At 45.2% G+C, this 72089-nt stretch overlaps 1 pseudogene; it reads left to right on the top strand.

Moving 5' to 3' along the window:
- Positions 1-64107: 64107 nt before the first annotated feature.
- Positions 64108-71677, top strand: LOC149874897 (uncharacterized; annotated as a pseudogene).
- Positions 71678-72089: the final 412 nt, after the last annotated feature.

The raw sequence follows: 72089 nt of genomic DNA, 5'->3' as shown, positions 1-72089 counted from the left end.
CCCAGGAAGGCAGGCTCCACCTAAGACAAGCAGCAAGCCTGATCTCCCCCCACCCCCCTGGATCCTGCCTGCCTACCAGAGCTGCATGGGGATCCAGTGCTTCCCACACGCAGCTGCAGTGCCCCCCAGTACCACCTGAGCCGAGTGCCTGCAGGCAGGTGCTGCTTGGGTGGGGGGACACAGCTGCTGCGGAGGGAAGCACCAGCTCCCCCACCACCACCCCCGCAACCCAGGGACCGCTCCACCCACCAGCAGCTTGCCCTCCCCTCCCCACTGGAGATGCAGGTAAGTCAGCAGGGTGTGTGTACACCACAAGGGTTTAATCAGCCCTAAATTGAAGCAGTGTTTATAAAACCCATTGCTTTAATTTCAGGTCCCTGTTTCGTCTACACATGCCCAAAGAGATTAGTCAAATTTTATCATGGCACCATTTACTTAAATTATTTGTCTGTGGCTAAAATTAAGTAACAACCTATAATGCCAGGTTTCTCTGAAGAATCATAGAAAATTAGGGTTGGAAGGCACCTCAGGAGGCCATCTAGTCCAACCCCTTGCTCAAAGCAGGCCCATAACCAAGTGGATCATTCCATCCAGGGCTTTGTTGAACTGGATCTTAAAAACCTCCCAGGATAGAGATTCCACCATCTCTCTAGGTAATCTGTTCCAGTGCTTTACCACACTGCTAGTGAGAACATTTTTCCTAATATCCAACTTAAGCCTCCCTTGTTGCAACTTAAAGCCATTGTTCCTTGTTCTGTCATCTATCACCACTGAGAACAGTCTAGCACCATCCTCTTTGGAACCACCCTTCATGCAGTTAAAGGCTGCTGTCAAATCCCGCCATAGTCGTCTCTTCTGCAGACTAAATAAACCCAGTACTCTCAGTCTCTCCTCGTAGGTCATGTGCCCCAGATCCTGAACCATTTTTGTTGCTCTCTGCTGGACTGTCTCCAACTTGCACACATCCTTTCTATAGTGGGGGGTAGGGAGGTAGGCGCAAAACTGGACACAGTACTCCAGATGTGGTGGCCTCACCAGTGCTGAATAGAGGGGGGAAATTACTTCTACTAGAGGGGGGCAATGCTTCTACTAATGTAGCCTACTATGCTGTTAGCCTTCCTGGCAACAGGCGTACACTGCTGACTCATATCCATCTTCTGGTCCACTGTAACCCCAAGGTCCTTTTCTGAAGAGCTCCTGCTTAGCCAGTAAGACCACAGGCTGTAGTAGTGCATGGGATTGTTCTGTCCTAAGTGCAGTACTTTGTCCTTGTCCTTGTTGAACCTCATGAGATTTCTTTTGGCCCAATCCTCCAATTTATCTAGGTCACTCTGAATCCTAGCCCTACTCTTCAGTGAATCTAATAGACACCCCTAGCTTGGTGTCAACCACAAACTTGCTGAGGGTGCAATCCATCCCATGTTCCAGATAGTTAATGAAGATATTGAACAAAACTAGCCACAGGACTGACCCCTGGGACACTCCACTTGATATCGGCTGCCAGCTAGACACTGAGCCATTGATTACTACCCATTGAGCCTGACAATTCAGCCAGCTTTCTATCCACCTTACAGTCCATTCATCCAACCTATACTTCCTCAGCTTGCTTGCAAGAATGCTGTGGGAAACAGTATCAAAAGCCTTGCTAAAGTCAAGGCATATTACATCCACTGCTTTCTCTGCATTCACAGAGCCAGTTATCTCAACATAGAAGTCAATTAGGTTGGTCAGGCATGACTTGCCCTTGCTGAATTCATGCTGACTGTTCCTAATCACCTTCTTCTCCTTCAAATACTTACAAATAGATTTCTTGAGAACTTGCTCCATGCTTTTTTCAGGGACTAAGGTGAGGCTAACAGGTCTGTAGCTCCTTGGATCCTCCTTCTTCCCTTTATTAAAGATGGGTACTATATTTGCCCTTCAATCATCTGGGACCTTTCCTGATCACCACAAGTTTTCAAAAATAATGGGCGGTGGCTCTGCACTCACATCAGCCAACTCCTTCAGCACCCTTTGATGCATTGCATCCAGCCACATGGACTTGTACATGTCCAACTTTTCTAATTAGTCCCTAACCTGTTCTTTCACCATTGTTGGCTGCTCACCTTCTCCCCAAACTGTGCTGCCCAGTGCAGTAGTCTGGGAGCTGACCTTGCCTGTGTAGACTGAAGCAAAGAAGGCATTGAGCACTTCAGCCTTTTCTGCATCCTCTGTCACAATGTTGCCTCCCACATTCAGTAAGAGGCCCACATTTTCCCTGATCCTCCTCTTGCTATCAACATCCTTGTAGAAATCCTTATTGTTGCTTTTCCCATCCTTGCTAGCTGCAACTCCAATTGCGCTTTGGCCTTCCTAACTTCATCCCTGCAGGTCTACGTACTCAGGTTGTTAGAGCTTGTCTGAAAATGCCAGAGGCCTGGTTTTTGTTTTGACCATGATTTCAAAAAGTAATGAACTATTTGAGTATGTTGATGCAGAATCAAACTCACAGGTGTGTGTGTGAGCCCTGGCGACCATTGAGGCTATGATCTGAATATTTAAATCCATGTCTATGAAATGGACTGGAAATGGACCAGAAGCCAAACTACCTCAGTATTCTTTCCAGTCCTCAAATATTCAAGAACTTATACTCACAACAACCCTGTGAGATAGAGAAGTATTATGCACATTTTACAAATTGGGGGCTGAGGCAAAGAGAGAAAGTGACAGATCAAGATTCAATGTGCAGAATGAATTTAGGCAGCAAATTAGTTTTGTGGCTGCTGGAGTGGGGTCAATCAGAGTTGCCTTTTGTGACTAAAGGTCTAAATTAAACCTAAATCCATGTTATGTGCCAAGATGGTGATTCAGATCTGGGTGTCAGTGACTTGCCCCAAGATCATACCAGAAAGTCTCTCTCCAAAACAGGGACTGAGTACTGATCTCCTAAATTGCAGTGTCATAGTTTGACTACAAAACCTGTTCTCTTCCTTCTCTCCTGTATAACACCCTGCAGCTGGTTTCTTTTGGCACCATATGTTATGTCAGGCCTTAGTAGTCACTGCTTTTCTAGATGGTTTGACTTGACATCAAGGGCACATGCTCACAAAGGGAGATCAATGCTAAGAAAACTTGAAGAGGAATTCAAAGTCTTCTAAGTTACTGAAATATAATTACCCCAACACCAAAGAGAGATGAAAAGAAATGCAATATGTCTGGTCTCTTTATTATTCTGTAAGTGCCCCCTTCTCTAATGAATGTAGGAAAAATTATTCCTGAAAAAATAAGAAGGCAAATTAATAACATATCAAAAAGAAGGAAGTGACAAAAGTCATTTCAAAATCTCTACTTGATTTATCTACAACATTCATGAAGATCTATATATCCAGAAGCTTTGTCTTGAATTAGGCAATTAATAATTAAACTATAGAGGAGATCTCAAGCAGGGAAACTTATTAATAGTGAAAGCTTAATAATCAAATTTCACTCTGCTACTCTTCTTCAGACATATCCAATCTTAAATGCTGTTATCATCCCTCAGGCAAAGAAGAGGTATAGGATCTATAGCAAATTAATTTCTGAAAGCAGTACAATGGGAAATAAGGTATAAATAGGTCCAGCACATGAGTACCAAATTCTAGGTGGGGTACAGTATGCCTACACTGTGGCAACTGCATTTCACTGCCAGGACAAACATGCCCTACCTGCACAATCTTAACGTGAACTTTTTCAACAAGCCCTCACATGCCATATCAGGAGGGATCCTCTGATTTTAAAAAAATTGTTTATTTTGGGTTAAGAAAGGTAACCCAAAATCCACGTTTCCATGATTAAATGAAATACCACTATATATCTATATCTATAGATAGATATAAATATAGATATAATCTGAAAATTGGGGAGTTTTTAATTTATATATAGTGGTGTTTCATTTTAATCACAGAAAAATGTGGATTTTTATGTTGGTTTTTTAATCTGAAAATTGGGTGTTTTTTTATCGGAGATAACCAGGATCCTTGTTGATGTTGTTCTGTCAAGCACAAAAGGCCCTGCACTTGCAGTTGATCAACTCTTGGATCTCCTGGTCATTCTTATCAAAGCAGTTTTGATCTGTCCTGGTAGAGAATCTAACTGTCTCTTTACAGGTGCTGATGATGGTGAACTTGAAGGTACCCCACATGCTGCTGACATTCTCTTGTCGTTGATTAGAATTCACCATTTTTTGTTGAGGCACTGGTGAAAGAGGTCTGGCTTGATTGGGTCCTTGAGTCCTTCAGTGCTGATCTTGCATCAGCATTGCTTTTGCTGCAGCCATCATTTGGGAGCCAGTTTGACTGACCTAACCAAGCAAATGAGTTGCTGATCAGTCCAGTGATCATCAGCTCCTAGCATAGTTCAGGTGATGCAGAATCTTTGCGATTTCAGGCATGAACAATGACTTAAATCCCATATATATATGTTGACAATACCCAAAAAATAATTGTGACAACATTACTTGACCTTATGTAATGTATTAGATATCTATAGCTATATAAATATATAGATCACAATATAGATATATAGTATATTATATATACAATAAGTTCATGTATATATTATACATAATATACATAATGCGTGTGTATACATACAATGTAGGTTGTAAGCGATCTGGAACAGGAACTCTCTGTTACTGTGTGTTTGCACAGCATTTAGCTTATGTATCTCTCATAACTAGCAGTGCCAACATAACAAGCATAAAAAAATTAGAAATGATCCAAAGCCATAAAATGTTATCTATATATTTGAAGTACCCTTCCGCATCTCCTGTAATTTGGAACTCTGTGCACAGGTAGCTGCTAGAGCTCTGAAAATTGTAATATTCGAATGTTCTAGAAGGTACTTGGAGAAGAAGTGAAGCCCTCACAGCGTATATTATATGTTCATTGAGGCAGTTGGTGGTGTCCATAGCTGGAGGTTGTCTGTGACCTAGCTGTGCAGTGTGTTGTCTGTGTAATAAAACTGTTATTCGGACCCCTAAGGTGGGTTTTGCTTTACTGTGGTTTGGCCCTGCTCCAATCTCTGCTCCTTGCCCCTCTCGCTTCTGTCTCATTTCTCCCTCTCCTGCTTCTGGCTCACTGCTGCCTCCAACACCTGTCCTGAGCTCCTTTCTGCCCCCAAGCTCTCTGTTTCTTTGCCACTGTCTTATCCTCACTGGCTTTTCCTTTTCCCCTGAGCAACCAGGTTTCTGCCTCAGTTTCTTTCCTGGCTGTCTCCTCCTTGCCACCACTTATCTGCCCCGTGCCCCCCCCATCTCAGCTGTCTGTTTCAGTTTCCAGCCCCAGTCTACCTTAAGTAAACCCAAGCCTCAGTTCCTCAGCCAGCTTCTCTGTATAGTCCACTGGTTTTAATCTTGGTTCTGGCGACTTTCACATACACACTGTAACATCCAAGTTAGGAACTTACCTGTGTGTATGTGTAGGTGGGTTGTATGTATGTGAACTGGTGAGTGTGTGTGTGTGTATATATGTATATATGGTATTGTGTGCATGATATATGAATTAGTGATCTGTGTCTAACTTTTAGGGTGTATAGTGTATGTGCTTGAAATGGTGATAGGTATGCATGTGCCTAGGCTGGTTTGGATGTGTATGAGCCTGAGCTGGTAGTGTGTGCATGTATGCACCTAATTGATGTGTGTGTTTGTATACATGCAATTGTGTCACACCCTCCTGTCTAACAGTGCAATATTGAGATCCTGAGAGTTGGCCTGACCCCACAGGGCTACACTGGCTTGCCCACCAAATCATTACTCTTCACACCCACCCAGCAAATTTTATTTCTGAAATTATTCATTAATTCATTAATTATTCATTAAGTGAGTAAATTCCCATCTCCTCAGTGGGAAAAAAACCCCAAACAAACAAATAATACCATAAGAAATAGCAAGTTCAAATTCTTCAAGCTGTTCATTTAGTTTCTTGGCTTTTGGTCAAGTTTGAATCCTCTCTCAGCTTTCTAATTTGGAAAGCAATCTACATTGAAGCCTATTAGACTTGTATCTGTTGAATTAAATGAAACACAAACCATTTATAACTACAAAACTGACACATTTAAGGTTGCATTTTTTTCAGTCCAGATGTAGTCCAAGTCATCAAAAACAGCTGGGAAATTTGTTAGCAATACTCATTAAGAGAGAGCTTATTTTTGCAAACATGCTTCTTATAATGATAGGTGAAAATTTACACTGAAGATGAGATTTGCCATAAAATTAAGCACTGAAAATAATGACATCCCACATCAGCAGTTTCAAATAATGCAAATCATCTACTTAAGAAGCCTCTTACAGAAAGAAAAAAAATGGATATTTCAGGACCCAGTTTAAAAAGCTTCATTCAGGAAAAAATTAAAGCATTTTGTTGAATATTCTTTATTCCAATTCTATCCCAGGACTGGAATGATCTAGGCTACCAGATGACCTCTGGCTGTTAAAAAGCTTTCTGGCCTGTTTAGGTAACTATCTTGTTTTGTATTGTTCCTATGACCATAAGCCTATAAAATCATGATCTGTAGGTCATTATTAGCCATGCTTATAAGTGATAATGTCAGTCTATTTCCTGAATCACCATAGAAGAGGTTAATTTTGTATGCCAGAGGTTCTCAAACTGTGTTCTGCGGACCACCACTGGTCCGCGAGTTCCATTCAGGTGGTCTGCAGAAAGGTTGCAGAACAATCGAGAATATCTGTATTTATAAAGTAAGACTACTGATATTAACATATGAGTTGTGTGCTTTGATATGTAGAACAAAAAAAAAAGCTTATTAAGTGGTCTGCTGAGACCCTCAGCAATTTTCAAGTGGTCTGCGAAAAAAGTTTGAGAACCACTGCTGTACACTATTAGAATTTTTCCTCTCCCCTATAGGTTCAACCTGATTTTACTGACCTCTGTATATAGAAGAATTAGAACAAGATCCAGTGTTGTATGCCAACCAATATCTTATACTCCCAGATGTTAAAATTGGGCTAGAATCAAATAGAGGGGAAAAGATAGTAAGTAGAGTGATCTATTTTCAACCCTGGATTTTAATATCGTTTACTACATTAGATCTTCTCCATGGATTGCCACCGTGATGGGATGGAGAGGCTTACATGTACTGCTGATCCTAAAAGCAATACCATCAGAAGTCTTGTACTCCTGGTAGGGGCACCTATGGTAGTAAGGTCAAAGGTAAGGTATCAGATGAAGAGCAGTCCAACACAACACAAAGACCTCAACAGTAGAGCAGCCAGATGCAGAAGGCATACTTCTCGACAGCTGCAAAAGCAGATGAAGGCTTCAGTGGACAAGTAAACCTCGTTGTCTTGTATCCCCTTGCCACTGGACATCAGAAAAACCAAGGTGCTTCACCAGCCTGCTCTGGACCAATCAAGGCCCCTGACAGCCAAGGACAAAGGACACATGGGGGCCAGAGGAAATGCTTCAAGGACATCCTAAAGTCAAACATTAAGTGTGGCAGTTACACCAAAAATTAGGGAAAACTAGCCCAGGACAGGGCTGCATGGCCAAAGTAAGAAACATCTTACTTTGAGACAGGTCTGGCCCTGGAGGCAGGAAAATGACAGAAACAGAAAGAAAGGAAAAAAGACCGAGAAATCTGTGGTCTGACCTTCCCTTTAACCACCACATAAGGTATTTCCCAGGGAGTCTACAGCTCTAGGATCAGCTTTCTTAGCCATCAATGGACTCATTTACAACCTTTTGCTTGACCCATGGGAATGATCATCCTCAACCTTGAGGGATCACCAACAACAATATCAGCTCCCCGCCTCCCTCAACAATATTTTTATTATTTAAGGTTAGTTTTGCAAAATATCAATCTTTTCAAAAAATCAAATGACATTATTCTTTTCAGCTTGTCTGTGATTCACTTTCTGAGCAAAATCTGAGACAAGAATGAACCCAGAATATAGGAATTATTTACCTTGACTTGTTCTAAAGCAGTGGTGCTCAAACTTTTGGCCTCATGGGCCACATGTGTGAGACAGGGCTGGTCCAGAGGCCAAATCATGCCCACCACTGCTTTCATGTGGCTCTGCACACCCAAATTAGGCCCCATATCACCTTCACATGGTAGGTTAGGTCATGCCACCCCCACACACTGGGATCAGGCCCTGGGGCCCTGTGCTGCCCCACATGCCAAGATTGGCCCCTGAAGCCCCATACCACTCCCACCTGCTCACTAGAATTGGTCCCTAGGGCCCCACACCCTTTCTGTCCAGCCCTGGCCACTTGGATCCAATTTCACAACACCTCTGCTAGGCCCCATGTGCCAGGATTGGATCCCAGGACTCTGTGTACCAAGGTCAGGTCCTAGAGGCCTGCACCACTGTACCCAGCCCTACACATAGGAATTGGGCCTCGCATTGCCCTGCATGCCCCATCCAGCACACAGGACCATGCTGTATGGCCCTTGGGGTTCCCCACAGGCCAGAAATTTGGCAGCCAGGGAGTGGTACTCCCGGTCCTCCACCACCAACGTTTTGGACCCATGGGGAGACCCACAGGCCACCCTATTACATCATAATTAACCATACTTGAATATTGCATCCCCCTGCTTTTGCACCTCTTCTCCACATAGAGTTGATAAAGGGGCTACTTCACTCTGCTCGTAGAGGTCCTAGACCCTAATCTCAATTGTTTTCTGGTGCTACCAGCATTCAAATAATTTATATGTTAAAACTAAAAATACCATTTAGCCAGGTTCACAATATTTGATTATTCATGTAAATCCATGGGTCACGAAAAAACCATGACCCTGGTTGATGATCTTACTTGCACCATGTCAAGGTGAGACAGGCAAGCAGGAAGGAAACATTTTCATCCTTAAACCTTAGGGACTTTGCATTGTTGTAGCTACATGGATATCCAGCACGTTCTCCCTCAGCCACTGCTACCTAGCTAAATACATCCGCTATGTGCACAAGGTGGTTGCATCACTTGTTTCAAACTTGGGTAAGGTGTACTGTTAACACCCCTACCCCTAAAGATGCATAGAAGCAGAGCCACATTGGTGCACAAATCCATTTGATAAATATCCCTGTAATTTCAAGAAATGGACTGAGTATGATGGAGAGTGAGGCAGGATGTCTCTGATATTCTCTAGTGCCAGAAATGAATGTATAAAGTAGCATAGCATGTCCCCTTCAGAAACCGGGTAAATCTTTTCTACAGTATAATGAAATAGTCCACATTTGACCTTCAGAAGGCTATATGATCATCTAAATGTCATATGTGTTTGGTTAAAAAGAAAGGACAATTCAAAGCATGGCATCGCTACCTAAGAGCTTTCATGGTGGTCTCAAATAAATGTAATGATATTAATTAGTAAAGAGATAACATGAACTTTAAAGAGGATTCATACTGAGCTTGCTCAATCAGTTAAGGCACAGCATTAATTTCCTATTTTGTAATTGAAAATTCCAGAATTATTAGTAGCAAACAAATGACTCACTTAAATGGTCTGGTATGACAAGGAACGAGAGCGCTTTCAGAGACTAGACAGCCAGCTGAACACATTTCCAACTCTATGTCAGGCTGTGTACTCAAACATAGGAGCTTGGCCTAGTAGTATTGCCACTCATCCAGGCCAGCCACCACATAGCTAGTCTGCCAGGCTGGTCAAGGCTAGCCTGAAGCTTCCAATAGGACTTAACCCTCCATCCACTCCCTGTCACTGATGTGACTGGCCAGAGTCAACTGACCCTCCACTTCTCCCATGTAAATCTGTGAACCAGAACAGGAAGTGCTCAAATAACAAGGTTCAACCTGAACCTAGATGGACTTGCTGGTCACATTGACTCATTTATTGACTCTGCTGTCTGAGAGATTTCCCAGATCTTGTCTCAGCTCACTCCTAGACCCCTCTTAGCTTGACCTCCTGGCTTTCTGACCTGGTTTGTCCTCAGATTATGCTCATCCATCCCAACTCTGGTTAGTGCCTTGATCCCTAAGTGGCTCCAGACCCAGTTGCCCATGTCCTGGCGTGACACCCTAATTGTAAGCCATTCTTGGTGTAAATTGTCCTAAACTTGAGAGGACTTAGTTTTTCTCTAAAGCTACCCATTCTCACACTTCTCTTTCAGAAAATTGTGGTGACTTGAGAGTTACATTAATAACAATGGGGCCTACATCAATGTACATTTTTGGAGAAACTAGCATCATTAAATAAGATTTGTCATGCTGGTATACTAGAAAATTAGTATATGCCTTGCTGGACTTCTCTAGTATACCAGTAACCTTTTAAATATAAATTACAGCTTTTATAATTAACTGATCACCAGGGATCCTAGTTTTCTGATAAAAAAAATCCCCAATTTTCAAATTAAAAAAAGCCCACCCCAAATCCACATTTTACATGATTCAAATGAAACACCACTAATATACAAGTTTCCCTCACTTTATACAGATTATGTATGTGCAAATTCACTCTTATGCAATGACCCTTTTTCATAGTTTCATAGTTTCTAGGGTTGGAAGGGACCTGAGTAGATCATCTAGTCCAACCCCCTGCCATGGCAGGAAAGACTACCGGGGTCAAACGACCCCAGCAAGGTGTTCATCTAATCTCCTCTCAAAGACCCCCAGGGTAGGAGCCAGCACCACTGTGCTTGGAAGTTGGTTCCAGACCCTAGTCGCCCTGACAGCGAAGTAGCGCCTCCTGATGTCTAGCCTAAATCTACCCTCTGCCAGCTTGTGACCGTTATTCCTGGTCATTCCTGGCAGTGCTCGGGGGAACAGGGACTCCCCCAATGCCTGCTGATCCCCCCTGACTAGTTTGTAACAGGCCACTAGATCCCCCCTCAGCCTTCTCTTGTGGAGGCTGAACAGGTTCAGGTCCCGTAGCCTCTCCTCATAGGTCCTGCCCTGTTGCCCCCTGATCATGCGAGTGGCGCTCCTCTGGACCCTCTCCATGTTGTCCACATCCCTCTTGAAATGCGGCTCCCAGAACTGGACGCAGTACTCCAACTGCGGCCTGACCAGTGCTGCATAGAGGGGGAGGAATACCTGCTCGAGATGCATCTGTGGATGCATGACAAAGTACAGTTGGCCTTCCTGACTGCATCCCCACACTGCCAGCTCATATTCATCTTGGAGTCAATGATGACTCCAAGATCCTTTTCCACCTCTGTACTGACGAGAAGGGAGTTCCCCAGCCTGTAGGTATGGTGCTGGTTGTTCCTCCCAAGGTGCATCACTTTGCACTTGTCGGTGTTGAGTCCCATCCTAGTCTCATCCGCCCATCCCTGTAACCTGTCTAGGTCCAATTGTAGCCTATTCCTCCCTTCTAGCATGCCCGCTTCTCCCCTCATCTTAGTGTCATCAGAAAAATGTCATTGTATGCAAGGTAAATTCACTCTTATGCTATTAGTGTGGTGGAAGCCTGCAGTCAGCTGCTTTGTGTGGTGCATTGTAGGAGTGACACACAACAAAATATAGTCTCCTGTGTGGATGTGTGCTCCTTTCTTGTTGTCTGTGACATGTAGTGCCCTGTGCTTGTGTGTACTGTCTGTTGTTGGTGAGTACCAAAATTGTCTTGTAAAATTGGTAGAAATGGGTCTCAGGGTCAGTACAGTTGAGGTCTTGGAAAGTATTTGTTACATTTTATACTGGGTTCTCTTTATGCGAATTCAAGTTATGCACCATTTTCCATGAATACATGTACAGCATAAAGTGAGGGAAACTTGTATAGATATAGATATAGATATAGATATAGTGGTGATTCATTTTAATCATGGAAAAATGTGGATTTGGGGTTATTTTTTTAATCCAAAAAGTGTGTGTGTGGGGGGCGGGGAGGTTTAGCAGAGAAAACCAGGATCCATGCTGATCACAACATTTGAAGTTGGGAAGTAATTTTCTCTTGTAAATTTTGACAGAGGTGGGTGCAAATTTAAATAACCTTTCCTATGAAGTGATAAATAGGAAACACCTGTTAACATCACAGGAGGCACATCCTACATCTCTGACTCCTGCAATTGCTAAGGGTGGTCAGAGCTAATCTACAGACTTCCTTTTCCTCCAGTTCTGGATAATAAAACCAGGGATACTGGTTTTCCCTGATTTAAAAATATCCCCAATTTTTGGTTTTAACAAAATGAACCCCAAATCCATAACTTCTAGATGCCTTCAATGACTAGACATTTCATCACACTTCTGCCTATTACAAAAAGATAACCCATTAAAAGGTAAGCTGGCAGAAGAATTGTATCTGATGTCCCTCTTTTAGTCGCTTTGATATTTACCTTCCCTCTGTCAGCACTGGTGTTTGTTCTGCTCTGCTCACCTTTAACACATGCTTCAGAATTATTGCCAACAGCTGAGGAAAGGATTAGGTAGTTGGCAACTATAAACCCCAGATGCTGAGCTTTGGAATCATTTTTTTTTCCAGCTGGCAATGAATGACTGAATTGATACTACTGCTAGAGATGGAGTGATAATGACTATGAAATTCCTGGGGGTTTTGTACTGTAGGTCAGGCTGTTGATGGACAGGACGGGGCATAATGGAAAAGACAGGGTCACTGCCTCTGCTTCATTTTTTATTGTTGCTGGGTCTGGTGTGGAACTACCTGCTGAATCATTGGCCATCCCTCCTGACGTCAGTGGAACTGGCACATCATGACAACTGGCTAGATGGCAAAACTATAAAGAAGGATTTAGAAGTCTTTGGTGAATCACTGACTCAATATGAGTCTGCAGGGTGAAGCAGCTGCAAAAAAGGCTAATGCGGTTTAGGACTGCATCAATAAGAGCATAAGAAATAGGAGGTGAGAGTGCCTCTTTGCTTGGTGATGGTTAGGCCTCATCTAGAGTATTGTGTGCAGTTTTTGGGCTCCACATTTTTAAATGGACATGGAGAAGATAGAGAGGGTCCAAAGGCAAGTGACATAAATGATAAAGAGCTTGAAAAGCAAGCCATATGAAGAGAAGTTGAAAGAAATAGCCATGTTCAGCCTGCAGAAAAGGCAATTAAGAGGGGACATGATTGCAGCCTTCAAATATCTGCCACAAAGAAGAGGGCCAATCTTCTTTTCTCCATTGCTGCAGAGAGTAGGACACATAGCAGTGGCTTGATATTGTAGTAAAGTAGGTTTAGATTGACTACCAGAAAAACTTTTTCACCATTAGACCAGTGAAGCAGTGGAATAGACAAGGGAAGTTGTGGAGGTTGGATAAGCATTGGTCAAGATGGCAACAGCTGAAAGTGTAGGAGCCCCTTTCCCCTTACATGGATCACTGGGAAATCACGGTGGATCTGGACAGTGACTGGACTTCATTTCCCAGCAGCCCCTATCCATATGGCTGTGGCCAGTTTCTATCGAGACCACAGCAGCAGTGATGCTATGACAGCATGGGACCAGGGTTTCCATGTAGACCAGCCCCAGCAACACTGGTAGGATGCACAGTAGGGCAGGGAGCTGCTTTGCAGCCAGGGCTGGGATCTTGCAGTGGTGACAACATGGTCCAGAGCCAGGGCAGAGCCCTGGGCATATGGGCAGTGTATTGCAGCTCTGTCCCAGCTCTGGACCATAATATCACCACCACAAGAGCCCAGCCCTGGCCATGAAGCAGCTCCGCATCCTGCCACACACCCTGCACTGCTGGGGCTGGTCTCCACAGAAATGCTGGCCTTGTGCTGTCACAGCACCCGCCACTGCTGGAATCTCCATAGGAACTGACTGTAGCGTTGTGGGCAGGGGCTGCTAGGAAATGGAGTTTGCCATGGCCAGTTACAAACTAGTCAGAGGGGACAAGCAGGCACTGGGGAAGTCCCTGTTCCCCCAAGCACTACCAGGAGTGACCAGGAATAATGGTCACAAGCTGGCAGAGGGTAAATTCAGACTAGACATCAGGAGGCGCTACTTCACGGTCAGGGCAGCTAGGATCTGGAACCAACTTCCAAGCGCAGTGGTGCTGGCTCCTACCCTGGGGGTCTTTAAGGCAAGGCTGGACAATCACCTTGCTGGGGTTGTTTGACCCCAGTACTCTTTCCTGCCATGGCAGGGGGTCGGACTTGATGATCTGCTCAGGTCCCTTCTGACCCTACAAACTATGAAACTATGGGCCGGACTTTGCCCACCCCGGATTAGCGAGTCTTGTCCTTTCACTCAGGGTCAGACTGCCATACTTGGCTCAGAGAGGAATTTTACTCCACAGTGAGGGTTTTTGCTTTTCTTTGTATTTGGGGGTAAGGGGTGGGTGGTGTGGTCCTCTTCCTTGGATCTATCAATTGTATTTTAACAATTTCTGCAGGAGCAGGATTGACAATGCCCTCAGGTCTCTGCTATGTTTGTGTAGGCTGTTTTCTTGGTGTTTTGCAGAGATGTGCCTTTCAGTTGTACAACAGTTTTAGGAAATTTTAGGAGTAGTTTTAGGAGCAGCTTAGAAAAGCAGACATCAGGGATAGTTTGGAGGAGGAGGAGCCTGCCTTGAGTAGGGTGGAATTAGATGCGATCCCATCCAGACATACATTTCTATGATGCTATAATGAAATGAACAGCTCACAGAACCAGTCATCAAAAGAATCTGAGAAATAAGTCTGCCCCTGCAACAATCAACATTTTCTGTTTTAAGAAAAAGATTTGTATGGGTAGTTCCAAGATAGAAAAGATAAATGTAAGTACGAGAAAAAATATTTCATTAACTTAAATATAGAATGAAAGCCAGTAAAGTTGGCTGAGGAGCTGTTTTTAATATCTCTGGATCACATTTTTCCCCTGTCCTGTTCTTCCACCTGAGCCCACCAATGGAAGAGCTTTTTAGGCAGAAGTTTGGAAGTCACAAAGGGCATGAAGAAAAAGCAAAACCAGAGCAAGAAACAAAGAAATCATTAGTCCTGCAGTCGATGAATGAAAATCTGTCAGTGTAGCTCATTCAGAAAATTGACTCAATGCTCTCCTTATCGAACCATTCCCTGTATATTATTATTCCACATCAATTGAAAATGTGTTTTTTAGAGTAATATATGAAAGCTTATCAAAAGGATGCACTTGCAGATTCTGTGCTTGTCCTCTTAGGAGGCAAAACGTAGGAAATGCTATTCATACTGGTAGGCATTTGTGGATTTTCAACCACCCCTTCCCCAATTCTAGAGTCTGGCCACTACAAAGGTCAAAGTAAGACTGATCTGCTGTTCTGCTCGATGCAGAGAACTCTCTGCAGTGAGAAGAGGGATGATAGTGTAAATCTACTAAGGTCAGTCTTATGATGCTGATACATAACTGGAATTCTCCCCTACTCTTTTGTAATGTAAAGGGGGCTATTTGTGTACCTCTAAAGACAGAATTTTGTGACCTATTTATAATCCCTGTCAATGAGCAAGCTGCAAAAGGATGTGGTTTCTAGGGCTGTGAGAAATTTCACTGGCAGTTTTGTTTCAACGCTGTTTCAACTAATTTTGAGCTCGAAACAGCAGAATTGAAATGAAACAGAGAGCTCTGCAATGGCTTCAAAACAAAATGAGGCAAATCAACGCCTTTCAAAATTTTCAAAACATTTCAAGTTTCGAAGCTCAAGCTGGGCTTGCCTGCAGGGAAACAGAAACTGAAGTAAGGAGAGGGAGGGGGAAGAGGGGGGAAGGGGTGGGGGAAGGATTGCTCTCATTATTGACTCTCAGTGCCACTGCCAGTGATGTGCCAGTGCCTGTCACCCTTCCCTGAGGTCCCATCCAACCCCAGTGCTTCAGGGAAGGGATGGAAAAACTGCATAAAAGGCAGCATTGTTTGAACTGCCCTGCTTTCTGCTTTGGTGTCAGTTGAGTGAGGGCACACCTTAACACACATACAGTGTCACTCACCCGTGTCACAAGTTTTGCCTGTCAGCAGCCAGAGGTGCAGGGCCCCAGAACCCTTGCACTTATCTCTTGGACAGCTGGCATGCTTCGTGGCCTCAGCAGGGGCTAGCGAGCCTGCACCTTTCACCCTACTGCGCCTTAACACACAGTGTCACCCATGTCATGAATTTTGCTTGTCCACAGCTTGAGGTGCAGTTTCCCCCAAACCCCTGCACCTGTCTCCTTGAAACTTGGCAGGCTTTGCTGCCTCAGCAGGGGCTACCATTCCTGCATGTTTCGTCCAAATCAGGCCAGAAATGACAAAGTTATAGGCTGTTTTGTGCTTCTCCATTATAGCCTATGGGTGAAACATAGAAACGAAACAGAACGGAAGTTTCAAATCAGAATGAAATTTGAAATGAAACGCTGTTCTGTCAAAATGTCGAAATGCAAGTCGAAATGGAATGGTGCCTAGTGGTTTCACAACTCAGACTTTGACAAGCATTAAAGGAAACAATCTGAAACAGCATGGTGCAGGTGGCACATAAAGAAGTGAAATGTTTGGACACTAGTATGGTACAGTGAGAGACTGCAAAGGCTGCCAGGAAACCATACATACATTCGCAGAACTTGGACTGAATTGTGAAATGTGATTGGCTCCTTCAAAGGCGATTAGTTCACTCTTGAAACCACAGCAGCCCACCCTAAACTGAATATAAAAAGCCTAAGCTTCTGAAGCAAGTTGGAATTATCAGAAATTTGCATCATAGTGGCCACTTAACATCCTGCTGAAGTTTTCCCCAGGATATCCTAGGCACCTGGCCAGCAGACACTGCGAATCCTAGCACTGAAGTCCTCTGATCCTACTTGCAGCTGTGCTTACATGTTACCTGGCATTGTTTGGTGGGCAAGTTTGTAGTTTGTTAATAGAATCAGGTCAATTACTGGAATGTTTCCTTGATTTTAAACACCACTCCACCCACCAGTCCCAAAGTCACTCCTGCTCTCCCTAACACTTTAATAATAGTTTCTGCTCTTTCTGTTTAAGAAGCAAGCTGCATTTAAACATTGTTTTCCCAAGTGACAAAGTCTGACATTCAGCATTTCCAAAGGACTTAAATTGTCAGCAAAATGATCAGGGTACAGGGTTCAAGGATCCCTGTAACATTTTGAAAGGACAGGTGCCCTGTGTTCAGGTGACAGTGATGAAATTAATACTGAAAGTCACAGTTAATTGTGACATTATCCATATCCTCCAGGAACAGAGAAAACAAAAGAAATAAAAAAGATGTGCTTTATATAAAAACAATCTGCTATGAAGACCTGGAAAAGCGATGCAAACAAAACCTACATGACTTAGAATGAAACAACGCTATCTGATGTCGAGCAGATCCACACAAACATGTCTGAGATACTTCCTTGTCACTGATGAAAAAGAGAGAGTGCACTCCCATGGCACTTCCCATTTTCCCATCCCATAACACTTGACAAACACTGCTAAAGAAAAGGCTTGTGGTATCTTGAAAGCAGGGTCAAAGGGCAGAAGTGGATTAAGATGTACTGGGGCCCTGGCCAAATGCAAAACTGGAGGCCACCTCCCTCCATGGGAGCGGGGCTGCAGCATGGGAGGGGCCCCTTCCCCTCCTGATGCTGACAGGGGAGGCTGGGTGGACCCTGCTGGGCTGGGGGTGGGGGGGCATATGTCTTCTCTTCTCCCTGCTCCCTACCCCCTCCCACACTATGGCCAAACATACACAGGCACTCATACACAGGCATGCACACAAACAAGCACGCACTCTACTCTCACTCACTCTGCACATGGACACACAGACACAAACACACTCTCTCTGCCATGAGCACAGGCACACACACAGAGACAAGCACACACAGATGTAGACGCACACAGATGTGCACCTTGCTGGGGTCGTTTGACCCCAGTACTCTTTCCTGCCATGGCAGGGGTCTGGACTGGATGGTCTGCTCAGGTCCCTTCCAACCCTAGAAACTAAGGAACAAAGAAACACTCTACTCACTCACTCTCTGCACATGGACACACAGGCACAACACACTCTCTGCAATAAACAGATACGCATGCACGCATGAGCATGCACATGCATATGCACACACACACATGCACACAGGCACACAGATGCACCCACAGAAAGAGACCCACACAGATGCACAGATGTGCACACAGACACACAGATGCATGCACACAGACACAGTTGCACACAGGTGCACAGATGCACACACATGCACACAGATGCACACAGATACGTGCACACACAAACAGATACACACATGCAGATGTGTGCACACAGATGCACACACGTGCACAGACACAAGCAAATGCATACACACAGAGATGCATACACACACAAGCAGATGCACACGCATAGATTCACATGCACACAGATGCACCCAGAGATGAGCAGACACGCACACAGATGCACGCACACACAGACACACAGACAAAAGCAGACATACATACACAGATGCACACATGTACACAAAGCTCCATCGACAATGAAACCAAGCAAGCCACTCGTACAGAAGCTGAGACAATAGCTCCCCTTCAACACAACAGGCAGCCAGTGACCTCAGCAGAAGGACTTAGGTGCCTGTACACCAATGCCAGAAGTATGGGGAACAAGTAGGAGGACCTAGTCCTCCTGCTTTCCACTAGGCACTACAATCTAGCAGGGATCACGGAGACCTGGTGGGACTCCTCTCATGACTGGATCACAGCCATAAAGGGCTACGTCCTTCACAGAAGGGATCAGGTGGGGAAGAGAGGAGGGGGTGTTGCCCTCTATGTGAAGCAGCAGTACACCTCTCTACAGGCCGATGTTGGATCCAAAGAAGAACAGCTTGAAAACTCTGGGTCAAGCTCCGGGGGAGGCATGGAGAGAGAGACCTGACTGTAGGTGTATACTACAGGCCGCCTAACCAAGGGGAGGAACTTGATCTAGCATTTGCCTATGAACTAATGGAAGCCGCATATACATGGGACATGGTTGTCATGGGTGACTTCAACTACCCAGACATCTCCTGGGAGGAGTGCTCAGCCAGCTTGAATCAATCACGATCCTTCCCGACCAGCACTGGAGAGCTTTTTTTAACTCAGGATGTGCACAGGCCAACTAGAGGCAATGCAGTTCTTGACCTGGTCCTGGCCAAAGGGGATGACCTGGTGACCAACTTAAACATAGAGAGCAGCCTAGGCAATAGTGGCCATGACCAAGGCTGACAAAACAGATACCAAGCTCGAAGTCTTAGACTTCAAAAATGCAAATTTTAATAAGCTCAGGTCACTAGTAGAGAATGCCCTAAGAAACCAAGGACCACAGGTAAGGGGAGCATGAGAAGAATGGTTATTCCATAAGGATACAATCCTTAAGGTTCAGAGAAAATCCATTCCCTTACAAAGAAAAAGTAGCAGAAGGGTCAAAAAACCCTCTTGGCTAAGCGGGGAAGTTATAGCCCTCCTACAGAAAAAGAAAGAGGCATACAAACAATGGAAGCTTGGGACAGTCTCTAAGGAAGACTACCTGACAATGGCCCCCACTTGTAAAAAACAGATTAGACAAGCTAAGGCAGAGACTGAACTAAAACTAGCTACAAGATTCAAAGACAACAAAAAGTCCTTCTTTAGCTACATAGGGGGTAAAAGGAAAACTAATAGGAGTGTGGGGCCACTGCTCAGTGCCTCAGGATACCTGGTCACTACCACTCAGGAAAAAATGGAACTCCTAAATAACTACTTTGCCTCGGTCTTTCACAAGACCAAGGGGAACAAAATGCCAGGTATGGCACGGAATGAGCAGGTCAGGATTGACACTGTTCCCACCATTGCCATAGAACTGGTGTGTGTTCAATTAAAGAAATTAGATGTACATAAATCAGCAAGACTGGATGAACTTCACCCAAAAGTGCTGCAAGATTTGGCCAAAGTAATTACAGAGCCCCTAGCAAAGGTCTTTCAAAAATCATGAGCCTCTGGAGAAATCCCAGAGGACTGGAAGAGGGCCAGTGTTGTGCCCATCTTCAAGAAGGGGAAGTGTGAAGACCCAGGAAACTACAGGCCAATTAGCTTAACTTCTATTCCAAGGAAAATCCTAGAAACATTTATCAAAGAGGCTATATGTGACAAACTTGCAGAAGGCATGATACTGAATGACAGCCAACATGGCTTCATCGCAGGCAGGTCTTGTCTGACCAACCTCATTTCTTTCTATGATCAGGTGACTCATCACCTGGATGAAAGTAAAGTGCTTGACATCATATACTTCAACTTCCAGAAAGCCTTTGACCTGATATCCCATGAGGTACTAATCAGAAAACTGAAAGATATCAGGCTCAACTATGGGACTGTCAAGTGGGTGCGAAACTGGTTGTGGGGTAGGATACAGAGAGTCAAAATGAATGGATTGGTGTCACCTGGCAAGATGTGGGCAGCAGTGTACTCCAGAGATTGGTACTTGGCCCGGAGGTGTTCAATATCTTCATCAATGACCTGGATGAGGGGGTGAAAAGCCCATTGGCCAAATTCTTGGATGACACCAAGATACAGGGTTGTGTGGACACACTCACAGATAGGCTGCAGGTGCAGGCAGACCTAGACAGGCTGGCTAGTTGGGCAGAACAGAACCAGATGTAGTTCAACATAGAGAAATGCAAAGTGCTGCATCTGGGAAGGAAGAACCCCCAGCACACCTAAGCCTGGGCATTGCTAACCTGACCAGCACTACAGATGAAAGGGATCTGGGGGTAACAATAGACCCCAGTATGAATCTGAGCCAGTAATGCAACTCAGTAGCCACTAGGGCCAATAAAATTCTGGCATGCATCAATCGATGCATCTTCAGTAAATCCAAGGATGTACTAAAGCTCGAGAGGGTCCAGAGAAGGGCCACACGCATGATCAGGGACTTGCATGGCAAGCCATATGAGGAGAAGCTGAGGGATTTCAGACTGTTCAACCTAAAGAAAAGAAGGCTGAGATGAGACCTGATTGCGGCTTACCACTATATCAGAGGCATACATCAGGGGCTCAGTGAACAGCTGTTCACCAGTGTGCCCTGGGGGAAAACTAGAAACAACGGCCACAAACTCCTGGAAGACAGTTTCAGGCTGAACATTAGGAAAAACTTCTTTACAACTACTGTGTCCAGACTATGGTACAAGCTCCCCACAGAGGTGGTGCAATCATCTATCCTAGAGGTCTTCAAGAGAAGACTGGATGGTCACCTGGCTGGGGTCATCTGACCCCGGATGTCTTTCCTGCTCATGCAGGGGGCTGGACCTGATGATCCTTCAGGGTCCCTTCCAGCTCTATGATTCTATGGTTCTAATATATTGTTTATATATATAGTATTATTTGTACAAACTATGCCCTAAATCACTTCACAGCTTTAAACAATAAAGTTATAGGATTAACTAAGAAATTATGGATACGTGAAACAGAAATTAAATTTTATATGTATAAAGGCAAAATAGATGTTTTCAGATGAGATTTTACAGTTAATGAACAGATGAAAAGAGATACAGAAAAGCTGTTGCATATGTCCAAACTAGGCAAGACAGAAGAGGAAAGAGAAGGGACTTATCCCATTCAAAGGGAAAATGAAGACAGGCAAGGTCCATGAGATAAAACAGAATGGGTCCAGGGAGGGTTTTGTAAAGAAGCAATACTGGAATCTGAAGGAATATGACTTAGAGAAGTCATAAAGACAGGCAATTCAATAACTAAGGCAAAAGGCACAAAGGGGCATGGGTGAGCAATTCTAGCAGCAGTGGAGCCAAGATAGTGTAAGCCAGAACCTTGTGGGATTAGTTAAAGATAGATAAACAGTAGCCATTAAAGAGTGAGAAATAAAGGCACTGAAATATCATCAGTACAAAAGCATGGGCAAAAATAAAATAGAAAAAATTATCTGGGAGAATGCCCAGTGGAACAGAACAGAGCAGATTTCCTGCCTTAAACAGCCTCCACCAGAAATAGTTAAAAAGATAAAATACAAAAGATAATATATGATCTATTATATCTTCAGCTCCCCAGTCAAGCTGATCTGCATGGTGATTAGTAATGTTGCCTTGGTTCCTGCTATGTTTTGGCACTGCATTTCCATCAGAAAAAGTCTGTAAAAATGAAAAGTACAGTGTTAAAAATGGCATGTGGTTTTCATTTCCCTTTCTCCAGGGAAACTGTGGGATGCAGCAGTTGCCTTTGAACAAATTGCTCATAAACCTAGATTTGGTCTTTCCTGGGCATTCAGGGCTATAGGCAATTCACTAACACTTTCATATAATTACAGTAATTTACACATCTGCAATTTTGTGCCCACTGTAAACTGCAGGGGCAATGGCCTGTGAGAAATATAGAATACCAAATACATAAGGAGCTGATTTTGCTGGTAAATCTGGGAGCTAAGAAGAGATTTTCAAAAGCACAAAGGAAATTAGGCATCCAACTCCTAATGGCTTTAAAAATCTTCCCTTAAAGGACTGTAAGCCACACTTTACTCCTGCCACTGTATCTGCACAAAAGGCACAAGCAAGCAGAAACCGTAATTGTCCCTCATAGACAAATGCTACTGTAAAGGCCTGAGAGTTGCCAAGTACTTTGTCTTCTGACAGGTATGAGTCTTTGCTTGTTAATTTAGGTGAAGAAGACTTCAGGAAGCCTCAGAGGGTATGTATGCATCATTTCTGCAGTGTTTTCAGAGAAGGATACTCCAAAACACACCCTACTCATTGCTCCTGTACGCATGCTCCAACCCCGGGAAGAGACTCCTGAACACTTGCTCTCCAGCTCTCTGTTTTTCTGTCTCCAGCCTGCTTTGAAAGTGGTTGCAGGAAATACCCACAGAGCAACTTAACAACCACCTTTCTGGGTTTGGCTTGTATGAGCAGGAGTGGATGGCTGTGTAATACTTGACAGCATGCCATGTGTGCCATGGAAGCAATATAAAATCCAACACAGGAATTAGCAGCATTGTCAAATATCAAAACCAAAAGACTAATTTAAAGCCAAAACTTAGACTTTGAAGAGTGGTATCACTGTCCATCAATGTCCAGGAAATTCATGAAATGAAAGTCCCTAAAGATCAAATATATGTAGACCAGTGAGCATAAGCTTCCAAGGCTATAGAGGAACAGTACCTAAAGCACTCATTAATATCCATTTCGGCAGCAAGAACTCCATTACAAAACTCCAGAAAGATAATATATTTGTATCACTTTCAGTGTTTAAGTAAACTGTTTCATCTTAGAGAGACATACCATTTAGATTTTTTTCTCCCTACTGACCTCCTTCCCAAATAACCTGCAGGATTGTCTGAGTCATTACACTGGAGAGTCAGTAGTCTGTGACACATTCATGTTAGTTGATGCATTGTGGCCAGTTATCACTTAGGCTCTTCATTCCCATTAGTTTTAATGGTCACTGAGCTTCATGGTTAATGGTTTCCACCATCCCATTATTGTGAGTTTTCTTTCTCCTCTCAAATCAGCAGCATAACTAAAGAGTGGCAATCAGCCATGGTAACCAACTTTGGGAGGCAGAGAGCAAAAATAGCAGACGTTGCACTATTGGCCCAGTCACTGCCACTGCTTCCAGAAATCTGGTTATAGCTGCTGGCCTAGCTACCACCACTGCCTGAGGTGCAGAACTACCCAGTTACACCTCTTTCTCAGACTATGTTCCTTGTTGACAGTAGATTGCAGCGTTTCAATTGAATCATGGAAAAATGTGGACTTTGGGTTATTTTTTATATCTGAAAATTTGGGCGGGGGGGGTTGTCAAAAGAAACAAGGATCCATGCTAATCAAGCATCTAGAGTTTGGGAATAATAGCATCCTGTGTATTTGATCTTTCCATTGGACTGATGTTGGGAAAAGCTATAGATCATGTGCACTGCCATCTGTATTTACAGTGAAACTTGCAAAATATGTAGTGACTTGTTCACATCAGTAACTTCTTACAGCCTTATGAAAAATATTCAAAATGTCCATTTTCTGTAGCCAGAAATTCAACTAGGCATTTGCTCACTGCTGCTCAAGCCTGGTTTCCTATCAATTTCTGGACATATAAAAGAGAACCCACTGTTACTGGCACAAATCAGATTGACTACAATAGCTGGATAAACTTCTAAATGCATCTCTTTGCATGCAGCTGGGGTCCAGCTCAAAGTCCTACTAGGCATTTGGACACTGCCTCTGGAGCTGCTGTTTGGACTGACTCTGCCTGTGCCTTGTAGGGTACAATATCACTCTGGAGAAGTAAAACCTCTGCACTAACTGTTCTAGCAGGTGATGATTTTGTAGTGCTTCCAGAAAGCACTACTGTTATAAAATAAATGTTTTAAGGGCCTTATATTTTTGCCCACCTCTTATCCTGCTGTAGTTCACTTTGATTTCAGCCAGCTAGCCCTTCTCTACTGTCAGGCTAAATAGTAGTTTCCTCATCCTCTTGCTTTCTACAAAAGTATTTGTGTTTTCTAGTGTGAGGTGACCTGTTTTGCAACATCTGAGAACCAGCTGATATGATGGGCTACTTTTCATACTTTTGCTTACTTGTCTGTGCTATCACAAAAAAACCAGTTTGTCATGCCATAAATTGAAGCCTCTTACATCTATTTCCAATAGACATTTATTTGTTCAAAGAGAATACAAAGTGCTTCTCATTAAAAGGACCCGAGGGCGATTGGTTAACCAATAGTAAACTCACAAAATAAAGCTCACTTATAAGCCAAGTTCAGACCTGATTCAGGTGTAGTTCTGTTATGGAAATGAATCCACATATGTTTGGCCTAGATTTAACACCCTACAAGAAGCAATATGTATATATTGTTTATATATTATATAATGCTATATAGAATATAATGCTATATTTTAATGAAGAGTAATTAGCAGGGATTCTGATTTTCTCTGATAAAAAAAATCCCCAACCCCCAATTTTCAGATTTAAAAAAGTAACCCAAAATCCACATTTTTCCATGATTAAAATAAAACACCACTATATCTACATCTATTACTGGTGTTTCATTTTAATCATGCAAAAATGTGGAATCAGAGAAAACCCTGCTGATCACCTACTTTGCTGTCTGCTCCTGCCTGATCTCCTGCTCTGCCTTCTGTTTCCTGGTTTATTTCCTGCTGTGCTCCCTATCCACTGATTGATCTGCTGCATGGCACACACAAGGGCTGCCCATGTCACTTGTGGTGCAGGTTTACCACCCTTGGATGAAACAATAGAGATTTCATCCCAAACATAGGCCTATGCTGCTGAGGTAAAAAAAACTCTCTCTCGGTTCGTTTTCTTTGGAGGCTCATTGAATAACAAATTCTTAGGCACACATTGTTGGTGAGACAAAAGGTATATATTTGCAAATAGGGTCAGAGGGAGAAGACAAAAGATCAAAACCCTCTGCCCCTGAGTACCATCATTAGCAGGCTTTTATCCCCTCTCTTCTGGCACGTGTACAGAAGCAGGAACTCTTACAACTCATTTCCGGTTCATACAAACATGCATGAGAATACGTCAGATCATGCATCCCATGTGTATTATAATTAACTACTTAAGTATGCGGGGCGGATAGGCTTAATATGTATTAGCTGATTGCGCCTGCTCAGAAAGTATTTTAGGTTACCAAAAGTTCAAACCTTCTCTGCCCCAAGGACAGGACCATTAAAAATTGCAATTTACTCTTATCTACATGAGAACGCTAAGGAGTATATGCTTTACTGTAACAAAGAGATAGTAAATTTGCAGAACAAAGAGAGCTCTTAGAGTTTTCCTTCAGTTCCCAACCCCCCCCCTTCCCTCTCTCATTAGGGAGACAAGGAAGGCTGGCAGCCGTACTTATTCAAAGGACAACTATTGATGGGAGCTAACAGCTATTGATAATGCATTTTTAATAATATTTCTAACAATATTCCCCCCTCAAGATGCTTTCTGATCTTTACTTCATTTGGGCATATCAAGATAATTACGAGGAATTCTTCTGAGAACCATGACTTTTGCTACAGTCTGTGCTTTTAGAGGGACTGCTGCAACCTGCATTCCTTCTACTGTGGTGGTTATCAATCTAGTAAGACAAGGAATGAGACAAGGGATAAAAATCAAACCAGTTAGAGCACACAAAAGCACAAACCCTACTTTTTTCCACCAGGGTCCTCCAAATAATTGAAACCACCAGTCCTTATTCCATGTGGTTTCCCACGTTTGTATTGGTACATGGGCTATTTTCCTAATCTCTTTGGCAATCTCTAAGACCACCTTCCCGTTATCATCTATTTGGAGGCAACAATTAGAAAGGTTGAACTTTCCACAGACTCCGCCATCCCCTGCGAGTAAATAGTCTAAAGCCATTCGATTTTGGTATATGGCTTCCCTCATCTGAGAACTTTGTCGAGCCAGCAACTCGAGAGCAGTGGCGGTCTGGTTAGTAATTACTTCCAAGACTGCCTGCAACCGGATGATTCTATTCAGCATATATATTGGTGTCCGGTAGCCCCAACTTCCATCATTAGCCCATGTAGCTGGTCCATAATACTCAATAATCCTCTGAGGAGGCCACTCATCCTCCTTCCACTTTTGGGAGCCACCCTGTGTCAAACTTACATCAATACTTCTCTTGGCCCTGTTCCAATCATCATACAAAGAGACTCCCAGCTTATTTCCACCCTCAGATGGTAACAAAAAGAAAGATGGTACAATTACTCCAATATAGCAGGTTCCCGTCCACCCTCGTGGTAGGACCGTATAGGCACGCTTTCCACAAATCCAATAATGTCCTTTTAGGGCCCTGTGTTCCCCTCCCAAGGCTAGGGGGTCACGGCTGTGGAAAAGAAGGGGATAGTATTTGGTGCCTTTATGCCCTAAAGGGCCAGTGTGATAGTTACTCAGTTTAAACTGACATTTCCATACGCCATCTTTATCCCTATACTCGCACTTGGTTATTTCATTTGTGTCATTTAAGGCACTCCAATATGCATTAAACCTTGCCACTGTGCCATTCAGGTGTGCCCATTGCCACTTATAAATGTAGGTAAATCGTTCGCCTCGGGTCTTTTCATATGCCTGACATCTGGTAGGGTCAGGATCGAAAGGTAATATTCTTGTTCTTTTGAAATTTTGCATCTGTGTGGAGATTGGGAGCCTAACAGCAGCAGAATTCCATTGATCAGCATACCTGCTGCATACTCGGGCCCATTTTAATGTCCATGTACACTGACTATGTCCTAACCTCTTTCCTGTACCATTACTGCTAATACAGTACTCTCCCAAGGCCACTTGGGAAAGATCCCAGCTGTGGTTCTCATTCCATTCTTGACCAGTACTCTTAACATCTGCTTTGTCACTGACTAACCATTTTGGGGCCAAAGGAAAAGCCCTCCAAGGCCACTGTTCTCCGGCCTCTCGGAGCCCCCCACAGGCCCAGCAGTTGGTAAGATTAAAAGTACTTGCAATTCTCTCCATCATATCAACATACAAATTTGTCCCTGGGGGAGTAATTTGGGAAAGCGGGGGCATAGGCCAGTGGCTAAGGCTATGCAATCCTGCTTCTTTCATTATGCAGATAACAACAAGGCACATTATAATTCCCACCATATTTTCCCTTTTACTTTCTGGACTAATTTTCTGAACTTTGATTAAGCCGTCTCAGGCGCACTTGGAGATCACCAGTAGGTTCACAGCTCCACTTGCTGGCTTCTTGTTCCGAAGACGACTCAGCTTCCGGAGTGAGTTCGTCTTGGGAGTTGTTGTCCTCTGACGCTTGTGGATGTCGTTTCACACGGGTATGGTGTATCCAACGGTCATGGCCAGCAATCTTTACAGCGGTGTGGGTTGTTAGAAGTACCTGGAAAGGGCCACTCCACCTCTTAGTCAGAGGTTCCTTTTTCCACCGCTGCACCAAGACCCAGTCTCCCGGGGAGAAGTCATGTACCGGTACGTCTAAAGGCAGGCGCTGAAAGGAGGCTGCATACCTGTGAAGAGAAAACAAGACAGACTGCAAAGCAATAACGTACATATGAAGCTCACTATTACCTAATTCAAAAGTTACATTCTCTCGCATCCCAGGAGGTAAGACTCGAGGCGGCTTGCCAAACATAATTTCATATGGGGTCAATTTAAGGCCCCGTCGGGGAGTGTTTCGAATGCAAGTAAGGGCGAGCGGCAATGCTTGAGGCCACTTAAGACGTGTTTCAATACAGATTTTGGTGAGCAAAGTCTTTAAAGTCCTATTCATACGTTCCACTTGTCCTGAACTCTGTGGTCTCCATGGTGTGTGTAATTTCCAAGTAACCTTGAGAGTTTGCGCGACTCCTTGAACCACTTTTCCCACGAAGTGTTGTCCTTGGTCCGACTCAATGGACTCAGGCAGGGAATACCGTGGAATGATCTCCTGCAACAAATACTTTACTACTGTAGCCGCAGTGGCAGTCCTGGTGGGCCAGGCCTCGACCCAACCAGAGAGCTGGTCTACCATGACAAGTAAAAACCCGTGATGTCCGGACCGTGGGAGCTCGGCAAAATCAATCTGCCATGCCTGTCCAGGGTACGCTGCCCAGGGTCTACCTCCCATTGGCACAGGGGGTTTCCTTCGGGGGTTTACTTTCTGGCATGTGATGCACTTGGTAGCAATGCGCTGAGCTTCTACATATAGCCCTGGAGCTACTGCTTGGCGGATCACTAGATCACCCATGGCCAAGCCTCCCATATGGGTTCTTGCATGGAGCTGTTGCAGCACCTCCCGAAGCAATGGCCTGGGTATCATGACTTTCCCTCCTGGTACCATCCACCACCCCTGTGAGTTCTTTTCTGCACAAGCTCTTTGTGCAAATTTATCTTCTTCAGGGGAATACTGTGGGACTAAATCTTGGATGTCTGGCCATATGGCATGGGACATGGCCTGCTTGGATACCTCCTCCGCTTCTCCCCCAATAAATGCAGCTTCCTTTGCTGCTGAATCAGCCTTTGCATTTCCAAGCTTATGCTTTTCCTCAGCAGCCTTCCCATGGGCCCGCACATGAATGACTGCTACCTCTTTAGGCTGGTGGAGTGCCTCTAGTAGCTTGATAATCTGGGGGCCATTAGCAATTTTATTCCCAGAGGCCGTAATAAAACCCCTTTCTTTCCACAATAGTCCGTGTGCATGGACTGTAGAAAAAGCATAGCGAGAGTCAGTGTATATATTAACCCGCTGGTCTGTCCCCAGCTGTAATGCTCGGGTGAGCGCAGTGAGTTCTGCGGCCTGTGCCGACCATGAGCTTGGCAATGACTCCCTCCATACTACCTTATCCAAGGTTACCACTGCACATCCTGTTCGTCTTTTTCCATCGATGACAGAGCTGGAGCCGTCTACGAAGTATTCAACATCTGGGTCCTCAATTGGGTCCTCAGCAAGATCAGGTCGCACCTGTGTGGTTTGATTTAGGACCTCAAGGCAGTCATGCATCGGTTTTCCTGGCTCCGGCAGCAAGGTTGCAGGGTTTAAGGCTGTAGTATGTTTGAAAGTAAGTCCTGGATTAGAGAGCAAAAATATCTCATACCGTGATTGTCTGGAGGGGTTAAGAAATTTCCCTCCCTCAGTCCCTAGGATCTGGGGAACTCCATGAGGAGTGAGTATTTCCATATCCGCACCCATGACTATCTTCTGGGCTTCTTCAACAACCACTGCTGTGGCTGCCACAGCCCGAAGACAGGCTGGCCACCCGAGTGCCACTGGATCTAGAACCTTTGAGTAATATCCCACGGGTCTCCAGGTCGGGCCCGATGGCTGTGTCAGCACCCCTGATGCAACCCCTTGATTCTCATGAACATACAGTCGATATGGCTTTTTACTGTTTGGGATGGCCAGGGCAGGGGGCTGGGTTAATGCTGCTTTAAGCAGATCAAAGGCATGCTGCATTTCTTTATTCCATTTCCATTTAGTGAGACTCTCCTTAGTTAGTGAGTCATATAGTGGTCTAGCCTTCCCACCATAATCTGGTATCCATAGTCGACAGAACCCAGTTAGCCCTAGGAATGCCCGCAGCTCCTTGGGTGACTTAGGTGGGGTTAGACCTTGGATTGCCTGTATGCGATCTGCACTTAGGGCTCTGACTCCTTTTGAGAGCTTATATCCCAAAAATGTGACTTCAGGCTGACATATCTGGGCTTTCTCTCTAGAAACTTTATATCCCTTTTTTCCCAGAGTGTTTAGGAGTGACCTGGTGGCTTCCTCACAGAGCTGCAAGTTTGGGCTTGCAACTAGCAGGTCATCCACATACTGGAGGAGAGTCACTGCGGGGTGTGATCCCTTCCACTCCTCCAAGTCCTTCTGAAGGGCAAGTCCGAAAATATGAGGGGCTGCTACGAATCCTTGTGGGAGAACTGTCCACATGAGTTGGGCTTTATGGAAGGTGTCTGGATCCTCCCATTCAAAAGCAAACAATTTTTGACTGTCTCGGTGAAGGGGAATAGAGAAGAAAGCATCTTTCAAATCTAGCACTGAAAATATTTTAGCTTCCCCCGGTACTTGTGTCAAAATCGTGTGAGGGTTCGGGACTACAGGATGGTCTGAAAGGACCTTCTTATTTACTGCCCGTAAGTCTTGGACCAGTCTGTATGAGACCCCATCTGCCTTCGGCACTCCAAGGATGGGGGTGTTATAGGGTGAAGTCCCTTCCACTAGCCATCCGTACCTCTTGTATTTCTTTATTAACGGCTTGAGTCCAGCTCTGGCCGCTCGGCTGAGTGGGTACTGCTTTACCCGAACAGGCCCCTCCCCATCCTTGAGTACGATCCTTACCGGGGAGACGAACTTAGCTCGCGCAGGGGTTCCATCAGCCCATACTGAGGGGTCTACTCCAGTCATGTGATGTTCTGGACTTACTGCAGGGCGTCGGTCCTCCAGGAGAGCCATCTGATAGTTCGAGCTCTGCTTGACAGGTAGCTGGACCACCATCTGATCGTCTCTGAAAAAGATCTCAGCTTGCAATTTTGTGAGTAAGTCCCGCCCAAGGAGTGCAACCGGGCAACTTGGAGAATACACAAAGGAGTGCTCAAGCAAATGATCTCCCACTTTGGTGAGGAGTGGTTTACAAACAGGGAGTCGGGTTTGCACTCCCTCAATCCCTTCTACAAGTACATGCTGTTCACTAGTTCCTGCACAGGGGGGTTTTTCTGGAATCATTGAAAATGTAGCCCCAGTATCCACCAAGGCTTCAAAGTTTTTGCCACCAACCCTAATGGTTACCATGGGATCTTCTCGGGCTCCAACCCGAAGGGTAGTGGTCTTAGATCCCTGTCCCCTTCATTCTGAATCCTCACCCTTGTCTTCTGCCCGCATGAGGTGACCTCTCGGTTCCCTCTCTCTCTTCTCCTTCAACTTCGGGCATTCCCTTTTCCAGTGTCCTTTCTCTTTGCAATAAGCACAAACGTCTGCTCCCACTCTTTCTCCTTTCCCCTTCTGCATCCCAGCCTTTTCAGAGTTCCCTCCAGTTATAGCAGCTGCTAGTGCTGCCATCTGTCGCTGAGCCTTTTTATCCTCCTTGCGCTCCTGCACTTGCTCACGATTCCCATACACCTTATATGCAATTTCCACCAGCTCTGAAATCGGTTTCCCAGCACCTCCCTCAGTTTTCTGTAACTTCTTACGGATATCAGCAGCAGATTGACCAATAAACATAAGATTTACCATGCGCTGGTTATCTGGGGCTTCTGGATCCAGATCCGAAAACCTGCGAAATGCCTCATACAGCCTCCCAAGGAAAGCTGAGGGATCCTCCTCTTTTCCCTGTCTCACTTCATACAACTTAGACAGATTGGTAACCCGAGGCACTGCCTTTCCCATTGCTTCCACTATAATTCCCAGATACCGTGCACTCAGCTCTCTGCCTTCGGCAGTGTGATTATCCCATCTCGGCTCTTCTACAGGGAAGGTATCACGCAGAGTACGACCAGCAGCACCCTCTAACTCAACTCTGGCTGCCGCAATACGCTCTGCTGTCCCCAACACTAATCTCCTCTCCTCCGGGGTTAGGAGGGTCTGGAGCATCATCTGGACATCAGCCCAAGTGGGTCGATGAGTCTGCCCAATGGATCGAAACAAATCCCTCATCTTTTCAGGGTCTTCACGAAAAGAGGGGCTCTGATTCTTCCAGTTAAATAAATCTGAAGTGCTAAATGGGGTGTAGACAAAAGTTGCAGTGCCTCCTTCCCCAATAACCTCTCGCATCGGACAGTTCAGCACCGGCTGTGACTCTACAGGCTTGCGCAAATAATAACCCTTATTTCCTGATTCAGATGAGGCACTTGGCTGAGGCTCACGCTCTAACTCATTAGATATGCCTTGGTACGTCGGTGGTGGTCTCTCTAAGGGAGGGGGCGGTGGTGCAGAAGGACTGGATGCCGAGGAGGCGTCTGACTCATCTTCGCTACCCGACAGGGCAACCGGAGCACGGGTCCGGTACTCAGCCAATTCAGAATTCCCCCCCTCATTAGACTCAGGAAGTACAGGCGCCCCCCCCCCGAGTCTTTTTCTTAACAAGCATCACATGAGACTTTACTAAGTAATTCTTAATCCAAGGTGGCTGATTTTGAACCACCCACAACCAACAATCAATATAAGGAAACTGATTCCAATACCCATTTTGCATAACAATTTCATGGATAGCTATCACTTCTTTTAGCACAAAGGATCCTTTCGGGGTCCAGTGGACCCCAAATGTTGGCCACTCGAGTTGACAGAACTTAATTAAATCATCTTTTTTCATTTTTATTCCGTAATCGGCCGGCCTTGCAAATTTATTAAAATGACGTAATAAGCACCTTAGAGGGGTATCCGTGTTTTCTACACAGGAGCTAACCGTACCCATTTTGCCCACAAAAGTGCACCCAAGGCACACCAAATACCAAAAAGTCCCTTACAGCAGATGATTTACCATGAGAACATGCACACCTCCTGCTCCGGACCCAGAACCAAATTGGGCAAAGGGAGTTCGTATACTCACTCAGATACCCCAGAGATCTCGATCCAAAGCCAAAAATGTGTACCTGAAGACTCCAAAAAAAAACAAAATTTGCATAGGAGCTCTTAGTGTTCCGGATGTTCCGGCTCACACCTCAAGCCCCCCCTCAGGGCGAGCCAAAAAGAAAGGCTCGGCGCGCAAACCCCCCAGGGGGGCAGAGACGATGTGCCGACGAACTCCGGAGTTATCCAAAGAATGCCCCACGTTGGGCGCCAAATTGAGGTAAAAAAAACTCTCTCTCGGTTCGTTTTCTTTGGAGGCTCATTGAATAACAAATTCTTAGGCACACATTGTTGGTGAGACAAAAGGTATATATTTGCAAATAGGGTCAGAGGGAGAAGACAAAAGATCAAAACCCTCTGCCCCTGAGTACCATCATTAGCAGGCTTTTATCCCCTCTCTTCTGGCACGTGTACAGAAGCAGGAACTCTTACAACTCATTTCCGGTTCATACAAACATGCATGAGAATACGTCAGATCATGCATCCCATGTGTATTATAATTAACTACTTAAGTATGCGGGGCGGATAGGCTTAATATGTATTAGCTGATTGCGCCTGCTCAGAAAGTATTTTAGGTTACCAAAAGTTCAAACCTTCTCTGCCCCAAGGACAGGACCATTAAAAATTGCAATTTACTCTTATCTACATGAGAACGCTAAGGAGTATATGCTTTACTGTAACAAAGAGATAGTAAATTTGCAGAACAAAGAGAGCTCTTAGAGTTTTCCTTCAGTTCCCAACCCCCCCCCTTCCCTCTCTCATTAGGGAGACAAGGAAGGCTGGCAGCCGTACTTATTCAAAGGACAACTATTGATGGGAGCTAACAGCTATTGATAATGCATTTTTAATAATATTTCTAACACTGCTGCCGTAAACAAAGATACATGCTTGGCTCATGTTGGCAGGATAATCTTGCTGACTATGACTTTATGGAAATCCATGTGTCTTTGAAAGACAGGAAAGAGTAAACAACAGAGAGAAAGAGCAGAAAAGCCAAGGAAAGAGCCTGGATAAGCCTTACGTGTGTGTCCTGAGAAAAGCAATGTAAAAACTTTTTTGGGATGAGTACTGGCTGAAAGAGGCTAGGCGCTATGAACAAAGAAACTAAATCTTACTGTTTACTACTTCTTTGGTTCAGAGAAAGAGGTATTTTTAAAGTCTTTGTTAAAATACAGGTTTATATCAAAGGTACCTGGCTATATCAGTTTTTCCTCCTAAGAAGCTATTCAAGGCTCATAGCACAGATCCTGGTTTTCTCTGATTAAAAAAAACCCAATTTTCAGATTTAAAATAGTAGCCCAAATATATATATATATAAAAACCAGGATCTCTGTTATATATATAGTAGCGTTTCATTTTAATCATGGAAAAATGTGGATTTTAGATTACTTTTTAAATCCAAAAATTGGGTATTTTTTGTTAATCAAAGAAAACCAGGATCCCTAGAAATTAGGCAAAGAGAACAGAGTAGGGACACATGCATTAATGTGCTTTCATGTTAAATCTAGTATCTCTATAGGAAGGGCTTCTATAGATGTACAGTGAGGCTGCTCCAACGTACTGTAAATCCAGCACATGCTGGAGTACTGAAATGAATGCACTCCAGCAACTTCCAACATCATGTGTATCAGTATCCCCGTACTGAAAAATGGCAGCAGGGCAGTTTGAACTAAAGCTGGTTCAAATTCAAAGCACCCCATTGCCATTTTTCATCACAAGGACATTGATACACATGATGCTTGGGTGCTTTTAATTAGTACTGCTCACTAATTAAAACACCTACCCCCTTCCCTATCTCTTGGACCATGTCTATAAATGCACAGAGGGCTGCAAACAAGTACAGGGGGCCTGCTTTGATGCACTGGAAATCCAGCGCATTGGAGCAGACTTAATTAATCAAGTCTGATGGAGCACAGAAATTAATGTACTCCAGCAGACTCTAGCATCAAGTGTACCAGTATCCCCATGCTGACATATGGCAGCAGGTCACTTTAAACTAAAGCTCGTTTGATAAGCTTTAGTTCAAAGCACCCCATCATCATTTTTCAGCACAAGGACGCTGATACATGTGACTCTCAGGCACTTTTAATTAGCATGGCTTGCTAATTAAAGTGCCTCCCCACACCTCCCGAAGCACATGTAAAAATGCCCAGAGGTACTAGGAAAATGAGCATTAGCCTGTTTTAAAGTGCATGAACTAAAGAGCAGCTTTTTAGTGATGGTTGAATGTGCATTAAAAATAGGCTAATGCACATTAAAGAGCATGTGTAGATGTTCCCACTGCACAGCAGAATAATTTGCAGCTCACTGTCTACATGCGCGTGGTAATTAAGGTGCAGTACACTAAGTTACTGCACTGCTGGATGGTCCTGTCACATATAAATGGTATCCAGCAGCACAGTAAATTACTGCACATCAATGGTGACATCAGGATTAGTTTACTGCAGCTCATCTTGAGCCAGAGTATATTCAGTAACATTAATTGCACATGTAGACATGTCCAGGGTGGGTGTGGGGCTAATCTGTGGCACATCTGCCAAAAAGCTACCTCCCACTGTAGCAGCTATCTCATTCTATAAAGGATCTTACCTATTTCTTATAACCATCTTTAGCGGAGGACAGCAGACATGCCCAACCCATAACATTACTTCACCTTTACAATTATCATCATGCATAACTTCTTTTGCTTAATGTGAAATTGCTTCAGTAATTAACACATGCATACTGTCAAAAATTCTGGATTTTGTAGACTTTCTTACAAGTAAATAAATTACAGTTGTATTTTTCCTACTCAATGCTTCAGCACTAACTAATCAGTTAAGTGGCTTTGCTTTACTTTAACTCTATACTGCTTGATATTTTAAAACCAATATCAGCTAGCAAATAGCACATGGTTTATGATGAAAATCATTTTAATTATCTCAATAAAATTCATGAAAAATTAAAAGGAATAGGAAATAACTCTGTGCTACTTTCTGGCTAATATCATTATATGTTTCATAGACATAAAAGAGGTTGTAAGATCACACTTTCTAAGATCCCCTGGAAGAGATAAATAATTGTTCAGTACTGCCTTTTAACAAGGCACTACAAGGCAACACGCTGTAGTACCCACAGACATGTCACCAGAAATCTCCTGCTCAGCACTATCAAAGACAGCTGGCAGATGTAAAGCAATGAACGTATGTAAACAGTAAATATTGAAATAGTTTGTCTGCTTATACTAATTAGGTCGTTAAACAGTTTTTGAATTTCAATACTGCTGTCACATATCACTTGCTCCCTTCCATCTCTCTTAAATGATGTTTAACACAGTAGGATGAAATGTAGGCTGAACGGAATTTCATGAAGACTGAATGACTAATACACAAAGCATTCATTTTCTTTATCTGTCCTGCATCTACCAATTTAAGCTGCAGCTCAATAAACTGTATATCTTCATGGACATTTTCCAATGTTTGTATTCTCAAGAGAATTTTCTGTGAATAATAGTTAATGTGTGCACAGTACTTTTAAGAGATAAAAGGCTGTAGGAGTATGGATCATTAAGGTTTCCTTGACCTTTTTCCAACTTTCAGGCACTGAAATCCAGAACCATCTTAAACAGGTATTTACAAAGCGGGTATTACGGGTATCCTATTCATTGTGTCTATGTCAGAAATAGATAGTATTACCCTTCAAACAAGGACTTTGTCTTCCTCTCTGTTTCTGAAGAGCTTCTGTTGGTACTTGATGACTAATTATTATTATGAGAAGTATTAATCACTCAGTAAATGATTCTCAGTAAATGATCCTTGATCCTCAGCTCCTTCAGGCTGTCATTAATGTCTTATATGTCAATTGTTCTAGTTTAACAGAATAATGGCTTGGATATTAATGCAGGATACTTCATAGATCACAGATCGCAATTACACTTACTGCATATCTTAAAGGAATCTAATAGCTTGAGGATTTGCATTTCAGGTAATGAAAAGCTTAGCAACACAAGATTTCTGGCAGGAACTTAAGACACATTTTTGTATTCAGGAGAAACTAATGATTCATGTTCAAGTTTAACTACTTGTATAATCTCCGAGTGGTATATGCAAGGTATGGGTAAGTAATTAAGTTTTGTTTCACTCTCAGGTCAGGAACTCTCTTTTAATTGAAAGCACAAAATATTTACAATTAGCTGCTAATATCTTGAGGGTGAGGTTTGAAATATGGAGGGGCTTGGTGGGGCTCAGACCTCCATAAGAGATGAGAGCCCCAGGCCCACCCTGTGCCTTTCTAAGCAGCTCAGGCAGCAGTGGCGGCTTCTCCTTCTGCCTTCCCAACACCACCACTGCAGACCTCCCCCAAGAGTTGGAGTATAACTCAGACTCTGCTGAACAGATTGCCAATATGAATTCCATATGTAATAGCATTTGTTGAGATCTTTGCTAGAAACTCAGCTGAACTGAGGCTATAAATGAGAAGGTTATTTATTTTGGCCACTGAGGCAACACTTACAGCAAGGCTGTCCAACTTCAAAGGCTCCAGCAGCCACACGCTGCATTGGTTGCGGGCCCCCAGGCTTCATACCACAGGGGCCACACACTGTGTGGGATCCCAGAACCCTACTGCACAAGCAGCCATCTCCCACCTCCAGAACTGCACAAGCCCACCCAGCTCCCTGTTGCTGCTGAGTTGGCAAGCCCCTTCCCCACCCCCTCACCGCTGCCTTGTGAGCAGTGCAAGCCCACTCCCCTTGCCCCCTAGCCTAACTATGTGGAAGAAACTGCCTACCACTACTACATAAACAGCTTGAACCCCCTCCAGCACTGCTGTGCAGACAGCCTAAGGCCCTCTCCTGCTGCCTGGACAGAGAGCTTAGCAGGTCACCTCTGGCCATGCTGCTCCGTCCTGAAGACCCTGCTACCACTACAGCAGCTGGAGCAATGAGATCACCAGAGATGCATCTGGGTAAGTGGGGAAAGTCACTGTTTCCTGCTTACCCAGACACATCACTGAGGTCTCTGGGATGTGTCTGAGTAAGCAAGCAAATCTGGGGCTTCATCCTGACATAAAGCATATGTCTGCAAACAGGGATTCCCTGCTTATGGCTATGTAGCCCCTGTCAGACCACAGCAGTGATATGTGCACCAGGGGAATCCTTTTGCAGAGGGATTTGCCTGGCCTGTGTATCTGACCCCTGACCTGGGATGTGTGCCAGCAAGAGGAGGCACAGCTGATTGCACTCCACAGGTGACATCTGTTTTCAGGCGTAGAGGTAGACATTACCACTTAGAGAGGAATTGTAAGGAATGATAATCAGGGTCCTGTGTACCTGATGCTTCTATGGCTACAAAAATTGTCGCAAGTGCCACCACGTGTGGTAGGTTTATGCTTCACAGTCTAAGCTTTCATTTTAAAACAAAACCCATTTTAAGCAAGACTTGTCTCTAGTACTTATAATTGCAAAGTTGACAGAGAATATGCAAACAGGAGTATAAATCAATTAAATATTGCCTTCCTGAAACTGAAACACCAGTTATAAGCCATCTGAACCCCTTCAGCATGGAAACAATTTAAATATTAATGTTTACTAAACATGAGCATGAAAAAAGGGTTTGTGTTTTTCCCATAACCTCAAGCTGCCTTGTTCTTCTCCCCAGATGATCCTACCGCAAAGGACAAAACTTCTAGATACTTCTTGAGAATTTCTAGCAGGGCTGTGTGAACCTTCAGGTGCTGATTTGATTTGGAGAAGATTTTGCCTGATTTCACGGCCAAATCTCCAAATCCGAATTGAATCAGGGGACTAATTAAAAGGTCCAAATCAATTCAAAGCTCTCTGAATCAATTCGGAAAAGATTCAGAGAGCTTCAGTGATTCGGGCAGTCCCCACTCGCTGCAGCAAGGAGCTGGTAAGTATGCAGACTTAGAGCTGGTAAGTATGTGGTGGGGGAGAGGGGCAATATAAGGGGGGAGGGAACCATGGGGGGACTCCTGCCAGGCCCCATTCCCTGCCTGTCCCCCACCCCCGTTGACCCCTGCCCTCTCTCCCAGCCCCCCCACCATGGCTGCCCTACCTGGCCCAGCTTATGGTGCTTTAAAAAAACCCTTTTCACCAGGTTTTGCCAGGTGGGGGGATGATCCCTGCTGCCCCCCACAGCCCCCCACTGTATGGGGGGCTCTGCCATGAGCCCCTGATCCCTGCCTGCTGTCCCAGCCCCCACCCCCATGGCTACCCTGCCCGCCCCAGGACCAGCCCTTTAAGGGAAGAAAAACCCAACCCCCCCCGAGCTCACCGGCTCCTGCAGTGGCCTCAGGGCTTCGAAGGGCTCATGCAGAGCCCCCCATGTGGTGTGGAGCAGTGGTAAGCAGCAGGGATCGACTTCATCCATACCTGAGTATGATCCAGTAGGGATTATGGAGACCTGATGGGACTCCTCACACAACTGGAGCATACCTATAGAGGGCTACACCCTGCATACAAGGGACTGGGTGGGGAAGAAATGTAGAGGTGTTGCTCTCTATGTGAAAGAACAGGTTCATACACAGCTCCCTTGGAGGTTGCACATTAGCTCCAAAAACGGACAGCTTGAAACCCTCTGCGTCAAGTTGCAGGGGAGGTGTGGAGAGATAGATCTAACTATAAGTGTATACTATAGACCACCATCGGGGGAGGAACTTGAGCTGGAGTTCACCCAAGAATTGACTGAAGCCACATGCGCATGTGACATGGTCGTCATAGGCGATTTTAATTATCCAGACATCCCCTGGGAGGAACACTCAGCCAAGTTTGATTGGTCATGATCCTTCCTGGCCTGTGTTGAGGAGTTCTTCCTGACTCAGGAGGTGCATAGGCCAACCAGAGGTGACGCTCTACTAGACTTGGTTCTGGCCAAAGGAGATGACCTTGTGACTGACTTAAATATAGGAGGGAAGTCTGGGCAACAGTGACCATGGAACCATCGTGTTCACTGTCCAACGTAAGGCAGACAAATCTGATAGCAGGATTGAAGTCGTGGACTTCAGAAATGCAAATTTCAACAAGTTTAGGTCACTAGTAAGGCAAGTGCTGTGGGAGCAGGGACCAGCGGTGAAAGAGGTGCATGAAGAGTGGTTGTTCCTTAAGGAGACACAATCCTTGAAGCAGAAAGAAAGTCCATTTCCATGTGGAGAAAGGGCTGGGAAGCCCTCTCAGCTAAACAGGGAAATCGCAGTCCTCTTAAGAAAGAAGGCTTATAAATAATGGAAGCTCAGGGCAGGCCCCAAGGAAGACTGTTCCATGATGGCTCACATTTGCAGGGAACAGATAAGACAGGCTAAAGCGACTGAACTTAGATTAGCAACAGGAATCAAGGAAAACAAGAAGTCCTTCTTTAGGTACATAGGGAACAGGAGAAAAACAAATGGGAGTATGGGGCCATTGCTCAGCAACTCAGGAGAGCTGGTTACCGTCACCCAGGAGAAAGCTGAACTCCTGAGTGACTAATTCGTCTCAATCTTTCACTGGACCAAGGGGAAAACCACGCCAGGTAGAGTAGAGAATGAGTACCATAGGAATAATCACCTTCCTACTATTGCCATAGAATTGGTGTATGACCAATTGAAAAAAATAGATTTATACAAGTCAGCAGGACCAGATGATCTTCATCCGAGAGTGCTGAAGGAGCTGGCCGAAGTTATTCCACAACTTGTGGTGCTCTGGAGAAGTCCCTGAGGACTGGAAGAGGGCCAATTTTGTGCCCATGCACAAGAAGGGCAGGAGGGAGGACCCAGGTATAACTATAGGCCAAATCAGCCTAACTTCCATCCTACGGAAAATCCTAGAAAAGTTCATCAAGAAGTCTATCTGCAATAAGCTTGCAGAAAGTAAGATTCTGAATGATACCCACCATGGCTTCATTGCAGCAGGTCTTGCCTTAACAACCTCATCTCCTTCTATGACCAGGTAACTTGCCACCTGGACACAAGAGAGCAGGTTGACATTGTATACCTCGACTTCCAAAAGGCCTTTATCTAGTATCCCACAATGTCCTCATGAGAAAATTGGAGGATTGTGGGTTTAACTCTGAGACAGTCAGGTGGGTGAGAAACTGGCTGCAGGATAGGACCCAGAGAGTTGAAGTGAATGCATCTGTATCATTCTGGTGAGAAGTGGGCAGCAGTGTCCCGCAGGGGTCCGTGCTTGGTCCAGTACTTTTCAACATCTTTATTAAGGATTTGGATGTGGGGGTGAAGACCTTGCTGGTCAAGTTCATGGACGACACCAAGTTACGGGGGAGTGTGGTCATACTTGAAGATAGGCTACAGATACAGGTGGACCTAGACAGGCTGGCAAGTTCAACATCAAGAAATGTAAAGTGCTCCACCTCAAGACAAGCAACCCCCACCTCAAGACAAGCAACCCCCAACACACCTACAGGCTTGGCAGGACCAAACTGACTACCACCACAAATGAAAGGGACCTGGGGGTAATAATAGACTACAGTATGAATATGAGCCAATAGTGCAATGATGTAGCCAGTAGGGCAAATAATACTCTGGCATGCATCAGTCGATGCATCTCCAGCAAAACCAAGGAGTTGATTCTTCCACTTTACTCAGCTGTGTGAGACCACAGCTGGAGTACTGCTTCCAGCTCTGGGCACCACGCTTTTAACAAGGACACGGACAAGCTTGAGAGAGTCCAAATTAGAGCTACCTGTATGATCAGAGTCTTAAAAGGTAAGTCATACGAGGAAAGGCTGAGGGATCTGGGATTCTTCAGCCTGAAGAGGAAAAGAAGGCTGAGAGGGGACCTGGTAGGGGAGTATATCAAAAGCTTGGTGAGCAACTGTTCACTAGGGCACCTGAGGGGAAAACCAGGAGTAATAGCCACAAACTCCTGGAAGATCAATTTAGGCTCAGTATTAAGAAAAACTTCTTCACAGTCAGGGTGTCCAGACTGTAGAAGAAGCTCCCTCCAGAGGTGGTGCAATCGCCTACCCTGGAAATCTTCAAGAGAAGACTAGACAGTCACCTTACTGGGGTCACCTGACCCCCAGTTCTGCTTGGTGCTGGGGGCTGGACACAATGATCTTCCGAGGTTCCTTCTAGCCTTACAAACTATAAATCTATGTTCATTCTGGTGCCATTAGTTCCTATTTCACATCTTATACTGGCAAGAAGACTGTGACATTCATAAAAATATCAATTCTGTGACTCCAAAATTCAGTAGCATATTGCAAAGTGCAACCAGAAGTTCTCTGAAAATGTCAAATGTACTGTTTCTGCAACAGATGGCAGAAAGCTGAATTAACATTGGTGGAGATGAAAGAAACTAGACCTGAAAGAAACCTTGCTAGGCACTATCAGAGCCTTGTCTAATAATTTCTCAAATTATCTCAGGATTATTTGTTTTTAAAGTTTACATGAAACCTCTCCAAACTGCTTGGGCCTAGAGTTCAGCAACCTGGTGTTATTTTGTAGATTGTAAAGCAGTTTAATTGATTGCATTCAGCATTTGTTATAATAACAAATGAGGACTGATGTTTGGTTTAATCATGGAGACACCAACCTATTTGTCATCCTTTCTGCATCTGAAATGGCTTGTCCAGGTGTTCAAATGTCTAAGTGATATAATCTTTAAGGGCAGAAACATATTGCTGACTAGCCAAGGAAGGATCCGTGAATGGACATAAAGGGCACATCACGACATGTAGGGGCATGCAGTTGCTGTTGCACTGCTTTGTGTTATTGCGCACACCCTTGCACACGGGGTTGATATAGGGCAAATTTGACCTCCCAGGGCAGCAACAGTGGCACTCCAGCCATTCAGAGCCTGCCCAACACTCAGAGTGTGGCTCTGGCTGGCCAGGCTCCAATTTCTAGCAGCATACACTGCTGCTGTGTGCACCAAACCACTTTTTCAGCAGCATTTTTTTTTTTTATACCAGGAGCTCCGTATCAAAAAAACCCTCTCTGTGCTGCTAATTAACAGCGCAATGAGCAGGTGCATGTGGGTCGTGTGTGGTTTGTGGTATATCAAACTGCTCTGAGTGTGTAATATGTATGCCCAAAGAGTATGTAATGTACATGCCGCGATAGATGATATGCAAACAGACTTAGTGAAATGCATTTTGTGTGTTCTGTTTACAGGACATCCAACTTAAACTGGAAGGTAAAATAGAACTTCATGCAAATGGAAACAAAGCATATCTGTCTAGACTGTCTGATAGGTAGAATTACAAAGCATAAGAACGATAAAATATTGCTTATAAACATCTTTTGTGAACAGACCATATGGACTGTCAATATCCTTTCAGCTGAGATCTGCCAGAAATAACTGAAATGTATGAGAGTCACTCCCATTCTCCCCTTGCTTCTCTTTTAAATTCCTGGGGCTGTTCCTGGGAGGACTTCTTGGATTAAGATTTTTTCCCCATGTGGGCCCACTACCTTCATTGTGTCAGTTTATGTAAGAACTAGGGCAGCCTAGTGGTGGGTTGCATTCCCCTATAAATACTCAGTTTTTCACCTTCCTCTGAAGCATTGGATACTGTCCATAGCTAAAGGTGGGAGGTTGGGTGCTGTGCCCTCCTGTTCCTGCCAATGCTTCAGAGAAACAATGGAAAAAACCTTAGCCATGCCCTGCTCACTTTCTCTTTCAGCATCTGCTCTCTGCCCCTGTGTGAAAGAATACTGAGCAAGATGGATGTATGGTCTGACAGCTAAAGTCTGCTTAATTCCAAGGGCAAAATCCAGCCTGACTCCCCAAATTAGACTTCAACATGTCTAAAAATTAGGGACTTGTCCTCAGGGATTCATTGGGCTGGACAACTAAGCTCTCAATGTGTTGCATGGGTCTCTGAAGGGAAATTTGGAGAGGCTAGGTGCCATGAAAGAGTGCCATCCACAGATAGCAAACAGGAAACACATGGGATCTATCTGAACTCCTGCTCCTTTGTGGAGTTTAAGCACTTTTGTGGATCCAGAATACCAAGTTCGCTTCTGAGAGCAGTTACCTGCAGTCACAGCAGCAGTGCTACTGTCCACATTTTACACACATGCCTTATAGTTAAAGCACTCTCCCAGGACCTGGGTTACTGGCTCTTCTCAACCTAAGGGTGTTTAAATCCACATCTCCCTCCTAACTTAGGCTACAGAACACCTGGGCGGTTCACCATCTGTCCCTTCTTTTGAAGCTAGTACAATGTGAAATCAAGTATGCAACAGTTACAAAGCCAGGAGGGCCAGCAAGAGGAAGCCTGACTCTACAGCCTCGTAGTTAAGGTATTTCCCTAGGAGGGAGGCGTCCTCTATTTCACTCCCTATTTTCAAGATTATTTCTGTTTTTCAACCAATGACTGTCTAATGTAAAATACATAAATAGTATAAATACTCCTGAGAACAGGGACCATAAACAGTAGTGTAACAAGTGGTGTGTGACAGGGGCACCAGCCCCAGGCACCCACTTAAACCAGGTGCAAGAATGACAACTACTACCACTGCCAGCCTAGCTACTGCCATAGCCACACCCAGTCCCATTCCTGCCACCTCTGTCGCCCAGAGCACAGACCATGGCTGTTATGCCTCTGACTGCAATCCAGGGCTCCCCACTCCTAGGTGAGTGTCTTAACCATGAAGCCACAGAGTCAAGCTCCTTCTAGCCCTTCATCTGTCATCATCAGGGATCCTGGTTTTCTCTTGCATTCTTAACTGCATAGGTGCCTGCTTCAGCAGAAGGTGTGGTGGTCATGGAGCTCTTCTGGGAGATATGAGTTTGAATCCCATGCCTGAGAGCCTAAAATCATGATCTACCCTGTCTAGGTAGCTCTATTACAGGAGTGGGCAAAATATGGCCTGAGGGCTGGATCTAGTCTGCCAACTGATTGGATCCAGCCCCCAAGTGGGCATCAGCCAATTGATTGTATCTTGCCCTCAGCTGCCCCTGCTGCTTTCTGCATGGGACTGAGCCCCACCCACACCCACCCAGGGCAACCTGTGCAGTGCTCCTGCCCATGCCTACCAACAGTCCTGGCCCCATCTTGTGCATGCAGCTTCCTAGCAGAGCTGCTCCCAGTGTGGCTGCAGCTGGCTGGTTACTGCTCAGTTCCCCCTGCTTCCAGCAGCTCCTCTTCCTCCTCCTGCCCCTGCTGTGCCACTCCAAAAAGCAGTTAGTATGGGGAAGGGCAGGTGCTGTGGAGACATGTGTCAGGCACCACACAACTAGCCAGGCCGGGGGGAAGCTGCAGCCCTGCGGACCCTTCCCCAGCGCGCAGGACTCCAGCATCATCTCCCTGCCACCTTCCACCCATTCTGCCTGTCCAGTGCAATGAGCACACCCACCAACACCCACATACCCCCCACACACACCCCACACTGCCCTCACACAGACCCCCACCTCACACAATATACAAGAATAAGACCTTGTTTTAAGCTATTATGCACTTGCCTCTATATACACTATTCAAAAACACTATTTGTTTTTTAAATCAAATTAAAATATGTTATAGTTGCCGTTTGATTTTTAGTGTATGATTTGTTTTTTTATCTGTCATTTGTTAAAATGATATCTTCTGAAAGATATTATGTGTAAGGCCCTCAACAGCTCACCACAACTTGTTAAGTGGTCCGTCAGCCAAAATAATTGCCCACCCCTGCTCTATTATATAATAGCTCTAATCACTAAGCTATTATGTAATCAGGTGAACAGCAGCACCATCTCATTTTCTAGCTGTATTTTGAGTGAACGTTACCATGGTACTGCACTTTGTAATAATTCAATGATTACCAGTATGCATTAGGTATGCTCTGAGGATTGGAGCCCTCTTCAAACTTAGGCAGAGTTTAGGTCAGGGGTGGGCAAAATGTGGCCCGGGGGCCAGATATGGCCTGCCAGGCCATTCTATCTGGCCCACAGGGCCCCCTAAAAAATTTAGAAAATTTATATTTATCTGCCCTGGGCTGCCTGTCATGCAGCCCTTGATGGCTTGCCATCTCAGTAAGCAGCCCTCTGGCCAAAATAATTGCCCACCCCTGGTTTAGGTACTACCCCTCTGTGCCAGGCTGTAACACATTTTAGATGGGACATCAGCAGAGATCCTAGTTTTCTCTGATTTAAAAAGCTCCCCAATTTTCAAATTAAAAAATAACCCAAAATCCACATTTTCCATGATTTAAATGAAAGTAATATCAATGTACTAGTGGTGTTTCATTTTAATCACGGAAAAGCATGGATTTTGGATTACTTTTTTAAATCTGAAAATTGGGCAGTTTTTTTAAATGAGAGAAAACCAGGATCTGTGGACATCAGCACCTAACTACTCATAGCAGGACATTTCTCCCCAACTCGTCCCCCTGCCACCCACAAGCATATACTTAGGCACCTAGCAATCTTTACATTTTGTGGGGATGTTCTGGATTGTTTTTTGCAATTAAATTCTGCCCAAGTCCCACTTAACTGCCTAGTTTACCAACCTGTATTTTGTCATTAGAAAGAAACATGGATCATTTCTGCCATACTAAACACAGAAAAAACACAGAAAAATATGTTTATATCATCACTACTGTTACATTTAGATGCTAATACTGCAAAGAACATGTATACTATGTTGTGATTCTAGAACTACTGTACAGTAATTAGTTTGCATGTGATGCTTGACTCTTAAGATCATTTTATATTCAGTCTAGATGTTTTGCTTCTGGGTTGAACATCTTTTAAAGCTATGAAATGAACACAAACTTGTAATAAAAATGCATCTGATCTTCCTTTGAGTTTCCATTTTCAAAGTTTGGGAGATTGGTGAACAATCCAATGAAAGGATTCCACTGTCATGGACAGAAATTCAGTTTTTGACATACATTAATGCCATCATCCAGAATATAAGTAATTTTCTCTAGGCTGCTACAAAATGTATAGCAGAATTGCCTGAAAGCAATTGATTGTGAAATACACATTATTTTATATGATCAAATACGCAGACGTTTGAGATTCTGGAAGCACCTGTCCTATACATTCTTAGAGAAGCAGTAAGATTAAATGACAGGATTTAACTAAAGCATTCTTGACAAAAAACAGACAATCACATACTGATCTTGTCTATGAAAAAGAAATATTTTTACACTTGCCTGATGTCTCACAGCCCTTGGGACCTTTTTGCTTATCAAAGAGTAAGCATATTATTTCAGGTGATTATCATAATCTATAAGTTTAATTTGTTTACTGTCTTTTCCCTGAATTTTACAAAGACAACCTCATCCCTGGTGACTTCTTTTCTATCCTTTCAGATAAATAGCATTATATCTCAGTGACTCTTGATTTTTTAATAGCATTTATCAGAAAAAAACAAATTCAGAAGTCTGAGATAGTAGCTCTAGTATCTCATATAATGCCAGGTTTCATTCACTCTGTGAAACCAGCTTTCATTCACTCTGTATAGTAATATAGCTAATAAATCGTTTGAACCAAGGTAAAATAAGTCAACTTTTTCTTCTCTTTGTCAGTAAAGCATTATCATCGGAATCATTTTTTCAGATACGTATTAGTTGAGGCTATATCTAAAATCCCTTTGACTTATCAGTAGGCAGTATTGATCTAAGTTACATGGTTTTCTGCAAGTAGTGTAGTTTATATTGGTAGTAAACAGAACACACATTTGCCCTTTGGTCGGGGTAGGGGGCACAAATCTTAGATTAGGTTCCACCATCGTTAAACCAGTCAATTTGTGCTGAACTTCTGTTCTGTTATGGGTATAAACCTGTTTCCAATCACATATGGGCATAGTCCTGTTTCCAATCGCTTATACTGGTAAAAGTGTAATGTCTGTAACTTCGCCTTTCTTTTTTTGCTGTGTGCTTGACTAATTCCTACATAGATGCCTTCTGTTAACAATAACCAATTGACTGTAGAGCTTTCCAGCTATAGCCAGTTGGATTACAAACCAGGGAAGATAATTTAAAGAAAGAGTAGATTGGATACAGAGAACTGTGAGGGAGAGGGGGATGCAAAAAGAAACTTCCAATTTTTGTGGAAAACAAATAATTCAAAAAGGACAAACTAGCATTGCTAAGCCTGAACATGTTGTGCATCTATTGGACATTCACTGGTGGGGAGGGGGGTCATACACTGAGTTGTATCTTTAAGAATGAAGTTACACATTACACTTAGACCATACTAAGGGCAATTAAAACTTAATTATCTGCACATTAAAGCTTGTTAACTCATGGTAAGTGCCATTGAGTGTCTCAAAGTTATAACCCATCTGGCAAGGGTTAACTCTGGGCTGTACTACCTAGCTCATGTTAGGGTAACTTTAGTCTGCTCCATGGAGACAAAACAAGAATTTTTCAGTCCTCCACAATCCCAGGATACACTGCTCCCAGCTGCCCTCACCCCCCAACCCAGAACAGCGATGGAGCCTAGGGCTGCATCTAGACACATGCAAACTTTTGGTTCCCCAGGGACAGGTACCAGTGGCACACCTGGGGCCGCAGCTACTTTTCCCCAGGGAATGCCCATGGCATGCACGCTGTGGTGCGTAGCAAGTATACCTGGAGGTGGTAGGGGAGGCTGGGACTAGCACTGTGCTGGCCCCAGCAGCCTTACCTGGGGTCCTGGGGGCCTCCCAGGGCTGCAGCAGCCGTGAGCCTGCTGGGCAGAGTCTGGCTGGCAGTTGCAGCATGGCTCTGGGAAGCCCGGCTTCACTTTTGAGTGGTGCACACTGCCCATGTGTGCACTGCTCCATTTTATTCCCTTCAGGTTTTTATGACCCCTGGATATCCAGGGATCAAAATAAACCTGTGGGGGGGAAAAAGATGCCCTAGCTCCTAGCCACATGCCTACTTGTCAGCCCTCTAGTGGCAAGTCAAAGCTGTACAGGCAAGAAATGGAATTAACCATTAATGTCCAACTGCTCACAGCACATTCCAACTTTAACACTGCTTAACATTACACAAATTTAGTATGGTCTAATTGTAATGTGTAACTTCACCCTAAAAGATACTTTCATAATAAATTTTTGGAACTGCTTGTTAGATTGAGCAGAGGTTCATGCTTGACAACATTGATCAGAGAGCACCCTGCTGATGACTGCCTCATCATCAGTTCTCATAGATTCATATATTATTAGGGGCTGGAAGGGACCTTGTAGATCATCAGGTTCAGTCCCCCTGCACTAGGCAAGAAAAAACAACTGGGGTCATGTGACCCCAGCCAGGTGACTGTCCAGTCTCCTTCTGAAGATTTCCAGGGTAGGTGACTGCACCACCACTAGAGAGAGTTTATTCCACAGTCTGGACACCCTGACTGTGAAGGAGTTTTTTCTGGAATTGAGCCTGACGCAGCCTTCCAGGAGTTTGTATCCATTGCTCCTGGTCTTCCCCAGGGGTGCCCTGGTGAACAGCTGTTCATCAAGTTCTTGACATACTCCCCTAATGTAGTGGTAATCCGCTACCAAGTCCCCTCTCAGCCTTCTCTTCTGTAGGCTGAAGAGGCCCAAGTCCCCCAGCCTCTCCTCATGTGGTTGTCTTGCAAGTCCCTGATCATAAGGGTTTTTCTTCTTTGGACCCTGTCAAGTTTTTCTACGTCCTTGTTGAAGTGCAGCACCCAGAACTGGATGCAATACTCCAGCTGCGGTCTTACCAGTGTGGAGTACAATGTGAGTATCACTTCCTTAATTTTGCATGAGGTGCAATGGTTAATGCATGTCAGCATGTTATTTGCCCTGCTAGCCACAGCATCACACTGCCAGCTCATGTTCATGCAATGGTCAATCATACCCCTAGGTCCCTTTCAGCCATGGTGCAAGTCAAATTGTCACCACTGAGCCTGTAGGTATGTTGGGGATTGTTTGCCCCCAGATGGAGCACCTTACACTTCTGAGTGTTGAACTTCATCTGGTTCAGGTCCACCTAGCTCTCTAGCCTGCCTAAGCCCACCTGTATCTGCAACCTATCTTCTGGCATGACCGCTCCCATAACTTTGTGTCATTTGCAAACTTGGCCAGCAAGCTTTTCAGCCCCCCCCCCATCCAAATAATTGATAAAGATATTGAAAAGCACTGGCCCAAGCACAGACACCTGACCACTTCTCACCAGGATGACACAGATCCATTCATGAGAACTCTCTGTGTCCTACCATGCAGCCAGTTTTCCAGCTACTGAACTGTTGAGCAGTTAAGCCCACAATTTTCCAATTTTTCCACAAGGATATCATGGGATACTAGATCAAAAGCCTTTTGAAAGTCTAGGTATATAATGTCGATCTTCTTTCCTGTGTCCAGGTGGTGGGAGACATGTTCGTAGAAGGAGATGAGATTGGTAAGACAAGACCTACCCACAATGAAGCCATGCTGGCTTTCGTTCAGAATTACCCTCAATGAGTATATCACACATAGGTTCTTTAATGAGTTTTTTCAGGATTTTCCCTGGGATGGAAGTTAGGCTGATTGGCCAATAGTTACCCGAGTCCTCCCTCTTCCCCTTCTTGAAGCTCGGCACAATGTTGGCCCACTTCCAAGCCTCATGGATCTCCCCTGTGTGCCATGATTTCTGAAAGAGCTTTGCCAGGGGTTCTGCGATGACCTCAGCCATCTCTGTCAGCATTGTCAGGTGAAGTCCATCTGGTCCTGCTGACTTATAAGTGTCTAGCTTTTCTAGTTGGTTTTGCATGAGCTCAGCATCCACAGTGGGAAGGCTATCATTCCTACCATGCCCCCCTGTGATCCTTATCTCACTTGTCTTTCCCCTTGGTCAAGTGAAATACTGAAGTGGGCATCTATAGTTTCATAGTAGCTAGGGTCAGGAGCAACCTGAACAGATCATCTAGGCTGACCCCCTGCCACAGGCAGGAATGAATGCTGGGTTCACAAGACCCCAGACAGGTGATCATCCAACCTCCTCTTGTATTTGCCCAAGGTAGGGACAAGGACCACTTCCCTGAGAAGTTGCTTCCAGATTTTGGCCACCCTCACTGTAAAATATTGCCTTCTGATCTCTAACCTAAACCTATTCTCCAACAGCTTATTACCATTGTTCCTCATCACCCCAAGTGGTGCTGGGCAGAAAAGGGCTCTACCTATTTGCTGTTGATCTCCCCTGATGAGTTTGTAGGCAGCCACCAGGTCCCCCTCAGCCTCCTCTTGCTGAGGTTGAACAGATTCAGGTCCCTCAGTCTCTCTTCATAAGGCCTGTCCTGCTGCCCTCTCATCAAGCAGGTGGCCCTCATCTGAACCCTCTCCAGGCTGGAAACACATCCCTTTTTAAGTGTGGTGCCCAGTACTGGATGCAGTACTCCAACTGTGGCCTGACCAAAGTCACATAGAGGGGGAGTATCACCTCTCTGGACCAGCTTGAGATGCACCTTTGGATGCAAGGCAAGGTATGGCTGGCCTTGCTGAATGCGGTCTGGCATTGGCAGCTCATGTTCATCTTGGAGTCAATAATGACTCCAAGATCCCTTTCTGCCTCTGTGCTTTCAAGAGGGGAACTCCCCAGCCTGTATGTATGCTATGGATTCCTTCTCCCAAGGTGCAGCACCCTGCATTTGTCTATGTTGAACCCCATCCTATTCTCATCTGCCCACTTTTGTAGTCTGTATAAATTTATTTGCAGCCTCTCTCTCCCTTCAAGTGTGTCCACCTCACCCCACATCTTAGTGTCATCAGCAAACTTGGACAGCATGCTTTCTACCCCCTTGTTCAAGTCACCAACGAAGATGTTAAACAGTGAGGGCCCAAGGACCAAGCCCTGGGATACCCCACTGCTCACATCTCGCCAGGTTGAGTACAACCTGTCCACCAGTACTCTCTGGGTATGCCCCATCAGCCAATTTTTTACCCATCTGACTGTGCAGGCATCAATGCCACAGTCGTTTAATTTACTGATGAGGATGGGGTCAGAGACAGTGTCAAAGGCCTTCTTAAAGTCTAGAAAGACTATGTCCATGGCGACTGTATCATCCAAGGATTTAGTTACTTGATCATAAAAGGCAATCAGGTTGGTCAGGCAGGACTTGCCTTTGATGAACCCATGCTGATTGCCCCTGAGCATGATCTCCCCTGCAGGCCCCCTACAGATGTGCTCCTTGATGATTCTCTCCAAGATCTTTCCACGCACCGAGGTGAGGCTTACAGGCCTATAGTTACTTGGGTTCTCCTTCCTTTCCTTCTTGAAAATTGGGACCACATTAGCCAGTTTCCAATCCCCTGGCACCTAGCCAGATGACCATGAATGCTCATACAGCCAGGCCAAGGGCTCCATGATGACCCCTGCCAGCTCCCACAACACCCTTGGGTGGAGGGAATCTGGACCTGCAGATTTTAAAATGTCTAGCCCTTCCAGAAGATCCCTAACTACATCTGCGCTGACTGAAGGCCTAACAGAGCTATGCCCAAAATTGTCCCTACCTCTGGTAGGTGGGAAATCCTGGTCCCTGTTCAAGAAATCAGAGGCAAAGAAACTGTTAAAAATATCAGCTTTCTTGTCTGGCATAGCCACAAGATTACCATTTGCATCTTGTAGAGGCCCTGCATTGCCTGGTGCCCTCTTCTTACTCCCAATGTACTTGAAAAAGGACTTTTTGTTGTCCTTAATCCTGGACGCTAGACTGAGTTCTATCTCTGCCTTGGCCTTCCTAATAGCCCTCCTACACTCACGGATCAAGGAGGAGTACTCCTCGTTGGTGATAGCTCCTCCCTTCCACTGGTTGTACACCCCCCTTTTAGTCCTCAGGCATTCCTGAATGCCCTTGCTGAGCCAAAGGGGTTTCTGAGCACTCTCACCCCCCCTTGCTTCTCTCAGGGACTGTTATCCTTTGGGCCTGGAGGATCTCCCCCTTAAGGTACAACCATCCCTCGTGGACTCCCATCTCCTCTACCTTCTGGGCCCTCAGTGCCTCCCCCACTAGTCTCCTAAGCTCATTGAAGTTGGCCCTTCTGAAGTCAAGGGCTTTAGCCTTGGTGTTTGCCCTTGACGCCCTGCATTGGATAGTGAAATCCAGCAGGTGATGATCACTATTGTCCAGGTGGTCAAGGACCTGCAGTCCCCTCACCAGGTCATCTCCCGTGGCCAGGACCAGGTCCAGCAAGGCATTACCCCTAGTAGGGCTCTGCATTTCCTGGATAAGGTGAAGTTCCTGTAATATAGCCAGGAACCTATGCAAACAGTCAGACCTGGCTGTCTGCTCCTCCCAGCAAATGTCTGGGTAATTTAGGTCACCCATGACAATAACATATCTTGACCTGGTGGCCAGTCAAGGGATGTTATTGTCATGGGTGACATTTAGGGGTTCAGTTTTTTCCTGAGTGTCCATTACCAGCTGTCCCAAGGTATTAAGCAGGGGCCCCATGTTTCCATTTGTTTCCTAAGACTCCTGAGCAACCTGTGGTACCAGAAGCAAAATGAACTGAGAGATTAGCCTGAATATAAGAATGGAACTATACTAAAGACTTTCCGAAGTTGAAGGACACTCAGAGAGGGTGTAAACAGTCTTTTCTGGGCAAATATCAGCCTCTGTTGGGCTAGCAATTACTGTATATAATTAAAGCTCAGAATCATATGCCATCTCTTGACACCAGGTACAGGACCTTCAACTGTAGCATTAACTGCAATGGGCAATGAGGAAAAAATCAGGCTCTTATGCCAGGATAATATCATCTCAGCCCCTATTTTCAACTGAAAAGGACAGTTCTCTGTATTGGATGAGATTTTTTAAGAGCACTAGGATTCCTAATGTGTTACAGAAAAATATGTTTAAAAGGATGCATGAAGGTCATGTCTGAATTGAAAAATCTAAGAAAAAGGTGAAGGATGATTTATATTGGCTTCAAATGATCTGTGACATTGAGGAAGACATGAGGGCTTATCTCTTATGCAAAAATATAAGGCAGGTCAAACCAAAGGAATTATGTTGGTGGTACAGAAACAATGGGTCATCTGGGTTTCAAAGATGCATGGTTTGTTACATAGGCTAGCAAAATTAGTGTACTTCTACATAGGATAACCATGTTTCTCAAGTGTCAAAATAGGACACTCCTGTCCACACACACACACACACACACACTCTGGCATGCTTGGCTGTCTGCTGTCAGTTGAGCATGCCAGGGAGAGGGGGCAAGGGAGACAGCGGTGGATCTAGTGGGAGTGCTATGGTGCAGTTGCACCCCTGCTTTGATTCCTGTTCTACCCAGACTTTAAAACAACACCCTGGGAGGGGCATCAGCAAATCTGTTGAGGCACTGCTGAGAATGTAAATTGACTTTGTGGTTCATCTCCCTGATTCCAGATAATCTCTCCACTCCATAGGTGTTAATGATTCTCTATCCTTTTTAATGGTTTTGATATTCTGCCAATCAAGCTATCCTTTCTTCTGAAATGTTGTTGTCTGTTAGCCATTCTCAGTAACATCCCTCTTCCATTTCACAGCCCATCAGGATATTTTTATCTCTAGCTAAAAACCTTAACTCAGGTGTGGTAATATTAACTCAAGTGTAGAAATTACTGACAGAAATATCGGAGGCACTGTCAAGACTCTCGCGAAAAATAGATTTTGTTTTATGAATAGGAGACATACATTTAACTATAATGACTGCAGGTTTAAAGACACAACATCTTTTGACTATGTTGACTATTTTTTTGCCAACTTGTGGGGGTTTTTTAACTTTATATATGATCCCAAAAATAAATGCACATTCCAATACTTGTTTTTGCTGAATAATACAGTGCTATCCCCCTAGCATATTAGTAAAGCAACTAGTTTCTCTTTAACTGTAGAAAAATGTGTTGTGTTATATATGATAATGTGGCACACCATCTGCACCCTGCTTTTCAAAATTCTAAATCTGCCCATGAAGGAGGGTGGTGCAGAATTCTGGGGTCATAAGGGAGGACAGTGATGAAACAGCCCCATCTTCACTAGAGCAGTCCTGTTTAAAATATTTGTTCTGGATGGCTCACTAAAAATGGGACAAAAGTGTTTATTTTACCAAATCAACAAGACATTCAGAACTGCCCTGTCAGACAAGGAGGTGTTTGGTGAGCCTTTTCCTATGCTGTTATTTTCACTTCCCGGAGCTAGCCTCAATTGAAGATAATACAACTAAGCAGGTGATCATGCATTTCTTTCATAGACTTTCATAGACATTAGGGCTGGAAGGGACCTCAGATGATCTTCCTAGGTCCCCTACGGGCAACCCTTATCTTAGTCTCTGGCCATAGGTGGACGACAACGGCCTCAGCCTGACTGCGCTGCCTTGGCGCCCTCCTGGGCCCAATCCTCCCTGGAGGTACCGCCTTCCAGTGCCAGTGCCCCAACCCTGGACCTGTAAGTCCAATGCGCCTCCGGTTCGCAGTCCCAGAACTCTTCGCCGCTGGATCCCTCGTCCTCAGAGTCCGTCTGCCACTCTTCGCCTGTCATGCTGGGACTGGCTGCCGCCGATGTCCTCCCCTCTGCTTGGGTAGGCTCCAGCTCCCCGCCGGGGTCCCCTGTTTCACCTTCAGGGAGGTCAGCCGCTCAGCTATGGCTGCCGTTCTCAGCTATGGCTGCAGGTGGCAGCTCGTCCGTTCCAGGCCCTCCTTGACCCTCCTCTTGAGGGGTTCGGGGCCCGTCCCCCTTTGGGGGTCTCGCTCTCGGTGGCTCCGAGGTTGCCAGCTCGCTCCACCCTGGGGTCCTCTGCCTCAGCGGGTGTGAGGCTCCTCCCTGGATCCCCCGCCTCAGCGGGTGTGAGGCTCCTCCCTAGATCCCGCGGCCGTCCTTCCTCGGCGGCCGCTTTTATTGCTGGCATCCAACTGCCAGCACCGGTGCCGACTTCCAGCCACGCCGCCGTAAACAAGCGGCAGATGTCCCACTCGGGCTCCGCCGCTGCCACGGGTGGATCCCGTTCCGGCTCCCCGGGACAGGGTGAATACAGCCTTCCATCCTTTATAGGCCTTTCTTTTTTGATGCAGGAGGTCCACAAGTTCCGTGCAGAGCCAAGGGGGCTGCTGTGCCTTTTTGCTGCCTTTCCTCCAAGATGTAATAGACATTGCTTGTGCTTTCAGGATTGCTCCCTTAAGGAGCAGCCACTCTTCCTGATCTCCTCTCCCCCTTGGGTCATGGTCCCTTAGGGTCTCGACAACAAGCCACCTGAGCTTGTGAAAGTCAGGTTTCCCGAAGTCGAGGACTTCTGCTTTGCTGACTGACTTGCCTGCTTTATGGCAGATGGTGAAGGTGATCAGTTCATGGTCGCTGTCTCCCAGCTTCCCTTCGATCATTAGGTTGCTGATTAAGTCATCCCCTGTTGCCAGTGCGAGGTCGAGGAGCACTTTGCTGAAATCTCCCATGACAACCATGCACGGTCAGCATGCAGCCTCAGCTAGTTCCCTGGTGAATTCCTGGTCAAGCTCTTGATCCTGGCTAGGAGGGCTGTAGTAGACCCCCACCATTGTGTCCCCTGTGCCTTGTTCACCATGGATCTTGACCCAAAGAGTATCCAATCATCCGCCCTAGGTGCCAATGTCAGCTTGTAGGGACACGTAGCTTTCCTTGACATAGAGAGCTACCCCCAGCCCCTTTTGTCTACATGATCTCTCCTGTACAAGGTATAGCCATCTATACCTGTGGCCCAATCATAGGTGGAGTCCCACCTCGTCTCCATTATCCCTATAAGGCTCCTGGCATTGGTGTATAGGCACTTAAGTGTCCCACTGGGGGCCCTTGCCTTTCCTACAGATTGCTCTTGGGCTAGGGTAGGGGTGGGTTACCTTGAGTGCCTTAGCCTGCTGGGTTTACAAAAACTGCCCAGTGGGCTTGCAGTGGTGGTACTCCCCTCATCCCCCAGCAGGCTCAGTTTAAAGACCAGTCAAGCAGATCAGCAAGTCTGGCTGAGAAAATCCTCCTCCCCAGCGGAGTGAGGTGAAGGCTGTTTCTTCCCAGCAGCCCAATGCCTTCCTCACCAAAGAGCAGACTGTGATCGTGGAAGCCAAAGACTTCATGATGACACCAGCACCTCAGTCTCTGGTTGACTCCCTCAACCTGTCTCTCCCTCCTCAGCCCAAGACCCACAACTGGGAGGAGTGAGGAAAAGACTACCTGCACCCCCAACCCCTTAAGCCCTGCTCCCAGAGCCCTGTAGTCTCTCATGACCCAGCTGGGATTGCTCCAAGCCGTGTCATTCGTACCCCCATGAATGAGGAGCATAGGGTAGTGGTCAGAGGGCTGGAGAATCTTTGGGATCCTCTCTGCTATGTCCCGAATGTGGACCCCTGGGAAGTAGAAGATTTGTATTTGCTAGACATGGCACACCCAATATGGTAAAGGGTGGCAGTGGGCCACAGTGTAGTCAAATTATGTTTAAACGTTTTATAGGAAAGTACATTATTAGATAAATCATGGATTCTTCCCAGTGTCTCCAATGAACTGGTGGGAAACAAGGGTAAAATAATAAATTTCTAGTGAAAAAACCTACAGTCAGACTGTGATCCATATTTAGCATAGTTAAATTACAGACCAGCACTAATGAAGCAGGTCATTCATTACCTGCTGACATTCTGTTCAACAGAACTTAAAACAGGAATGCCTACCCTGCTTGAAACTGATATCCGAGTCACTGGAGACTTGCAGCTATGTAAAGAGAAAATAAGGCAGAACAAAAAATAATGGTAGAATATGGGGTCTTGGTGTTTCATTACTTCATACGTAGAATGAAATTTCTCTTAATTAATCAAAACTGAAGGTTGTTAATCCTCTCCAAAAATTGCAAAAATATGGTAGGACTTGGTCTATGGCCCGGCCCCACTTAGCATAAATAATATTAATTAGGACATACACACAGGAGACTGAGTAGGTTCAGACAACAAGATTATATTGTGAATAACAAGATTAATTAACAGATTTAACAAGTTGTAAACTTCTATACATAAAATCAACAGTTAAACAGTGTACAGAGTAGGACAGGTAAATAGAAACCAAACTAGGTCTTCCGACATGCCACAAAGTGATAGGCTCCTGCTTGCTTGTACAGAATCCACTGCACAAGTATGTTAAGATCTACCCTTGCTCTCGCTTCCTCCTTATGGGGCTCAGCAGTTTTTCCCTTTCCCAATGTACTCAATGCCCCAAGATACAGGGTAGGTGATCCTTTACCCCTCCAGGTGATTGTACTCAAGGTGGTCTCTTGCACTGGAACCAGATTTTTTCTCATGAGCTCCTCCCTCAGATTTCTCCTCCTGATTCATGCTGGCAGATGGACCCTTTTCAACAGCTTACAATCACCTTTCACCCTACTTGCACGATTGCCCAGACATACACGCATTCCACATTCAAACCTCAAACCCCAGGTGCAAGTGCCTTTTAAACTCTCCAATCACACCACTTTGTCAGTCACTTACATAACCATCAGTCTCTCCAAGACACTGTCACTCTTCTGTCAATCATAAGTTACTCCAACTACAGCTTCCATCACCTCAGAGAGAATTATCAAATGCCTGTTATCTCCCTATTAGTTTTGGCGTGAATGTATACTAACCATCTGCACATGCTCAGACTACTAAAAGAAGGTCATTACCAGGGAACCTGGTTTTCTCTTAATTAAAAAATCCCCAATTTTTTAAAATTAAACCTGTCATCCTGCCTTCTTTCGCCTTATATGGTGAATGACATCACAAGCCCTGCTCCCACCACCCAGTCACATGATACATGGAATCATCAACTCCACCCACATCCCCAGTCAAAGGATGCATGACATCAGAAACTGTGCCCCAGTCACATGGGCACTGACACCACCATCACATGGTCCACGACATCAGAAGGACAGCCCATTTAGGCCCCAAAGCCCACCCCTCATGCTGCAAGACCCGCCCTAGTCCACATGGTACAGTTATGATGTATCAGGCCTCAGACCACAGTGCTGACTCCAGGATTCCCCACCCCAGCATATGATGCATGACATCAGAAGGATTGCCTAACAACCCCAAACACACCCCACATTCCACATGCTACATGGTGCCACCCTAGACCACCAGGCACAGGTGTGGCCTATAGGGTAGTGGAAGGATTGTGACCCCTCTAACAACCCGCCCCACTACCCCGACCAATTGGCAGGGGTTTCAGAGGCCTCAGACCTCCCCAAGAATGGCATCAAACCAACCAGAGTGAGTAGAGGTGTGGGGCCTAGGCTGCAAGACCACCCAGTCTATCTGTTTTTCCAAGCGGGCCCCCTGTTTCTCTGAGACCATGCTAAGGCAAGCAGGGGCAGATATGAATGAGATTCAGGAATGTGAGCTGGATTCCAATCCTCCCAAAACAGGACCTGGAACCATGACAGAATGTGAGCAGTCCATATCAGACCTACCTATGGGAGAGCAGGCACAACTCTGTCTCAAGGGGCTCTGCTGAGGTAACTAATTTAGATTATTTTTGTGGGGGTGTCTTTTTCTTGTAACTGTCTGGGCCTGTGTTCATTAAGATCTTTTTGCAGGTAGAGAATGCCTTTATATTTATAGAGAACTTTCAAAACCTGTACATTGGCACCCCGCTGAAAGTAAAGGTCTTTTGAGTGAACTGTGTTTGTTCATGCTGAAAAAGAGCAGTACAAGACTGATGCAACAGTTTTGTCCAAAGACAACAGCCACCAACACAGGCTTTGAGCGTATAGAAGTCCCTGAGTAGGGCTATGAACCCATGGACATCACCAAGCAGAGCTGTATGGGGGACTGTTTTCAGAACAAATATATATATAGCTCATTCCTGTTCAGAAAAGGTTTCTGCATGACCCGGTTTTGAACACTGTTAATGTTGCGTGGCATTACCTGCTTAATCAACCTTGTTTTACCATGATTTAAATTTGTTCCCAAGCACCTGAATACACCATATGGGTGTTAGCGTGGGGTGCGTGGGAGGGCACAGCAGTTACCAGACATGTCTACACAGGAGGCTTTGTTAAAGGAAATGTATTACTCTCCCAGTGAAGCTGGGAGTTTTGGCAGGGTGAACTCACTTTTTGAAGCAGCTAATAAAGTTCTGAATAGAAGTGAGGTGACCACCTGGCTTTTAGATCAGAACGTTTACACCCTACACAAGCCAGCAAAAAGATGTTTTAAAAGAAACAAGACTGTTGTTTCAAACATTGATGCACAAGGGCAGGCAGATTTGGTGGATGTGCAGCAGTTTTCCAAACACAATTGTCGGGTTCAGTACATCTTAACAGTGATAGACATATTATCAAAGTATGCCTGGGCTCTGAGTCTAAAAGACAAGTTGGGCAGTGAAATAGCTCAGACCTTTAAAACCATTTTTACAGAGGGCTGCATAGCTTAAAATTACAGGCTGATCGGTGGAAAGAATTTTTAAATAAGTCTTTAAGCAAGTTGTTAAAACAGTATAATATTCACCATTTTGTGATGAATAGTGATGTGACAGCAGTGGTGATAGAAAGGTTTAACAGAACATTAAAATCAAAGATGTGGAGGTATTTTACAGCCCACAACACCTTTCGCTACATTGATGCATCACCAGAGTTTATACAGAGCCACAGTTTTCACAGAACTATCCACACCAGGCCAGTTGACACGAACGTCTCAAACTCTCCACAGGTGTGGAAAATCATGTATGGAGACTGTTTCAAAAGAAAAGCAGCAGCACCCCTGTTCAGAAAAGGAGACCATGTGAGGGTGTCTAGGACCAAAGGTTATGAAAAAAGTTATGAACAAACATTCACCAATGAGATTTTCATAGTGGATGAAGTCCTTAGACACATGCAGGTGCCTGTATACCACCTAAAAGATTATGAAGTTGAACCTATCAAGGGTTCTTTTTACCCTGAAGAACAACAAAAAATGAACCTCAAACAGAACAGAGTTTACAGGGTTGAAAAAGTTCTAGCTATGAAAGGAAAGGGGAGAAGGAAGTGGTTGCTGGTGTTATAATTGGGGTGGCCGGCTAAATTGAGCATCTGGGTAGAAGCCTCATAAGTTTGTAACATATAGGGGTACCTCAGCCAGAAGGATGAAATGAGTCTCAGCCACTTTTACATCACTTTGTCCGGCAACTCCAGTGCCAGGATCTTTCCACAGAACACCAGCTCAAACTTTACCAGACATCTGATTGAACATCTGGATCTCCTGGGGAACTGGGATATACGGTTACCAGAAATACAATACCCACACAGCTGGAACAACATCAATGAAGACACCCCTTTCAAAATTGTTTCTGGGACTGAAAAATGGGAATACGTCCTGCACTGGGAGTATTATACAACCCTCACAGAGTTGCTAGATCTTATGAATGATATTATTGCCAGCCACCCTACTCTACCTGAATTAGTTATGCACTGTTATCAAGTGATCAGAAAAGTGAGACTTAAAACCAGCGATAGCTCTTATGCTTTTTTTACCCATGGTGAGCTAGCCTATATTTTGGGAATGCTGCCTGGGTCCACTGTTAAAAAAAACACCCTTCTCAGCTGGTATTACCAGAGGGTTCAATTTGCTGTATGTCTACACGAGCATTGCAGAACATCAGCTTGCACGGGACTTTTCAGTTCCCTACTGTGCTGCATCTCTGTCCATAGGACAACGAATTTGTCACCATCACATATGACAAACCACATTAGGTCCCCGTTAGCACCACATTGACACAATCAGCATTGAAATGAAGATGGATCAGAACAAGCACGTCTCATTTTGCTTTGGTAAGGTGATCATTAAGCTTCACCTATGTCCCCAAGAGACTTTGAGATTTTATAGTACATAAAAGCAAATGTTCATGGTAAACAGGCAAACCTGACAGTCCAGAGGAAAAACATACAGCTGCTTGGCTGTCTCTGTAGCAATTTGTTTTTTCAAGAAAAACTTTTGCTGAATGGCATGGACATGAAAATTAAACTGACGCACAGTAAAGATGCCTTCTGCTTGATGGACACTGCAGTGGCTAGCCATAAAAATGAAAGCCACAATATACTAAAATTGTGAAAAAAAATTAAAGTAACCCTGAGCGTCCAACTGTGTCATGTGGAGGCCTTGCTTATGGCCAGTGCTAAATACCCCATAGACCATGTGGGTATGAAAGTGTTTAGTATTCCCACTGGTAGCCAAGTCATTAATCAGGAGAATCTGTTTATGGGACAGTTGCCCAAACTTGTCATCATCGGGTCCATGGATAATGATGCCTTTAGCAAGGATTATGCTAGGAATCCCTTTAACTTTAAACATTACAATATTAATTTTGTGGCCCTCTACATTGATGGAGAACAAAACCCCTACAACCAGATTTTAAAAATGGTAACTCTGTGAGCGAATACATGCAGCTGGTACAGACAACCAGTAAACATAGGTAAAACCAGTCCCTGCTAATCAACCATGAGGAGTTTGCCCTGGGGTACACACATGTAAGAAATATATTTTCTTAGACATGTTCCCCTGTGACTGGCTTCCGAAGACGCGGCTGTCCCAAAGACCCCTGAGCTGGTGGTCAACATGCAACCACATAATCAGCCTGGAGAGCACTGGCTGGCTGTTTACCTGAAGGATCAGAACCGTGGGGAGTTTTTCGACTTATACGGCCACCTCCCAAACAGCGCTCTCTTTCCTCAAAGCATTATGTTCTTTTTAAACAAGAGCACTGCCAACACTGCTTTTCAAACAAAACAGTTGCCTGCGATCTGTTGCCTGCGGACACCACTGTGTGTTTTTCCTGCACCACCGTAGCAAGGGGCTATTGTCTGAACAGATTTTAAAATTGTATTATTCCGATGATTTAGTACAAAATGATAGGATGGTGATGCAGTTTGTAAAAAGTAAACATAAAACTTTCTGTGTGGCTGGGCCTGCTCAAAACACATTTCAACATGCTTTTCGTGCTATGACTTTCACCAATGCTTTGTCAAAATAAAACACCCAGCTGATGCTGTGTAAATAAAGCTGTTGCTGTTTAAAAATGTGCGTGTGTGTTTTCCTTTTTAACCTCATTTTCATTTTTTGAAAACAACCTCTGTAGGCAACATTTGAAGCAGTATAGCATAATTTATTTCAAGCGTAAAACTTTACATGGAGAGTGAATGGCTTTTAGAGGCAGTTTTTCACTTTCTAAGCGGTAAGGTTGGTGTTTCTTGGTCTGTGGTAGGTGCTTTCAGGTGTTCCAAATGATCACGATTCACGGCATTGCCCGTAACAGAAGACAGTATGCTCAGCTCAGAGGTGACTTTCATAAAGATGTCCCAACCTTTAGGTGGGCATTTACTAGACCCAGCATGAGTCTGAAGGGTTCCCCAGACTAAGTCGAGCGTGTTAGAACCCTTGATGAGCATGTCTTTGTAGTGTCGGGGAAATTGGCCAGCTACTGTGTAGCACCCATACACCGAGGAGCACTGGCCATGTCCCGTCTCTGGGCTCGTTCCTAGCCACGATCAATTAGGCAGAGAATGAGGGAGTGTCGGCAAGATGATTTATTTCTCTGCAGAGAAGTTACTCAGTGCCCAGTAGACAAAGAGTTCCCTCAATCTGAGTTTGGTAGCACCTTTTACACTAACAGGTCATACATATGCAAATATAGGTATACATAGGCATAAGGCATATATGTGTGTGCAGCTTTGGGGAATTTCCACTAGTTTTGGGGTTTTTGTTTTCTTGCTTGATGTTACAGAGTTACAAAATACACAGAACAAGTTTGCTTACTGTCAGCAAAAGGCTATCTTTAAGCTTAGGGAAAGGTCATATGCTTCTCAAGGGTCATCTGCTTCTCATGGGTCATCTTGTTTTTCTAACAGTAGACATAGCCCCCTTGATCATCCCAAGAAGAAATATCCTTGTGCTGGCTCAGCTTGATGAGCTACACTTTAGCATTTTTCCTGTATCAGGCATGCACATTATCCAACACTTCCTGAACAATGGGGTTGGGGTTTGTTAGGGTTTCTAAGGGTTTTCTGGCTTCTAGGGGGCTCTGTTCTGACAGAAACAGGGTTATTTCCCTCTGTCCAGATCACTCTGCTTTAAGTACGTCACTGAAGCATAGTGGCATACAGTTTAGCTTTATCATATTCGGCTAAACCCGGCCTTTGGAGAATGTCCTTCATTTCAGCATCCAGTAAGAAGGTTGCCTCAGTTCTAATATTTTCCTGAGGTGGTTGGAGAGCCTTTAATTGCTCCAGCTAGTGACTGGGCACCAGGTACATTTTTTATGCATACTCCATCACTGGTTAGTCAAAAGCCCTGTAATCAGAGGGAGAGCAAAACTTAACAGGAGGCCAATAAATCCCCCAGACTGCTTCACCAGCTGTTTCTTTTTTTTTAAGAGACAATCTTTTGTTACTTAGGTTTTTTATGATCCCGTGTCTCTTTTTCTGTACGCAGATTTCATGTGGTGCCAAAGGGATGTTTCCTTTTAAGGTGTTCACAGCAATTTCTGAACCCGAGGCAGAGGCAGATGCAGCAGCAGCGGAGCCAGCAGCGGAGGCAGCAACAGCTGATCCCCAAAAGATAAGTGGGGCAGAGGGAGCCAGCACAGCTGAACCAGATCCGGAAGGGAAGCCCCCTGGATCCCTTTTAGTTGAGCCGGTAGGGAGCTGTGCTCCCAAGCTGCGCCGCACTCCTGAGTGTGCAAACAAGCTAAACCCAGTTTTTGGAGAAGGTGGGCGGGCAGGAAGGGCCAGGAGGGAGACTCCTGCAAGGGTAGGGCAAAGACACCACACTAAAATATAAACAGACAGCAACTCATACAATGGTGTCAATGCAGAGTGCTGCTAGGGCCTCTGCCAGGGGGTACTGCCTACCTGGAGCTTGTCTGAGGCCTCCACCCGGACAGAGCCCATGGGAGGGCTGGCGTCCCCCTGCCCCCTGGCCTGCAGGGGAAGCCCAGCAGAGCCAGAGGGTGCAGGGATTGGGGGCCCCCACACCTGTCCTGCAGGTGCCTGTCTTAGGGTCCTGGAGGCGCAAGTGGGGATGCTCCAGGAGGAGGTTAGCAGGCTGAGGGGAATCAGGGAGGTGGAGGATGAAATTTATGGTTATTTCCTTTCCCTGCAGGGCCATGCACCCAAGGAAGAAGCATCTTGGGATGTGCCCTCCACTGCAGAGTGGCAGATGGTCACCTCCAGAACCAGGACTGCTCACAGCAAAGCAGTACCAGTTCCTCCAGTCTGGCTAAAGAACAGGTATGAGGCCCTGGCAACACTGCAGGAGAAGGACAGAGAGGAGGAAACCTCCAGAGAGGAGGCAACTCCACACTCTGAACAGGCCGAAGGAGATAAGCAGGCCCGGAGGAGGAAACTTCGAGTGATCATCATAGGTGACTTCATCCTGAGAGGTACAGAAGGTTCCATCTGTTGCCAGGATCCCTCAACAAGTGAGGTCTACTGCCTGCCCAGAGCAAAGATTCAGGACGTGACAGGAATGATCCATGCCTTGATCCAGCCCACCGATTACTACCCCATGGTCCTAATCCATGTGGGTACCAATGATGCAGCCAAGAGAAGCCCTGATCACCTGATGGTGGACTACCATGCTCTGGGGGGCATGCTGAGGGAGATAGGGGCACAGGTGGTATTCTCTTCTGTTCTACCAGTGAGCAAACATGGAAGACGACACGAGATCTGCATCAGGGAGATCAGCTGGTGGCTTCAGGAATGGTGTCTCGAGGCAGGCTTCGGCTTCCTAGATAACAACCTGCACATCAGGACGAGAGACATGCTCGGGTGAGATGGGCTTCACCTTTCCCCCAAAGGTAAGTGTGTGTTCTCTTCTAGGTTAGTGGATCTCCTCCAGCAGGCTTTAAACTAGGCTCATCGGGGAAGAGGAAGACAAGGGCGGAGGAAGCCTTGGACCACTAATCGAAACATCACCCACAAGAACAACCCAGCCTAGACTGACGACAAGCAGTACAAATACCCAGGTAAGTAGCAGGGGCCAGGGCAGTACTGAGAGTAGGGGGCCAGTGCACACATCTTCAGGAGGCCTCAAATGCCTCTACACAAATGCTCATAGTATGGGAAACAAGCAGGAGGAACTTACCCTCCTGCTAGCTGACACCAACCCAGACACAGTGGAGCTCAGAGAAACATGGTGGAACCCAACACATGACTGGACGGTGAATATCAAGGGCTTTAGGCTGTACAGGAGGGATAGGACAGGAAGGGGGAGGGGCACACTGAAGTGCTCTGGGTTAGAATACAAGGAAGTCAAGGGGAAAGGGACTTAATGGTGGGGGTCTACTACAGACCACCCAACCAAGGGGAAGAGCTAGACCAGGAATTCTTAAGTCAGTTCACAGAGGTAGTTAGGTCAAAGGATGTGGTCATCATGGGTGACCTGAACTTTCCAGACATCTGCTGGGATGAGCAGTCAGCCAGGTTTGATCACTCACGTAGTTCCTAGCTGAGATACAAGACCTCCATCTAACCCAGGAAGTGCACAGCCCTACCAGGGAAGACTCCTTGTTGGACCTGGTCCTGGCCACGGGCGATGACCTGGTGAGGGGGCTGCAGGTGCACAACCACTTGGATGACGGCGATCATTGCCTGCTGGAATTCACCATCCAGCGCAAGGTGGCAAAGGCCTGCAGCAACGCAGCAGTCCTGGACTTCAGGAGGGCGGACCTCAATGAGATAAGGAGAATAGTCAGGGAGGCACTGAGGTCCCGGAGGGAAGAGGAGTCGGATGTCCAAGAAGAGTGGTCGTTCCTTAAGGCGACGATCCTCCAAGCCCAAAGGGAGGTAAACCCAACACGAATCAAAGGAGGCAAAAGAGCGCAAAAGCCCCCATGGAGGTCAGGAAGGCCAAGGCGGAGATGGAACTGGGACTAGCTACCTGGATCAAGGACAACAAGAAGTCCTTTTTAAAATACATAGTGGGTAAAAAGAAGGTATTGGGTAACGTGGGGCGATTGCAAGACATGCTAGGAAATCTGGTTGTCACACCAGATGACAAAGCTAGCCTATTTAACAATTTATTTGCCTCCATTTTCCTGAGCAGAGACTGGGTCACCCCCCCCACACACACACCAGGACCCCATTAGGCCCCAGGGGAGGCACACCCAGACCTAGGGTCAGTGAGGATCTAGTCAGGGAACTTCTGGAGGGACTAGATGTATTTAAATCAGCTGGTCCTGATGATCTCCACCCCAAGTGCTGAGGGTATTAGCAGAGGTCATTGCGGGACCCCGGCACAGCTTTACGAGCACTTGCAGTGCTCTGGTGTGGTACCAGAGGACTGGAAAAGGGCCAATGTGGTTCTCATTTTCAAAAATTGGAGGAAAGAGGACCCAGGAAACTATAGGCCAGTTAGTCTTACCTTGATCTTGGGTAAGCTTTTTAAGAGAACTATCATAGTGCATGTCCAAGAGGGGCTAGAGGGGGAGGTTATGCTTAGAGGCAACCAACATGGGTTCATTAGAGGCAGGTCCTGTCAGACCAACCTGGTGGCCTCCTATGAACAGGTCACCAAATCCTTAGATACAGGGGTAGCAGTGGACGTAGTCTTTCTGGACTTTAGGAAGGCCTTCAACACTGTCTCTCACCCCATTCTCATTAAAAAACTAGGATACTGTGGCATCGACACCTACACAGTCAAATGGGTGACTAACCGGCTGGAGAGCTGCACCCAGACTGTGGTGGCGGATGGATCATTTTCGACCTAGAGGGATGTGGGCAGTGGGGTCCCCCAGGGCTCGGTCCTCAGGCCTGCACTGTTCAACATCTTCATCAGCGACTTGGACAAGGGGGTAAAAAGCACCCTGTTCAAATTTGCAGATGACACTAACATGTGGGGAGAAGTGGGCATGCTAGAAGAGAGGAATAAGCTGCAATCGGACCTAGACAGGTTACAGGGGTGGGTGGATGAGAACAGGATGGGTTTCAACACTGACAGGTGATGCACCTGGGGAGGAAGAACCAGCAGCATACCTACAGGCTGGGGAACTCCCTTCTTGTCAGTGCAGAGGCAGAAAAGGATCTTGGAGTCATTATTGATGCCAAAATGAACATGGGCCGGCAGTGTGGGGACGTGGTCAGGAAGGCCAACTACACCTTGTCATGCATCCACAGATGCATCTCAAGGAGGTCCAAGGAGGTGATACTCCCCCTCTATGTGACACTGGTCAGGCCACAGCTGAAGTACTGCACCCAGTTCTGGGTGCTGCACTTCAAGAGGATGTGGACAACATGGAGAGGGTCCAGAGGAGGGCCACTCATATGATCAGGGGGCAGCAGGGCAGGCCCTACGAGGAAAAGCTAAGGGACCTGAACCTGTTCAGCCTCCACAAGAGAAGGCTAAGGCGGGATCTAGTGGCCATTTACAAACTATTTGGCGGTACCAGCAGGCATTGGGGGAGTCCCTGTTCCCCTGAGCTCTCCCAGGAGTGACAAGAAATAACGGTCACAAGCTGGCAGAGGGTAGATTCAGATTAGATATCAGGAGGCGCTACTTCATGCTCAGGGTGCCTAGGATCTGGAACCAACTTCCAAGAGAAATGGTGCTGGCTCCTACCCTGGGGGTCTTTAAGAGGAGGCTAGATGAACACCTTGCTGAGGTCATTTGACCCCAGTACTCTTTCTTGCCATGGCAGGGGGTTGGACTTGAGGATCTGCTCAGGTCCCTTCCGACCCTACAAACCATGAAACTATGAAACTGAAATGGCTGATACTAAATTGTCAGAGGCCAAGCAGAGTATAGCTTTTCTCTGCTGTGAGAAAGATTGGAGAAGCAATTTTAAGAGAGACAAATTTCTTTTTATGCAGTTAAACATGTTTCCGTTCCACCATCTCAGGAGCGAAGAAGAGACCACCAGTACATCATCTCTTTTTATTCCTGCTGGTTGCTTTTTTAAAAGTGTAAGCAGCTGGTTGGTCAGGAGGAAAATGCCCGGTTCTTAATCACCCATTTTTTTCTTTATGCATTACTATATGAATGTTAACCTCTTCAAGGTCTTCAAACAAAGGTACTTGGTGGAGCATAACTGTTTGATGTATAGAGAGGCCTAATTTCCTGTGCAGTTCTTTGGCACCATCTAGCAGTTCAGTATCTGTGGCCACTCTACATTTTGTAACAGCCAATAGACTGCCTGCAAAGCACAGGCTAGTATCAAAGGTGTTCAGGTTTATTAAATACTTGGTCTTTTTAGTAATAATCTGGGAATAGGGGATAGAGCTTCTAACTCTGCAACACCCACCACACACAATGACCACAACAAGCCGAAATGTCAAATCAAGCAGTATTTTTCTTTTTGTAGCAGGTTACTGATCCACTCTAAAAACAGCCCTGGGGTCATCTGATTTTAATTAATAGCTTGAGAATATAAAGTTTGGCATGCTATCTGCCCGAACACATAACTGGGCATAGTCGTTGACGTGAATCTCTGGTGGAGCTCTGCTACAATTTGTTCTATCTCTCTGCTTATGGCTTCATACTCCACTTGTAATGGCACAAGCTCCAGATTCACAAAATGGAACTCCTCTGTGTATCTGGTACCTCCAAACCTAGCTACAGACCACTCTTGCCTTCTCACCCACACCATATGTACATCAGGTAAAACAACCTCTGCAGGTTCAGGAGGCTGGGGAGCATTTAAGGGACCCTCTAGAGGGTCTTCTAAATCATATTCACTATCCCACCTCTCTGATTCCTAAGGTTTCATAGATTTCATAGATTTCATAGACATTAGGGCTGGAAGGGACCTTGGGAGATCATCAAGTCCAGCCCCCTGCCCAAAGGGCAGAAAGTCAGCTGGGGTCATAGGATCCCAGCAAGATAAGCATCCAATTTACTCTTGAAGGTGTTCAATGTAGGTGCTTGAACCACCTCCGCTGGCAGACTGTTCCAGACCTTGGGGGCTCAGACAGTAAAGAAATTCTTCCTTATATCCAGCCTGAAACGGTCTTGCAGGAGTTTGTGACCATTCGACCTAGTCATCCCTTGGAGCGCTCTGGTGAACAAACGTTCCCCCAGATCCTGGTGGTCACCCCTGATAAACTTATAGGTGGCCATCAGATCACCCCTGAGCCTGCGCTTTTCCAGGCTAAAGAGTCCCATGTCTCTCAGCCTATCATCGTAAGATCTGTTTTCCTGACCTCTGATCATGCGTGTGGCTCTCCTCAGGGCTCTCTCAAGCTTCTCCACATCCTTTTTGAATTGTGGAGTCCAAAACTGGATGCAGTACTCCAGCTGCAGCCTCACCAAGGCTGAGTACAAGGGGAGAATGATGTCCCGGGATTTGCTCGAGAAGCATCTATGGATGCAAGCCAGCGTTTTGGTCGCTTTACTAGCTGCAGAATCGCATTGCAGGCTCATGTTCATCTTGTGGTCAATGATGACCCCCAAGTCTCTTTCTTCTGTGGTGCTATCCAATGTAGCACTGCCAAGCCTATAAGGATGCTGCAGGTTTTTCCTCCCAAGGTGGAGAATCTTGCATTTTCGGTGTTAAACACCATCAGGTTCTCATCCGCCCATTTGCTGAGCTTGTCCAGGTCAGCCTGAATCACCCGCCTATCTTCTGGCGTAGATGCTTTGCCCCAAAGTTTGGTGTCATCGGCGAACTTGGCCTGTCCACTCCTGACTCCAATGTCCACATCATTAATGAAGATGTTGAACAGTATGGGCCAAAGACAGAGCCTTGAGGGACCCCACTGGTCACAGGGCACCACGATGAGTGACTGCCATCAATTACAACCCTCTGGGTCCGACCACAGAGCCAATTTCCCAGCCTCCAGGTTCTGGAGGAGGGACAGGCCCAGGAGGAGGGGGAGCATTTGAGGGCCCCTCTAAAGTGTCTTCTAAAGCACCATTACTAGGGGATCTCTTATTTTTTCTCAACAGGTGTTTACCCTTGCCCACACTCCTCTTAAACCAGGCCCTTACTTCTTGCCCCGCAAGCCACTTGCTGGTTAGCCCCGGGTTGATCACGACTCCTCCTCTTATGATGTATACAACAACTGCTGTTGGGGTTATACAGACTACCTTCTCTCTAAATAAAATTTACCCTTTTGCTCCAACAGTAATCATGATCTTTCAAAGCACTCCAAACACTCTTTCTGAGATATATAAGTCTGCCAATGCCACCCAAAACACACCTCTTTTTTTCACAATAGTCATGGTCTTTCAAGGCAAGATGGTTACCCATACCCCCAAAGCCCCCTCACCCTCTCTTTTGGTTTTTACAATAATCATGATCTTTCAAGGCACAATGGGTACTCAGACCCCCCAAAAACCCCATCTTTTTGTTTTCACAGTAATCATGTTCTTTCCAAAAAGGAAGAAGACCCTCCTCTTTCACTAAAATGTGTGAGCAATCAGTCCTGGGTTTCTTATTCACAGGGCCCAGATCACCTGTTTTGAGGGTGTGAATCCTTGTGTTTTTACATATAGTTTTCTCAGAGGTAGATGGTATGTTTTCTTCCAAGGAACCATACCCATCTAATCTGTCCTGATGGTCTTCTGATCCCTGGGTGTTATGATCTGCAGGCTGAGCATTTCTGTGGTTTTTTATAGTGTTTTTGGAGGTCTCCAACCTGGTCCCCCACTTCTTCAGGAGTGTTGCATGTGATCACTTAGGAAATATAAAATCTACATCTCAGCACTGAGAATTCACTTTCCACAAACGTATAGCTAAGCCTCACACACTACAAATTTAAAATGTGCTTAACCCCACCCTCTATCTCCACATTCACAGGGGACTAATTCACACAAACCCAAGAAACAAAAAAAGGTTTAATTCCTTATCTCTATTCTCACAGGGCCGACCCCCCGCTCCCTATCTCCACATGCACGGAGAACTAATTCACACACACCCAAACTCTCCTCCCCAAGAAACACATAAAGTTTCAAAAGATGATTTCATAAAAATTACCTTCTACTACTGGATAAAAACATAAATGTATATGTTTTTTCTGCTTTTCTATTTTAGAAGAAGGGGTTTTGTTTGAAAACAAACAGTTACAGACAGTTGTTATAACTTAGTCTGCTTATTAACACAGCCACAAATAACTCTCCATTTTAAAATAAATGTTTTACCTTGCTGTGGTAAAATTGCATGTGGCTTTCCCACTAGGTAAGCTCTCTATGATAAAAATCAAATAATACAGTAAGTAAGCTCTCTGTATTAAAAATTAAATAATAAAGTAGAAGAGTATCTGTATAAAGTAAAATATAACTGTTTTAAAACAGTGTCACCACTAAAAATATGTTGGTAAAAGATAATCCCTTTAGTTTTAAAGTATGTAGAGGTCTGCTGTTAGAAAGCTCTGTTTATCTTTACAACATACCCTCTGGTTTTGGGAATATCACCACCACCCAAAAATGAGAGCCCCTCACAGCATAGCACACAAACCCTGTGAGAATATATTTTTAAATCAGTCTGTATTTCCATCAA

Source organism: Crocodylus siamensis, chromosome 1 (assembly GCF_052110815.1).
Source record: "Crocodylus siamensis isolate JL-2025a chromosome 1, ASM5211081v1, whole genome shotgun sequence".
NCBI classification, from domain to species: Eukaryota; Metazoa; Chordata; order Crocodylia; family Crocodylidae; genus Crocodylus; species Crocodylus siamensis.
This window is presented reverse-complemented; position numbering and strand designations above follow the sequence as displayed.